The sequence below is a fragment of the Triticum dicoccoides genome, chromosome 4B, assembly GCF_002162155.2.
Source record: "Triticum dicoccoides isolate Atlit2015 ecotype Zavitan chromosome 4B, WEW_v2.0, whole genome shotgun sequence".
Taxonomy (NCBI): Eukaryota; Viridiplantae; Streptophyta; class Magnoliopsida; order Poales; family Poaceae; genus Triticum; species Triticum dicoccoides.
The window spans coordinates 517,521,074-517,582,590 of NC_041387.1; the positions used below are offsets into that span (position 1 = coordinate 517,521,074).

The 61,517-nt window shown below is 45.4% G+C and overlaps 2 protein-coding genes, 1 long non-coding RNA gene and 1 pseudogene across 3 annotated transcripts; 2 read left to right on the forward strand and 2 right to left on the reverse strand.

The window, feature by feature from the left end:
• The first annotated feature begins 29,191 nt into the window (after positions 1-29,191).
• Positions 29,192-30,838, forward strand: LOC119293810 (zinc finger protein 8-like). Its single transcript, XM_037572162.1, has one exon. It carries the CDS (start codon positions 29,512-29,514, stop codon positions 30,352-30,354), a length of 843 nt encoding a protein of 280 aa, XP_037428059.1. The 5' UTR covers positions 29,192-29,511; the 3' UTR covers positions 30,355-30,838.
• A 6,600-nt stretch (positions 30,839-37,438) lies between these two features.
• On the reverse strand, positions 37,439-40,590 carry LOC119293811. The gene is made up of 4 exons (XR_005143225.1): positions 40,158-40,590; positions 39,953-40,042; positions 39,515-39,555; positions 37,439-38,448 (listed from the first exon to the last, which is right to left on the reverse strand). It is a non-coding gene; the product is annotated as an uncharacterized LOC119293811 (long non-coding RNA).
• A 106-nt stretch (positions 40,591-40,696) lies between these two features.
• Positions 40,697-42,954, forward strand: LOC119291197 (pentatricopeptide repeat-containing protein ATP4 homolog, chloroplastic-like). Its single transcript, XM_037569909.1, has one exon. The coding sequence runs from the start codon at positions 40,735-40,737 to the stop codon at positions 42,802-42,804; it is 2,070 nt and encodes a 689-aa protein (XP_037425806.1). The 5' UTR covers positions 40,697-40,734; the 3' UTR covers positions 42,805-42,954.
• A 119-nt stretch (positions 42,955-43,073) lies between these two features.
• On the reverse strand, positions 43,074-47,281 carry LOC119291198 (annotated as a pseudogene).
• Positions 47,282-61,517: the final 14,236 nt, after the last annotated feature.

Here is a 61,517-nt window from a genome sequence, read left to right on the forward strand (position 1 = left end):
GGTCGTATATATCTTCTCCAACTTAGCACTCGTATAAGTTGTCTTCACCGGGATGAAATGCGCTACTTTCGTCAAATGATCAACTACAACCCAGATCGAGTCATAGCCTGAAGGAGTCCTGGGTAATCCAGTGATAAAATCCATGCCAAGTTTATCCCACTTCCATTCGGGTATCGGCAACGGCTGTAGCAATCCCGCTGGTTTCTGATGCTCTGCCTTAACTCCCTGACATACATCACATACTGCTACATACTCGGCAATATCCTTCTTCATTCCTGTCCACCAGAAACTTTCCTTCAAATCCAGATACATCTTGGTGTTGCCTGGGTGAATAGAGTAAGGCGAATCATGAGCCTCCTGAAGAATCAACTTCCTGATCTCAGGGTCATTAGGCACATAAATATGATCCTCAAACCATAAAGTGTTGTGCTCATCCTCATGAGATCTTTTAGCCCTTCCTTTACTCATCCTTTCTTTTATCTCAGCAATTTCCTTGTTTGTCTTCTGGGCTTCTCGGATCTTACCCAACAAAGTGGTCTGAATTTCCAATGCTGCAACATAAGCTCTCGGAACTATCTCCAGGCGTAGCTCTCGAAGGTCGTCTGCTAACTCCTTAGGTAATCCTCCGGTTATGAGCGTGTTAACATAACTCTTGCGGCTCAACGCATCGGCTACAACATTGGCCTTTCCTGGATGATAATGCAATCTCATATCATAATCCTTTATGAGCTCCAGCCATCTCCTTTGCCTGAGGTTCAACTCCTTCTGCGTGAAGATGTATTTCAAACTCTTATGATCCGTGTAAACATCACAACAGTTACCAATGAGAAAATGTCTCCGTGTCTTGAGCGCATGCACTACGGCTGCTAACACCAAATCATGCATAGCATAATTCAACTCATGAGGTCGAAGCTGTCGTGAGGCATATGAAACAACTCTTCCATCCTGCATAAGCACTCCTCCAAGTCCTCGACGTGAAGCGTCGCAATACACTTGGAAATCCTTGCATATATCTGGGAGAATAAACACTGGGGTTGTAACCAAATGTTCCTTCAACTCCTGAAAACTGGCCTCACAATGCTTAGTCCATTTAAACTTGGTGTCTTTCTTCAATAACTCAGTCATGGGCTTCGCAATCTTAGAAAAATTCTCAATGAATCTCCGATAGTAATCTACGAGTCCAAGAAAACTTCTGATCTCTCCCACTGAGGTGGGTGCCAACCATTTAGTGACAGAAGCAACCTTGGTAGAGTCTACTGCTATTCCTTCTCCGGATATAACATGTCCGAGAAATCAAACTTCCTTCAACCAAAACTCGCATTTGCTGAACTTGGCATACAACTGATGTTCCGTGAGCTTTTCGAGAACCAAACGCAAATGTTCATTATGCTCTTCTTCATTCTTTGAGTAGACCAAAATGTCATCAATGAACACCACGATGAATTTATCCAAAAACTCCACGAACACCTTGTTCATCATACTCATGAAATAGGCAGGGGCGTTAGTCAAACCAAATGACATAATTGTATACTCATATAGCCCATACCTTGTAGTAAAAGTTGTCTTAGGTATATCATGCTCTCGGATCTTCAACTGGTGATAACCTGGTCGAAGATCGATCTTGGAGAAAACTTTAGCTCCTTGTAGCTGGTCAAACAAATCATTGATCATCGGCAGAGGGTATTTGTTCTTGATCGTCACCTCATTCAGCGCAGGATAACCAACAACCATCCTCAAAGATCCATCCTTCTTCTCAACTAGAAGCACTGGGGCTCCCCAAGGTGATGAACTTGGTCGAATATAACCTTTCTCTAGTAACTCCTTAATCTGCTTCTTAATTTCCTCCAGATCATTTGCGGGCATCCGATACGGTCTCTTTGATATTGGTCCGGTGCCTGGCAATAACTCAATCAAAAACTCAATATCTCGATCTGGTGGCATGCCTGGTAACTCTTCCGGAAATACATCGGGAAAATCCTTCACCACTTGTACTTCCTCCTGAACAACTCCTGATAAGGAATTCACCCGAGTCCTCCTCGGCGCATGCCTAGACACATACTTCATCCTTTTTCCTTCTGGGGTGGTGAGAAGAATTGATTTACTGGCGCAATCGATGTTTCCCTCATACTTGGATAGCCAATCCATGCCTAGTGTCACATCCAATCCTTGTGACTCCAGGACAATCAGGTCGGTGGGGAATACATGTCTACCTATGGTTACTCGCAACTGATACCATCCCCTACTAGCCATATACTTCGCTCCTGGGGAACTTACTAACATAGGTGACTTAAGGGCTACTATTGGCAACTTATACTTATCCACAAATCCCCTTGATATGAATGAATGAGATGCACCAGTATAAAAAAGAACAAGTGATGTAAATGCAATAATCAAAAACTTACCGACAACTGCGTCAGGTTGATCCTCAATCTCCTTCACGCTGACGTGGTTCACCTGACCTTTGGTGAAAGGGTTGGGCTTCTTTGCAGAACTTCCATTGCCATTTCCATTCTTTGCTTCAGGACATTTGGTGGCGTAATGTTCGGTCTTCCCGCACTTGAAACAAGTAATGTGGCTCAGATCCCTCTTGGCTGGTGTTGCGGAGTTGGAACGATTCTGACTGTTGCTTCCTCCATTCCCATTGCCATTCTTAGGGCCATTGTGGTTGTGTGAGCTTCCTCCATTGTGCGTATGTCCTCCATGGTTGTGAGTATGTCCTTCCAAGTACGGGGAATAGCGGGGCTTCTGCTGAGCTCCAGAAGTGTACCTCCCCTGTACATACTTCCTCTTGCAGTTATGAATCTGTTGTTGTTTACCTTCTATCATGAGGGCCATGTCTACCAACTCCTGGTAGTTGTTGAAGGTTTCCAGCATCAACTGCATACTTAGCTCATCATTGTGTCCCTCAAGAAACTTCTCCTGCTCGCGGCATCTGTGGCCACATCATCTGGGGCATAACGGGCTAACTTGCTGAACTTATCCACATACTGTCCCACTGTATGACTCCCTTGGCGCAAGTTGCGAAACTCACGCTTCTTCATGCTCATAGCTCCTGCTGAAGCATGGTCGATGCGGAAAGCCTGCTGAAATTGATCCCATGTAACTGTATCAATGGGATAAGTGGTGGTGAAGTTCTCCCACTAAGATGATGCGGGTCCATCAAGCTGATGTGCGGCAAAGCGCACTCTCTCCGCATCTGTGCATCCTGTAGTAGTCAGCTCTCTTCCAATCTTGCAGAGCCAATCATCTGCAACAATCGGCTCGGTGCTGTGACACTCCAAAAATTTTGTGGTTTTTGTTTTAAACAAGAGCCTTGCTTGGTTTGAAGAAGGTCATTTAAACCCTTCTTAAAAACCTCTCTTCTGAGTTTTCCCTCTCAAAATCTTTTCTTGGATTTAGTTTCTTTTAAAAAGAAACCTTTTTGGTTTTGGGCTTTTACTTGGTTTTGATCCATTCTTGTTTTACCATGCCTCTTATGGTAAAACTTCCCCAAAACCCCTCCTTCCACTTTGGAACAACCCAAACATTCTGTCCAAACTAATAAAATCCATTTTTGGATTTTATTCCATTTATTTCTTTTCCCAAAACAATTTTGTCCTTTATTTTGAGCCTAGGTAATTTGCAAAGCAAGTACCTTAATGCCTTTGGTTTTTGGTCTCAACTCAACTCCCCTGGATGGTCCTTGGTACCCACAACCTAGGACCATCAAGATCAACTCTTCTTCTTTTCAAAAATTTCAAATTTCACCCTCTGCAAGTTTGGACCAGATTTGTCAAATTTGGTGAAATTCATATTTCCACTTCTCCAAAGTTTCCACCAAAAATTCAGGCAACCCCTAGCTGCAATGAGAGACCACTCCACCAAAAACCAGCTCAAGGAAAAATCCCCACATGCCAAAATCATTCTGTCGAACACCTGGCATGCACTGTTACTGTTCATATTCAGTAAAATTCAGAATTCAGTGTCGTTTCTTCGTCAGAGTTTCAGTCACATGTAAACTGTGCACTTGGCACGTTTCTCACAGCCCCTCCTCCTTGTCCGGAGCTCCACACGAGCGCTTGGCTCGTTCCTGGCGTCGGTGGCGCCCTGGCCCGCCTGCGCCGGCGTGTCCCGCGGCGGCAAAACCACCGTAACGGCCGACAAGGGGACACACTGCGGCATAACATCGTTCGGCACCGCCCAAACCTCCTGAGAGCTCCACGTGGCCATCTCCTTGCCAGCGCACGCATGCAGCACCGTCGCCGTGGCCTGGCACGCGCAAAGCGCATTCTCTGCCGCCGACGTGCCGTGCGGCCGTTCCGTCGAGGACAGGCCGTAACCACCCCTTCCTTGCTGAGTTGGACACGGGATTGGCACCAGTGCTTCGTCTAGTTGATGCTCAAGCCCCTAATCCAACCGTCCAGCCACAGCATCGCCGTAATCGCTCGCCGGACTTATCCGTTCACGGCAACTGCCTCGGGCCGGCTGTATATAGCACCCCCGAGCTTGCTCTCACCCCCGCACAACTCTACCACCTCACCAGACCCCGCCTAGCTACTGGAAGAGCCTCGAGGGGCCCTTCCTCCTCAACTCCGGCCACCTCCGTCCGCCTCGGGCTCCGGCAATGTTCTCTTCGGTGAGAACTCCTCCGCCGCCCTACTCTCGCCCGTAGCCTCGTACCACCTCTAGGAGTCTAACCCCCACTCCAATTTGATCCTAACAGCTCTCTCCGACGAGGCCCATGATGACCCGAACCACCGTCCGCCGGAGAAAGGGCTGCCGTCGACACAGTGATCGCCGGCGACCTCTACCACCACCCACAGACGCCGAAAGGTGCACTGAACACGGAGGTAACCCCCGATCCCCCTGCCTCGTCGTGGATCGCCGCCGGCGACCACCGCGGCTCTCGGGCACCGTCGAGCGTTGCCGCCTCTTTTGAATATTTAAACCTGACGGGTGGAGCCCGCCTGTCAGCCTCTCTTTCTTTTCTTTTAAACGAACCGTTTTCTGGACTTTTCTGCTTAGGCCCCTGGGAGTTTCCTGTTTCATTACAGATGGGTCCTTGGATCAAAACCCTTATATCTTTTAAACATAATAGTATTTTGGTTTGACTCTTTTTCTGTTCCCTTTAAAACTTTGTCTAGTTTTTTATCAGATTTATTTGAAAATTATTTGGTTCACTTTTCTGTACACTCACGGTATTTACGTTACGTGCATATTTTTTTCTTATACCGTAGATACCGGAGGAGGTGACGGAGCTGCGAACTTCACCCAGTTAGGCTCCGACTACTCCGAACCAGGCAAGCATGTTTGAACTCTTGATATGATGAGTGTTTGTTGCATGTTTGCATTTTTGGAGTTTCATGGCATGTTTATGAACATCTCTTTGAATGTTATACTTCATGCACAAAAGTGGAAAGTAAGTTTCGGGAAGCCATATGTTGTTGGATACATATTGGCATGGACATGTGATGGCATGAGGATGGGTAGGATGGCAGTGTTGTGGCATGCCAATCTTATGCCAGTCTATTTGACTTCAGTGTCATCATGAATCAAATCACATTCCCATTCACTTCCTTCCTGTACTGCCACTTGTTTTCAGCAAGGAATATGGCTTAGTAAGTTGCAACCGTTTTTCCTGGTACACACCAAGTAGAGAGGCCGGGATGAGGGTTCCATGGCCCTGGATTAAAACCCGTCATCCGGTCAGGGGGCATGGGTGTTTCTGGTTGGGACCGAGAGGGGGCACCCCTTAGAGCGCGCGTATAGAAATTTGATCCCATGCTATTCAAGGTTGTGACCTCCCCGTCTCAAAGTTTTTCTTGGACGTTGTCTAGGGTGATTCCTGGCATCGTGAGGTGAAATGGGTGTGTACTGGTTAAATGTGTTTCTACCGAAATACCATAAATGGAACTAGTCCTTCGTGACTATGGAAATCCGTTGGCCGTGGTCAGTTAGTACAAACTCTGCAGAGTCTCAAATTCTTTAAATCATCTTGTACTTGTCCAAGTACTGTATTCATCTTATCTTGTCAGATATCAGCCTCAGTGACAAAACTCCGGTGGACTACAAGTGTGTAAATCCGGTTAAAAGTTTATTCTTGTGGATGGACTAACCTGTTGGTTACTTTTGTTATATAAGCCATTTCTGTGATGTCGCTCAGACATCCGACTGTGGCATACTTGTTATTTACTTTTGTTATATAAGCCCTTTCTGTGATGTCTCTCAGACATTCGACTGTGGCATACTTGTTATTTACTTTTGTTATATAAGCCCTTTCTGCGATGTCGCTCAGACATCCGACTGTGGCATACTTGTTATTTACTTTTGTTATCAACCCTTTTCTGTGACGTCGCTCAGATGTCCGACTGTGGCATTTCTTTTACAAGCCCTGTCTGTGACGTCACTCAGATGTCCGACTGTGGCATTTCTTTTATAAGCCCTTTATGTGGTGTCGCTAAGACGCCCGACTGTGGCATTTCTTTTATAAGCCCTTTATGTGGTGTCAATAAGACGCCCGACTGTGGCATTTCTTTTATAAGCCCTTTATATGGTGTCGCTTAGACGCCCGACTGCGGCATGAGTTTTATTTATTTACATTTCGAGGCGTCGCTCCAGACACCCGACGGTTTTCAGTTATTTATTTATTTATCAAGTCATGAAATAATATTATTATTGGGATGAGCATCATTATCTTTGTTCATGACGCATTCATGCATACATTTATTATATCTTTTGTCCAAACTATCTTGCGAGTACTTTCAAAGTACTCACCTGGCTTGTTGATTTGGCCAGATGTTGATGAAGGCGATCTCATGGATGAAGAGTTCGATAGCAAGTCCGACGCCTAGAGGAGTCCTAGTCAGTCCCGTGCGATCCTGCATTTGGTCACTGTATTATATCCGCTTCCGCCACCCTAGAGATAAATTCATCGAGCCTCACCTCGACGCTCGATGAGCTGCCAGTTAGGAGTCAAGTTATCCACCACCACTTTTATCTCGAGCTAGTAGCATGCCACCACACCCCTGTGTCATAACCGCCCTTATGTAAGATATTGGCGAGTTTGTAATAAATTGTTGAGCAGCCTCTGCTCAACCCTGTAATATATTTAAATGCTACTGGTCCTCTGTTTATCAAGTATTTGTCTACCAGTGAGGATAACTTTTCCTATACTGGGATCTAAAGATCGATTTTCTCAATAATTATTTTATTGAAAAACCGGTCGTGACAGACTTGGTACCAGAGCCAGGCTGACTGTAGGAAGCCACTAGGTGCGATCGCTAATTGGTTATTAGCATGATAGAGTTTATTCATGTTTTTACAAATGTAGTCATTTTTCTGACAGTCAGCATAAAATTTTATGATCTGATCGTTCAGAATTTTTGCCTACTTTTGTAGATGGCTGGCAACGACTATGAGTCGCAGATGTTCGCCAACGTGCCTGAGGGGTTCGTCAAACTCCTCTCCTTCATCGTTCAGGTCGCGATGGGGCCATCCGTGCGCCCAGTCTTCACACTTTATCCACACAAGATCAACGACAGTCTGACCATGCACCAGGCCGCGGTGCAATTCAGGGGAGGGCATGCTGAGATATGCCGCTTCCGATTCTTGGGGAGAGCCATGCCTACAGAAAGGCATGCTATGCAGATGGCTACCCGCGAGGCGATAGCTATTCTTCGGGATGTCCTTCCTGCAATGAAGACCCGTCGCTACCGCTACCTTCCATGCCACGTGCCTTACACGTCACTACTCTTTCTCTTGCCCCAGAGGAGAGCGAAACGAGGCCTTTGAGATGCTTGTCGAGTACCTCCGAGCCCTGGAGGCAGCCTTCGACAGCATGGTGGACGACCTTGTAGCTGCCCGCATAGACTCAGTTCATGGTTGTGCTGCCAACAGGAGGGAATTCCTGCACACTGCTCCACCGCTGACTTTTATCTTGTCCTCAGCTTCTCATTCACCTACCATTCTCGCCACTGCTCATCGTCTGCCTACCACTGAGGAATTTAACCAAGCTATTGCACCCACTCCCGTTCGCACTGCACCACTTATTGCACCCACTCCCATACGTGCTACTCCACCTATTCCGCCCACTCATATTCAAGTTACTCCGCCTATGGCACCTGCTCCATCAGCTCAGCGCAGCGTTCCTCGTCTGGAACCTATTAGTGAGGAGGAAGTTGATTCCCCAGCGTCACTGCGTCTCACCCTCGGCAGGCCAAGGGAGATCCTCACCATCTCCGACTGAGTACGCGTAGACGCCATGCAATGTATCGACTTGTGTAATATGTCTATATGTACATAGGTTGTGAGAAGTAGCTTGTTTGCGCATCATGTAGGATCTGGAGAAGTGCACTAGTCTAAATAACATGTCAGGATTATGTACGCATATCCTGAGTGGTGTAATGTATAATTATGCTTGCCTGTAAGATATGTAATAGTCCTTCTCCGCGCGCAACCGTGTATTTTCAAAAAAAATCATGGAGTTCTAAAATTTTCTTTATGTGTGATTTTATTGACTTTTGCGACTCTCTCTTTCTTGTCTTACGAGTTTCACAAAATATATCCCCAGAGTGAAAGATGTCTCATCCTTGGACGCGCTCCATGCCAAATCAGCCAGAGGAAAATTATGGCACACTGCAAAACCACAATTTCACTCAGGGACAGACAAGTCAACAGGAAAGTGAAACAGCATTTACCCAAGTGTGTCGTCTGTATGAACAGAGTCAGCAACAACACCAGGAAATGATGAATCAATTCATCAACATGGGAAATCACCATGGTCAGTATCAGCAGCAATCCAAATTATCTGAATTACAGAAGACGCGTCCTCCAACATTTTCTCATACTGACAAGCCTCTTGAGGCCGACGACTGGCTTCGAGACATGGAGAGAAAATTAATTATTGCACAGTGTTCAGACCGTGAAAGAGTATTGTATGCACCACATTACCTCACCGGAGCAGCTGCATCATGGTGGGAAAACTTCCTACACATGCATCCCAACGAAAATGAAATAACCTGGGAGGATTTCAAAGAAGATTTTCGTGGGGCACATATTCCTAAGAGTGTTATGAAAATCAAGAAGAGAGAATTTGATGACCTCAAGCAAAGGACCATGACAGTGTCAGAATACAATAGCCAATTTACTCTGCTATCTCGCTACGCCAATGAAGAGCGCATGACCGAGAGCAAGAAGATGGAAAAATTCTTGGAAGGCCTGGCACCGCCCTTAAATGCCAGCTGGTTGTGCATACCTTCCCAGATTTTAAAACACTGGTGGATAAGGCCATTACTCTGGAAAATGAGCGACGTAACCTGGAAGATTTCCGCAAACGCAAAAGGGACCAGACTACTTTTGCTCGCAACCACAGAAGCAAGACGGAATTTCAGAAGAGTGGAACACACAAAACCCCGACGGGTAATTCACGCCCAATCAAGAATTTCCATGCAAGAGACAAGGAGTTCACCTATCGCCCAGGCGTTACTTGTTACGCTTGTGGAGAAGAAGGGCACTATGCCAAGCAGTGCCCCAAGCCAAGGAACTCAACCCCGAAGCCTAACAATGGTGGAAATAATTCAGCACCAAAGGGAAACAATTTCAACCCCAATAACAACCACCGGAAAGGTCACCTGAACCACGTGACCCGAGAGGAAGCACAGAACGCCCCAGATATCGTACTCGGTACGTACCCTGTCAACACAATACCTGCCATGGTTTTGTTTGATTCTGGAGCTTCTCACTCATTCATTTCGAAGAGTTTTGCTTTGCAAAATAATTTTTCGATGCTTCCCTTGGAAAAATCAATGATCATCAAGTCCCCTGGAATTGAGCAAGTGATCCAGAGTTACTGTCAAGGTGTGGTTATTGAATTTGAAGGATTGAAGTTTTACGCCAACCTTATTGTATTGGAAAGCAAAGGACTGGATGTCATCCTAGGGATGGATTGGCTAACCACCAACAAAGGTTTTATTGACTGCTTCAACCGGACCGTGATTCTCACACACCATCACGGGAAGAAAATAAAAGTTTCAGCCAAAGAGAGACAAATACCTCGGCAACCAAGATTAAACAAGGTAGACGTTTCTAAGCTGAACAAGGTTCCAGTAGTGTGTGAATTTCCAGACGTATTTCCAGAAGAACTACGAGGCATGCCACCCGACCGAGAGATAGAATTCAGCATTGAGCTAGCACCCGGAACCGCTCCTATTTACAAGAAACCATACAGAATGGCACCATCCGAATTGGTAGAATTGAAGAAGCAAATAAAAGAATTATTGGAGAAAGGATACATACGAGCCAGTTCCTCACCTTGGGGTTCTCCAATTTTATTTGCCAAGAAAAAGGATGGAACACTAAGATTATGCATTGATTATCGAGCTCTCAACATGGTCACAATCAAGAACAAATACCCAATGCCCCAAATAAATGATTTATTTGATCAGCTCGCACAGGCCAAAGTCTTCTCAAAAATTGACTTGAGATCAGGATACCACCAATTAAAAGTGTGAACGGAAGATATTCCCAAGACAGCCTTCACTTCTAGATATGGATTGTATGAGTTCACAGTAATGCCATTTGGGCTAACCAACGCCCCCGCATATTTTGTTCACCTCATGAACAAAGTATTTATGAAGTATATGGACAAGTTTGTTGTGGTATTCATCGATGATATTTTGATATACTCCAAAACACCAGAAGAGCACGCCGAGCATCTCAGGATTGTACTAGAAGAACTCAGGAAACATCAATTGTACGCCAAATTCAGCAAATATGAATTTTGGCTAAGACAGGTGGGTTTTCTGGGCCACGTACTCACCCAAGAAGGTATTGCAGTAGACCCGGAAAAGGTCAAGGCCGTACTTGGCTGGAAACCACCAGCTAGCGTAACGGACGTACGGAGTTTCTTGGGAATGGCAGGCTATTACCGGAGATTTATTGAAGGATTCTCCACCATACCAAAGCCAATGACATAGTTGCTCAAGAAGGGCAAGAAGTTTGAATGGACAGAAGCATGTGAGAAAAGCTTCCAAGAGCTAAAAAGGAAGTTAACAACGGCACCAGTATTAATTGTGCCAGATATACACAAGAATTTTGAGGTATATTGTGACGCATCCCGGAAAGGCCTCGGATGCGTATTGATGCAAGAAGGCAAGGTAGTTGCGTATGTCTCCAGACAACTCCGCAAGCATGAGGAGAATTATCCCACTCATGACCTAAAATTGGCAGCGGTCATCCATGCACTCAAGGAATGGAGACACTTCCTACTTGGAAATCATTGTGAAATATACACAGACCATAAGAGTCTTAAGTATATTTTCACACAGCCGGAACTTAATTTACGGCAACGACGCTGGTTAGAGTTGGTGAAGGATTATGATGTTGGAATCCACTATCATCCCGGAAAGGCAAATGTTGTGGCAGATGCCCTTAGTCGGAATCCCAGCACGGACGACGACAGTATACCAAAATTAAGGCCAGAATTTCAACAGGAATTTGCCAAACTCAATTTAGTAATGGTCACCGAAGGCAGTGTGTCGAATTTGGAAATACAGCCTACCCTGACGGAAAAGATTAAGGAGGCTCAGCACGGACACCCCAGCATTGAAGGCATAAAAAGGAAAGTGAGTTTGGGCAAGGCCTCAGAATTCAACGTAGATGAGCAAGGAATATTGTGGTATGAAGAGAGACTTTGCGTACCAAATATCAAGGACCTCAAACAGCAGATTCTGGCTGAAAGTCACACAGCTCCGTATTCAATCCATCCTGGAGGAACAAAAATGTACAAAGACCTTCAGGAAAAATTTTGGTGGCACGGTATGAAGAGAGATATAGCCACGTTCATTGCATGCTGTGACTCTTGTCAACGTATCAAGGCCGAGCACCATAAACCAGCCGGGCTGTTACAGCCAAACAAGATACCCGAGTGGAAGTGGGACGAGATAGGAATGGATTTCATTGTTGGACTACCACGGTCACGACACGGAAACGATGCCATATGGGTCATAACCGACAGATTAACCAAAGTGGCACATTTTATTCCGGTGAAGACAATTCACACCACTTACAGGCTGGCCCGACTTTATCTTGCCCGTATCATCTGCCTACATGGAGTCCCAAAGACTATCATATCTGACAGAGGCACACAGTTCGTCTCTAGATTTTGGGATCACCTACAACAGGCACTGGGAACCCAACTAGCATTCAGTACCGCATACCATCCCCAGACTGATGGGCAGACTAAACGCGTAAACCAAATCCTAGAGGATATGCTAAGAGCATGTGTCCTCACCTACGGAACCAGTTGGGAAGAAAGTTTGCCATATGCAGAGTTCACATACAACAATAGTTATCAAGCCAGCTTGCAAATGGCACCCTTTGAAGCTCTATATGGGAGAAGATGGCGTACCCCGCTAAATTGGTCAGAGACCGGAGACAGCCATATCTTCGGCCCAGATATGCTCAAGGAGGCCGAGGAGAAAGTTAAAACAATTAGAGATCGACTCAAGACAGCTCAAAGTCGGCAAAAGAGTTATTACGATCAAAGCATCGGGAAATCAGTTTTGAACCCGGAGAAATTGTATACCTAAGAGTTTCTCCTATGAGGGGTCTGCAGCGATTCAGGATTAAGGGAAAACTAGCACCAAGATTCATCGGACCATTCCGTATAGTGGCCCGAAGAGGCACGGTAGCCTACCAGCTAGACCTACCCGGAGATTTATCCGGTATCCACAACGTGTTTCACATCTCACAGTTGAGAAAGTACGTGAGCAACCCACAGAAGCAAGTATCACATGAAAATATTGACGTGCAACCAGACCTCACCTACCGGGAGCACCCTATAAAAATATTAGAAGAGTCTGAGAGGAGGACCCGACAGAAAACCATCAAGTTTTTCAGAGTTCAGTGGAGCAATCACACCGAGAATGAAGCAACTTGGGAGAGCGAGGATTTTCTTCAAACAGAGCACCCACACCTATTTAAGGATCAGCTGAAATCTCGGGGACGAGATTTTTCCAAAGGGGGTAGGTGTTGTGACACTCCAAAATTTTTGTGGTTTTTGTTTTAAACAAGAGCCTTGCTTGGTTTGAAGAAGGTCATTTAAACCCTTCTGAAAAACCTCTCTTCTGAGTTTTCCATCTCAAAATCTTTTCTTGGATTTAGTTTCTTTTAAAAAGAAAACCTTTTCGGTTTTGGGCTTTTAGTTGGTTTTGATCCATTCTTGTTTTACCATGTCTCTTATGGTAAAACTTCCCAAAACCCCTCCTTCCACTTTGGAACAACCCAAACATTCTGTCCAAACTAATAAAATCCATTTTTGGATTTTATTCCATTTATTTCTTTTCCCAAAACAATTTTGTCCTTTATTTTGAGCCTAGGTAATTTGCAAAGCAAGTACCTTAATGCCTTTGGTTTTTGGTCTCAACTCAACTCCCCTGGATGGTCCTTGGTACCCACAACCTAGAACCATCAAGATCTACTCTTCTTCTTTTCAAAATTTTCAAATTTCACCCTCTGCAAGTTTGGACCAGATTTGTCAAATTTGGTGAAATTCATATTTCCACTTCTCCAAAAATTCCACCAAAATTCAGGCAACCCCTAGCTGCAATGAGAGACCACTCCACCAAAAACCAGCTCAAGGAAAAATCCCCACATGCCAAAATCATTCTGTCGAACACCTGGCATGCACTGTTACTGTTCATATTCAGTAAAATTCAGAATGCAGTGTCGTTTCTTCGTCAGAGTTTCAGTCACATGTAAACTGTGCACTTGGCACGTTGCTCACAGCCCCTCCTCCTTGTCCGGAGCTCCACACAAGCGCTTGGCTCGTTCCTGGCGTCAGTGGCTCCCTGGCCCGCCTGCGCCGGCATGTCCCGCGGCGGCAGAACCACCGTAACGGCCGACAAGGGGACACACTCCGGCATAACGCCGTTCGGCACCGCCCAAACCTCCTGAGAGCTCCGCGTGGCCATCTCCTTGCCAGCGCACGCATGTAGCACCGTCGCCGTGGCCTGGCACGCGCAGAGCGTGTTCTCTGCCGCCCACGTGCCGTGCGGCCGTTCCGTCGAGGACAGGACGTAACCACCCCTTCCTTGATGAGTTGGGCACGGGATTGGCACCAGTGCTTCGTCTAGTCGATGCTCAAGCCCCTAATCCAACCGTCCAGCCACAGCGCCACCGTAATCGCTCGCCGGACTTATCCGTTCACTGCAACCGCCTCGGGCCGGCTATATATAGCACCCCCGAGCTTGCTCTCGCCCCAGCCCAACTCCACCACCTCACCAGACCCCGCCTAGCCACTAGAAGAGCCTCGAGGGGCCCTTCCTCCTCAACTCCGGCCACCTCCGTCCGCCTCGGGCTCTGGCAACGTTCTCTTCGGTGAGAACTCCTCCACCGCCCTACTCTTGCCCGTAGCCTCGTACCACCTCTAGGAGTCTAACCCCCACTCCAATTTGATCCTAGCAGCTCTCTCCGATGAGGCCCACGACGACCTGAACCACCGTCCGCCGGAGAAAGGGCCGTCATCGACATAGTGATCGCCAGCGACCTCTACCACCACCCACAGACGCGGAAAGGTGCACTGAACACGAAGGTAACCCCCGATCCCCCTGCCTCGCCGTGGATCGCCGTCGGCGACCACCACGGCTCTTGGGCACCGTCGAGCGCTGCCGCCTCTTTTGAATATTTAAACCTGACGGGTGGAGCCCGCCTGTCAGCCTCTCTTTCTTTTCTTTTAAACGAACCGTTTTCTGGACTTTTCTGCTTAGGCCCCTGGGAGTTTCCTGTTTCATTACAGATGGGTCCTTGGATCAAAACCCTTATATCTTTTAAACATAATAGTATTTTGGTTTGATTCTTTTTCTGTTCTCTTTAAAATTTTGTCTAGTTTTTTATCAGATTTATTTGAAAATTATTTGGTTCACTTTTCTATACACTCACAGTATTTACGATACGTACGTTTTTTTTTCTTATACCGTAGATACCGGAGGAGGTGACGGAGCTGCGAACTTCACCCAGTTAGGCTCCGACTACTCCGAACAAGGCAAGCATGTTTGAACTCTTGATATGATGAGTGTTTGTTGCATGTTTGCATTTTTGGAGTTTCATGGCATGTTTATGAACATCTCTTTGAATGTTATACTTCATGCACAAAAGTGGAAAGTAAGTTTCGGAAAGCCATATGTTGTTGGATACATATTGGCATGGCCATGTGATGGCATGAGGATGGGTAGGATGGCAGTGTTGTGGCATGCCAATCTTATGCCAGTCTATTTGACTTCAGTGTCATCGTGAATCAAATCACATTCCCATTCACTTCCTTCATGTACTGCCACTTGTTTTCCGCAAGGAATATGGCTTAGTAAGTTGCAACCGTTTTTCCTGGTACACACCAAGTAGAGAGGCCGGGATGAGGGTTCCATGGCGCTGGATTAAAGCCCGTCATCCGGTCAGGGGGCATGGGTGTTTCCGGTTGGGGCTGAGAGGGGGGCACCCCTTAGAGCGCGCGTATAGAAATTTGATCCCATGCTATTCGAGGTTGTGACCTCCCCGTCTCAAAGTTTTTCTTGGACATTGTCTAGGGTGATTCCTGGCATCATGAGGTGAAATGGGTGTGTACTGGTTAAATGTGTTTCTACCGAAATACCATAGACGGAACTAGTCCTTCGTGACTACGGAAATCCGTTGGCCGTGGTCAGTTAGTACAAACTCTGCAGAGTCTCAAATTCTTTAAATCATCTTGTACTTGTCCAAGTACTGTATTCATCTTATCTTGTCAGATATCAGCCTCAGTGACAAAACTTCGGTGGACTACATGTGTGTAAATCCGGTTAAAAGTTTATTCTTGTGGATGGACTAACCTGTTGGTTACTTTTGTTATATAAGCCCTTTCTGTGATGTCGCTCAGACATCCGACTGTGGCATACTTGTTATTTACTTTTGTTAGATAAGCCCTTTCTGTGATGTCGCTCAGACATCCGACTGTGGCATACTTGTTATTTACTTTTGTTATATAAGCCCTTTCTGCGATGTCGCTCAGACATCCGACTGTGGCATACTTGTTATTTACTTTTGTTATCAAGCCCTTTCTGTGACGTCGCTCAGATGTCCGACTGTGGCATTTCTTTTACAAGCCCTGTCTGTGATGTCGCTCAGATGTCCGACTGTGGCATTTCTTTTATAAGTCCTTTATGTGGTGTCGCTAAGACGCCCGACTGTGGCATTTCTTTATAAGCCCTTTATATGGTGTCGCTAAGACGCCCGACTATGGCATTTCTTTTATAAGCCCTTTATATGGTGGCGCTTAGACGCCCGACTGCGGCATGAGTTTTATTTATTTACCTTTCGAGGCGTCGCTCCAGACACCCGATCGGTTTTCAGTTATTTATTTATTTATCAAGTCATGAAATAATATTATTATTGGGATGAGCATCATTATCTTTGTTCATGACACATTCATGCATACATTTATTATATCTTTTGTCCGAACTGTCTTGCGAGTACTTTCAAAGTACTCACCTGGCTTGTTGATTTGGCCAGATGTTGATGAAGGCGATCTCATGGATGAAGAGTTCGATAGCGAGTCCGACGCCTGGAGGAGTCCTAGTCAATCCCGTGCGATCCTGCATTTGGTCACTGTATTATATCCGCTTCCGCCACCCCAGAGATAAATTCATCGAGCCTCACCTCGACGCTCGATGAGCTGCCAGTTAGGAGTCAAGTTATCCACCACCACTTTTATCTCGAGCTAGTAGCATGCCACCACACCCCTGTGTCATAACCGCCCTTATGTAAGATATTGGCGAGTTTGTAATAAATTGTTGAGCAGCCTCTGCTCAACCCTGTAATATATTTAAATGCTACTGGTCCTCTGTTTATCAAGTATTTGTCTACCAGTGAGGATAACTTTTCCTATACTGGGATCTAAAGATCGATTTTCTCAATAATTATTTTATTGAAAAACCGGTCGTGACAGACTTGGTACCAGAGCCAGGCTGACTGTAGGAAGCCACTAGGTGCGATCGCTAATTGGTTATTAGCATGATAGAGTTTATTCATGTTTTTACAAATGTAGTCATTTTTCTGACAGTCAGCATAAAATTTTATGATCTGATCGTTCAGAATTTTTGCCTACTTTTGTAGATGGCTGGCAACGACTATGAGTCGCAGATGTTCGCCAACGTGCCTGAGGGGTTCGTCAAACTCCTCTCCTTCATCGTTCAGGTCGCGATGGGGCCATCCGTGCGCCCAGTCTTCACACTTTATCCACACAAGATCAACGACAGTTTGACCATGCACCAGGCCGCGGTGCAATTCAGGGGAGGGCATGCTGAGATATGCCGCTTCCGATTCTTGGGGAGAGCCATGCCTACAGAAAGGCATGCTATGCAGATGGCTGCCCGCGAGGCGATAGCTCGTCTTCGGGATGTCCTTCCTGCAATGATGACCCGTCGCTACCGCTACCTTCCATGCCACGTGCCTTACACATGTCACTACTCTTTCTCTTGCCCCAGAGGAGAGCGAAACAAGGCCTTTGAGCTCCGGTGGGAACACGAATCCGGTGTCATGTCTCGGAGGCATCTGATGGGTTTAGAAAGGGTGAGAAAACATAATAGAATAAGATTTAAGAGAGATTCACTACCCATATGCACATGAGGTAAATACAATCAATTCACTTCATTCAATATCAAACAAGGTTCACACAAAGGATCTAACTATGATTACAAATCGGTCGATGCTAACTACTTGGAAGAATACTACTAGTAACATGGTGGTCGTCTAGAAATTTTGATCGGAGGAAGACTCCATGATATCTGCTCCAGCTTCATCAACGTAGTCGTTATCACTTTCATCATTTGCATCACTGTCCGTGTCGGTGTCGTCCAAGATGATGTAGTCCTCCGAACGGATCTGCTTTATAGGTTCTCGCTTGTGGTTCTCCACAGGTATTCGTAGCCTCCTCTTCAGGTCTTCATGCTTCTCCAGTAGTACGACAATTTCTTCCTCATATCCATCGCATGTTGACTTGAGTTCTTCTTCTAGCTCGATATTCTTCTTCATCAGCTTCTTGATCTTCTTCATCTTGAAGCACAGTTGATTTTCGTATCGGCGAGTGTGGTCACCCATCTCCTGAATGTAAGCTGCAATTGATCCATCCTTCCTAGTACGAATCATCTCCCATTCTTCGTCTCGGCGGCCACATATTTGATAGATGGTGTTTTCAAGCTCCTTGTGATACACTTCACATATGCGTCCAAAAGTGATGTGGGCTGCCATGCTCTTTCCCAAACTCCAACTTGGTGCATCCAGGTAGAAATCAATAGGCTCCATTATTGGCGCAAACGTCCTCCCAGGTACCCAGACTTTGATCTTCCAGCGCTCCTCTTCCGGTAAAGTTGCATAGAAATTCCCAGTGAAGCTTGGTAGTTCGATGTTCAAGTACTTAGTAACTTCCTTCAACTGTCATCCGAAAGGGGTGTCGTCATCCGGCTGAGTGAACTTGTTTCTGGGATCCGCCATATATAGAGTAGAAATAGAGGAGAATTAGAAATGAGCAAAGAAGAGGAATCGTGTGGCTTATCCTAGTGGTCTTGTCCTACAGTCAGCGTGTGCTCTCATACCATCTTCTAGCGACCACAATCCCAATGGACCGAAGTCTCTGTGTTTAAGTGTCATCCCTGGATCGGTAATGCTAACACACACAGTACTCGAGGAATTATAACAGAGTTCAATCACGCACTCGAGTCCTCATAAAGAGTATGATTACACAAAAATGGTATGACTGAAGGCCATCTAAACTAAATAACTGCGGAAGCTTCGAAGGTAAATGAGTCCATCAACTCCAACGGCATAGCTGAGTGCACGACAATGACCTATCGCACCTTATTCGTCGTCTGAGTAGTCTGCAACATGAGACGTTGCAGCCATGTAGGTCAGCACATTGAATATGCTGGCAGAGTTGCACTGTAAAGCAATGAATGCAAGAACTATATCTACATGCAATATTTGGCTGGTGGAGGCTCTAAGTTTATGATTTTGGATAAAGCTAGTTTTTCCCTACAACAAAGGAATAAATTTATTTACTACTCCCAAGTTGTACCAATATTTGAGAAGGTTCCTCCAACTCAGATCCCAATTAAACAAGTTGTTGGGGAACGTAGTAATTTAAAAAAATTCCTACGCACACGCAAGATCATGGTGATGCATAGCAACGAGAGGGGAGAGTGTGTCCACGTACCCTCGTAGACCGAAAGCGGAAGCGTTAGCACAACGTGGTTGATGTAGTCGTACGTCTTCATGATCCGATCGATCAAGTACCAAACGCATGGCACCTCCGAGTTCAGCACACGTTCAGCTTGATGACATCCCTCGAACTCCGATCCAGCCGAGCTTTGAGGGAGAGTTCTGTCAGCATGATGGCATGGTGACGATGATGATGTTCTACCGACACAGGGCTTCGTCTAAGAACCGCTATGATATTATCGAGGTGGATTATGGTGGAGGGGGGCACCGCACACGGCTAAGAGATCCAAGGGATCAATCGTTGTGTCTAGAGGTGCCCCCTTGCCCCCGTGTACAAAGGATCAAGGGGGAGGGGGCGGCCGGCCAGGAGGAGGCGCGCCAAGGAGGAGTCCTACTCCCACCGGGAGTAGGACTCCCTCCTTTCCTAGTTGGAGTAGGAGGGGGAAGGAAGAGAGAGAGGAGAGGAAGGAAAGGGGGGGCGCCGCCCCCCCCCCTCCTTGTCCTATTTGGACTAGAGGGGGAGGGGGCGCGCGGCCTGCCCTAGCCGCCCCTCCTCTTCTTCACTTAGGGCCCATGAGGCCCATTAACCCCCCGGGGGGGTTCCGGTAACTCCCCCGTACTCCGGTATATGCCCGAACCACCCGAAACTATTCCGGTGTCCGAACATAGTCATCCAATATATCGATCTTTACGTCTGGACCATTTCGAGACTTCTCGTCATGTCCATGATCATATCCGGGACTCCGAACTACCTTCGGTACATCAAAACATATAAACTCATAATATAACCGTCATCTAACTTTAAGCATGCGGACCCTACGGGTTCGAGAACTATGTAGACATAACCGAGATACATCTCCGGTCAATAACCAATAGCGGAACCTGGATGCTCATATTGGCTTCCACATATTCTACGAAGATCTTTATCGGTCAAACCGCATAACAACATACGTTTTTCCCTTTGTCATCGGTATGTTACTTGCCCGAGATTCGATCGTCGGTATCTCAATACCTAATTCAATCTCGTTACCGGCAAGTCTCTTTACTCGTTATGTAATGCAACATCCTGCAACTAACTCATTAGCTACATTGCTTGCAAGGCTTACAGTGAGTACATTACCGAGAGGGCCCAGAGATACCTCTCCGACAATAGGAGTGACAAATCCTAATCTTGAAATACGCCAACTCAACATGTACCTTTGGAGACACTTGTAGAGCTCCTTTATAATCACCCAGTTATGTTGTGACGTTTGGTAGCACACAAAGTGTTCCTCCGATAAACGGGAGTTGCATAATCTCATAGTTGTAGGAACATGTATAAGTCATGAAGAAAGCAATAGAAACATACTAAACGATCAAGTGCTAAGCTAACGGAATGGGTCAAGTCAATCACATCATTCTGTAATGATGTGATCCCGTTAATCAAATGATAACTCATGTCTATGGCTAGGAAACTTAACCATCTTTGATTCAACGAGCTAGTCAAGTAGAGGCATACTAGTGACATTATGTTTGTCTATGTATTCACACATGTACTAAGTTTCCAGTTAATACAATTCTAGCATGAATAATAAACATTTATCATGAAATAAGGAAATAAATAATAACTTTATTATTTCCTCTAGGGTATATTTCCTTCACAAGTATCATCATTAAACCCAATTCAATTAATTAAAGAGTGATGAGATCAACAATAATATCCAATTCCAGATACTCAAGATGTCCATAGCCGAGGACACGACTAACCATGATTAGTTTATACACTCTGCAGAGGTTGCGCACTTCTCCCCACAAGACTCGACGGCATCCATGATCGAAATATCGAGACATAGTCTTTCTGAAGCATTAACTCTCTACACCGGGTAGACCGGTACACCTACTTTCCCCTATATCTGCTAGTCCACCTCTTCGAGAGCTCATACAACTTACTCAACTATGCCAGAGCCCATAATGGCTTTTGGGTGCACACGGAAGTTTCTAGTCATGAAATACCATATGATCCCTTCGAGCCTGGGTGGCGACCCGAGGGAAAATCACACGGGTACTCTGAGATTTCCCAAATGGACAAACACTGGATTCTCCAGGTGCCCCAACCAATCCACCCAGATCTGTATTAAAGTTGCCACCTTAATGTTATCCAAGATTAATAACTCTCATAACTTTCATGTGTATCATGATCCAATCCCCGTCTACGAGCATGGATAAGCAATAATAGAGCATAACGTATATTTCCGGGGTGATCAAAAGGTATTAGGTTCCTACCTCAAGTACTACAACCAAACCACATGTTCCCAATCCTACTCATGCAAATATTTGAGGGGCAAATCTAATGCATAGTAAAAACTGGGTATAGAAGAGTATGATCAAAGTGTAATTTGCATTGCTGACGATCTGCAAACTCTAGTGATTCGTAGTAACAAGCTTCGCACTTCGGATAATCTAGCGTAGACAAACAGTAGCATACATAAGCAATCACTCAAGCGAAACAGAGAGAAATCAAGAAAAGATCCAAATCAAACTCGAAACAAGCGAACGACTAAACTAAACAGATAACAAAACCTAACAGCATTATTTTCATGTGGATTAGATCTTAACAATAGGTACATGTGATTAGCTACGATCTGCAAAAAGAATCAACTCAAACGGAGATACGAAACTGAAGATACAAATGAAACAAGATCGAATACTAATCTGAACTAAACTCAAATTTTAAATTGTCAAAATCATGTCCAAGTTGGTTTACTGGAAAGAAGAGATCGTTACGAAGATTTAGGTGTTGGTTTCATCTAATTTGGATAAACGAGCAAAAGTTACGTTAGTTTTAAGATCAGGGGCTAAATCACGAGAAAAAAATTCATGGATAGGTCCCTGGCCGAAAATAAAACTAAAAAGAAAAACCTATCGAACGAACGTTCGCTAACAGAAACTAACAAATGAAAGCGTTCACTAACAGATCTAAACAAACGAACGTTCGCTAATTAAACTAACCTAATAAAATAAACCGAAGACTAAAAAAACCGAGACGGGTTTCGGCGGTTATACCGGTTCGCGAAATAAAACCGGCGGCGGCGGATCGGATCGGATCACGGCGGCGGCGGCGGCGGCAAGGCTTCGACAACTCGGGGCGGCGATGGGGTGGTGCGGGTGGCAGTGGCGATGCGGCGGCGGCGCGGGCAAGCGGCGGCGGTGACTCGGGCAAGCGGCGGTGGCTGCGCGGGGAAGTGGCGGCGCGGGCGGCCCGGCGTCGGCGGCGGTAGCTAGCGGCGGGCGGCGCGGCTCGATGAGGAGGAGGGGGGCGGGCCTTAGCCTTATAAAGGCGGCTCGGGGTGTGGCTTGGCGGAGGGGCAAGCCGGCGACGGCTCGGTCCCAGACTCCGGCGAGTCCGGTTCCCGCACGACCGGGGAAGGCGGCGACAACTCGGGCCGGCTGGGCCTTCGGCCCAGTTCGGTCCGAAAACTTTTTTTTAAAACAATTTCCACGCAGAAGAAAATCCTAATAAAATATAAAAAAAATCTAAAAATTCTAGAAACAATTTTCACCGTCCCTACCTAATATTTGGGACATAATGAACATTTTTCTGGACTAAATGCATGTTTTTCTCTAATTCAAATAAAATAGCAAATAAAATATTGATTTCAAAATTTCTTTTTCCAATACTTCTCTGTTTTAAAGAAGTCATTTTATCTTCTCTCATTTATTTTTATTATTGGAAATAATTGAAAAGAAATTATTGAAAATCAAATTGATCCTCTTTTCAAATTTGAACTAAGTTCAAATATAAAAAATTTGTGAAACCTCCAACTCTCTCTTTGGGTCCTTGAGTTGTTTAAGATTTCTAGGATCACAACCAAAATGCAATAAAAATATGATATGCATATGATGATCTATGTATAACATCCAACTTAAAAATTGGAATGTTACAAAGTTCAATCTACACCAACTCTTCTTCCACTGCAACTTGAAATTGGTAATGATCCGATCTAACCTTGTATGCATCTTCATAGTTATCCGGGACCTTGATCGTAGGGCAAAATTTATTGTTTTCTTTTATGTTTCCCAACAAGTATTGTTAGGATCCCTAGCCTCGTGTCCTCAACCCATTCCTTGACACGAGGTAAGCTTGCCTCGGAATGTTTCCTTTCTGGGCTTGGAAGGAAATTTGCTTGTTCAACTGCCCCAATAGATCGCCTCAAAAGGAAGTGAAGGCTTCCACTACTGTGGAAGCTCTCTTATTCCAAATGAGGGATAGTTACAAATCACCCGTGGGATGCCTTTTATAGACTCAAGGCCTTGTATAAATGACTACCACTAGCCTTGGTGGGAGGGAATAGTAAGGGCAAGGAGGTATATACTAAGAAAGTCTAAAATGTCCCTAATCATGAAGAAAAGCAAGACTCGTTTCTCAGAGACCGGAATAGGAGATGGACGGTAAGCCAGATGCTTGGCGAACCACCAGTACAATTCTAATCTTCTTAGGCCCATGCACTTGATTCACGGAGGGTTTGGGGGGCTTTGGTCCATGAGGGATGACATTCGTGGGCTTGATGGACTTCATCTTTTCTTAGGCCTATGGATATAGGGTTGCCTCTTGACTTCATATTTCCCTAAAAAAAATTGACTTTTGCTTTTACCCCTAAAAAAATTGACTTTTGCTTTTATGCTACTTATTACCCCCTTTTTTTACCATAACTTATTACCCCCTCCGGCCCATAATATAAGAGCATTTTCCGTCCCATAATATAAGACTGTTTTTCCATATATAAGAGCGTTTTCCTATAATATAAGAGCGTTGTGTAAAAAATGCTTTTATACTATGGGACGGATGGGGTATCTTTATCGAAAATGTTAACGCCCACACGTGTGGGCGTTAGCCAACTCGCCTACATGCCTCCATCATCGTCCAGCGCCTTTTGCACGAATCTTGGCATAAAAAGGCTGATTTTATGCGCCACGTAGGACAACTCGTGTGTGTGGCATGTGGGGGAGTTCGCCCACACGCCTGTTTTCTCTCCGCGGCCAACGTTCGCCAGTCGGGGCGTGCGATGGAACTGCTATCGCGCCCGCACGCCACGCACCACTCCTGTTCCCCATCTCCCACGACTGCCATTCTCCCACTCTCCCACACCCAACCTGTCATTTGCCATGTTTTTGAAGGGTACATGGCAACTGCCCTATTTGTGATTGTAAGCATATGGCAACTCTCTTTTTACCCGAACATGTTATTGTTGCCACGTCTGTTTTTGTAGCGTTACATGGCAACTGTCTAGTGTTAGTAGGTGGCAACTCCTAAAGATATCACCGTCACCCACATGCCCGTCTCCTGTCCCACACACCAAAAGCCATCAGTTGCCATGTGTTTTGCACGATACATGGCAACTGCCCTAGCGTGCTTGTAAGCAGATGGCAACTCTCTTTTTACCCGCAACATGTTTTTTGCCATGTTTTTTAGTGCTACATGGCAACTGTCCAGTGTTAGTAGGTGGCAACTCTTAAAGTATTCCAAATCATGATAATTGTAGTTGTCCGACATGGCAACAGCTGCAGTTGCCCAAAAATGGCATCCGGCACTTGACCTAAGATGGCAACTGTAGTTCAGCAACATGGCAACTGCAGTTCAGCAACATGGCAACTAAAGAGGGTCCGGACCATGGCAATCGTGGCGGGACGCGTGGTTACTGACACGCGGGGCGTGTGGCTCGCGGGCGGGGAGGGGCGACGGCCGAGACAGGTCGTGCGGGCCGCATGCTTGCTCGCCCGGACGTGCTCGTGCTCGTGCGGGGCAATCGCGCTGCACCGGACGTGCGGGCTGTGGCTGCGCGCGCCCGGACGCGGTCGTGCGGGCGGGTTCCTGTCCATGCCACACGAGGCGTGCGGGCGGGTTCCTGCCCACACCACACGTGTGGCAGTTATCGGGACCCTTCTTTATTTGCATGCGTCGACTGGGAGCCGTCTTTCTCCCTTTTTCCAGCAACGGGCAAAAGGGCTACCTTTTCACCAAACCGAAACAGAGAAAATTGTATATACAATAAGCAGCATGTTTCCGAGGGAAACACACCCAACCCCATCTCATAAGGTTTTCTGAAGATAACAGATCCAAGAAAACAGAAAAAAAGAAGGTGGGCTCACGATTGGCCGAGGTGAGGCTGATGTGGGGGCAGCAGACAAGTACGTACCTTGCTCGGCCATCTAACAGGGGAGTTGCAGTGCAGCTGCAGCTGTGAACTGAACCAAGATGATGTACGTGCGTTTCACAAGCCCAAGGTGATGGATGGGAACTGCAGGGAGCAGAATAAAGAGGGAAGCCGTGCACGGTTATGAGAGGAAGAATAATTGCCTACGAGTCAGGCACTGCATCACAGCATCAGTAAAGCGACCACCATACTCAGTTTGCATGATCATCAGCTTCGTACTCAAAGGATGGGCACTGCCGCATGCACTGGCTACCGGTCAGTAACATATAGGTTCATCGTGGACATCTATCACAATCAGACTCCATATTTAGTTGATCAAAAGGTCATATGTACCATTCAAAAAAGGTGCTACCTATTTGGTTAAGGAAAATGACTCACATATACCCTAAGTAATAAACTGTACTACTCTAAGTTTGTTTGGAAACTTTTCAGGTCGATATGATGCTCATGCGGAAATGGTCAGGATATATGCCATACATATGGTCCAATTTTAGGAAGCATCACCTGCAAATTTCTTGTTGCGTAACATGCACAGAAAAGATTGTATAGAAACTTTCTTGGAAACTTTTCAGGTTTATATGATGTTCATGCGGAAATGAGCGTAAAGTTTGGAGAACGCCATTCGTAATTTCCTTGTTTTATCGCATATTTCTTCAGAGCTTAGTGGCAGCACACCGTATATATAAACATGTACACACAGAAGATTTAGTCCCCACTTTGTTGAATTTATCATTAGAGAGGAGGCCCCGCGTCTTAATGATCAAGTTGCTGTTTTGGTAGGAACACATGTAACGCCGCAGTTAAAAGTCAGTACACCCACATGTACTGGGCACATGGATGCACGAGAGCCGTCGTTAAAGAGGAATAATGAGCAACATTTTCCGAAAGAAAGCGAGCGGGAGTAATGAGCAAATTGCTTTGATCTCGCTAACAAAACTGACAAGATCCAGTTTTTCTCCTACGCCATATGGACCCACCACAGTTTCAAAACAGCAAGGCTTGTTAGTAGAGGTGGACAGGGATGGTGGCGTCTTCTCTGAAGACGAAAGGAATTAGGTCCCCTTCTGATTAGCACAAGTAGGTTATCAAGTGCTGGAAATGCTAGCTGCTGGTGAGATCTAGACCTGTAACCAACCACCAGGATTTGTACGTATTTGGTTCCGGTCAAGAGAGTCCTAATCAATCAATATAATTAGCGACCATGCATTCTGTCTGTCTGAATCATTCAGTACGACTAGCTAGCCACCAGTACGACGCACAGCATAATTTGGTTCGCGAAATTCTGGACCTAGTGACCACCCTGCTGCTAGATCTTGAATTTATACACGCAACAATTGGTTCCACAGACCAGTCACCGCTATACTGTGAACAGCTTTAAAAATTCCATACAAACAAAGGCGCGTGTACTCGGTCCTAGGTACATATAATCTAAAAAAAGGTACTTACACATATAAACACGTACGTACCAACTTGCATGTCCTAACCAACAGCCACACATTCATGGTGCTCGTGATAATTATTGGACTAGGGCAAATTCTGATCTGATGACAAATAGAACATCAAATTAAACCATCTTTTTTAGAGACAGTAGAAGAGTGATCTCCCACGGCCTTTGTACGATACTATGCACACAACAAGTCAAACTATATATTGTGATTCGGGCTGCAGGTGTTGATCACACAGCTTATAACTAACGACCAATCATTGTGTGGTTTCGTTTGCAGCTGATGCCAACTACTCCCTCCGTTCACAAATATAAGATGTTCGAACTTTTTCCCGAATCGGATGTATATAGACACGTTTTAGTATATACCGGTTCACTCATTTCAGTCCATGTGTAGTTCATCTTGAAATATCCAAAAACATCTTATATTTGTGAATGGAGGGAGTAATATTCTTCCCTAGTCTTGGAAAGATACTAACGATCTCCAGCAGTGGCATGCATGATATCTTGATATGGACACAGGATCTATGCATGAGAGAAAAGCACCTGGGTGATCTTTTAACGGAGGATGTTATGCTTCATAAAAACAAAGGTTGTTGTCTGTTGATGAGAGGAGCACACCTTTCCAAGTAAACAGCACGCACATTGGTGCAGCAGAATCCCCATCGCCCTGGAACGTGGCTGCCTGGCCGGCCGGAAAACAGCCATCTGCCTTTTCTTCCACCCTGTGGAACACATACGTGCTTGGTTTTATAATGCAAATATATCCATGCAGGTGCGGCTATAGTTTAAGAATATTGTATACAGTGATCAAGAAGGCCCCCCGTAGGCATGAACCAACCTGGAATAGCAAGTGAGGGGTCAGGAAGGTTATGAAAAAATGGAAAACATGTCAGGGGAATGATGGTAGAGAAAAAAAATCGTGAGGTTTTGTCTCTATAAGGCATGAAAACTTCACAAAGGCGCTGCAAATGACCCTTGTTTTTGCTGTATCTATACGCATGCCGCCTAGAACATGCAAATGATACCAATCTTACAATGGTTGCATATATAGATGGACCCAGTAATTAGTCAGTGGCAATGCTAAACCATCTGTGATGATGTGGTCTAGTTTCTTGTACTACTATTATTTTCTCTTTATTTCCCCTCCATGTCATCTTTAGTCCTATGATACCACCTATAAATACCTCTGACGTGACATCATTGGAAGTGACCTCAGAGAAAAAGCTATTGTAACATTTTTATTCTTTGATCATCCAACGAGAGGCACCCGCAAATCATGCATGTGTCCGCTATCTCAGGTGCCCTCGCTTTAATCGTAAGGACTAAAAAACAAAGCGAGTGCTGAGTAGCTTCATTATAGCAAAAGAACAAAGCAGAGGCTAGCATGATGAACCTAGCCACACATGCACCGTCTAGTTGCATGTAGATCGATATATTCCGAGGTAACTAGTACTACATAGCTTGGTAGGTGAACAAGGCAACAAGATTCCTGCATGGTTAGCCGCTTAACAACAAGAAGAAGCAAGCTAGCTAGGATAATTGATGGATACAGTTGGTTAGCTTTTGAGATGAATAGGCGCGGTAAACAGGAGTAGCAGATATTTTAGGACGCTCCCATATAAGGTATAGCTTAAGAATAGAGAAAGCAAACAAGATAAGAAACTAAGACAGCAGCAGAGTATAGTCTTTTTTTGGAGGTGGTCGAGAGAAATCGATCAGTCACGCAGCTGCAGCTGTGCTAGCGTAGCCACAAGGAGGGTGCTACCACTAGATCTGCACGACAGGACCACTTCCAAACACAAGCCTGCAGCTCCAGATGTAAAGAAGCCAACAGCTATAAAGAGCCCCCATAAAACAGCCAGTACCACCCCCACATAGCTGCTATATAGAGCGACAGGCCCACGCCCAGAGCTTGTCACGTACTCACTGATGCCTACACATGCATGAAAGCCAGAGAAATGAAGAAAGCAAAGAAAAAAGAGAGGAGAGAGAGGGAGCCCGTGAGAGTGAGGGAGTGAGAGAGATGGTTTTCCTCAGACTCAGTGACAGGTACTTGTTTGTTATGTGGGAGAGCCCAAAAGCCTCCTAGTGCAGTGCAGTAGTACTTGCCAGAGCTTATTGTGTACTATGGGCTCCCCCAACGTAACCACAAGGCCCCAGCCCTTCCCCAAGAATTTACTACGACATCACCATGGATGCATGGACGATGCATGTATCCACATCTCTCCTCCCTCCCATCTAGCAGCAGCAGGACGCCCCCACCTCCTCCTAACTAACCACGCACGATAGTAAGGTGACAATTACCCTGCCCCATCCGTCGGTACCCCATTCGCCTCACCAAGCATGCGATGCGAAACCTATCGCTTCTATACATTTGGCAGTCCTCCTTTGAGCGACATGAACGCCAGACCTTCTTCTTGCCCTTTCTATTCCTACCTTCTCTCTCCTTGGCTCACTTCTCATGCCCCGGCCAACCCCCTCCTTAACTCCATGATATTCAGGGCCGGGGTTCCTCTTCCTCCCAACAGGTACTCACTGCTGCTGCCTCTAGACTAGCTAGCAGCTGAGCCTGAAACATTGTTTTGTACTTCGCAAGGAGCTGCTAGATAGCCTAGGAAATTCTGTGCCTTTCTCGATCCATCTGGTTCTGGTTGCATGGGCGGCGGCGGCGGAGGCAGAGGCGGTGGTGGCGGTGGTGGCGCGGCGAGCGTGCGGGAGCCTCATGACTTTGGCAACGTTGCATCCTTCTCCGAGTTGCCATTCCTGCGCTCCGGCGCTCCTCCACGAGAAAGCCCCAACTCTGGCATTCGTCTCTTTGGCATTGACGTCCCGCATGCATCACCTGAGGGAAGAATTAAAGAAGCCACCGCTGCCAGCAGCGCGACCCCTTCTGCCACCACGCAGAGCAGCAGTGGAGCTGCCATCACCGCTGCAAGCGCCGCCCCGGACAGCAACCGCAAGTTCGAGTGCCACTACTGCTGCAGGCATTTCCCGACGTCACAGGCTCTCGGCGGCCACCAGAACGCGCACAAGCGCGAGCGGCAGCACGCGAAGCGGGTGCAGATGCAGTCAGCGATGGCCGCGGCAGCAGCGGCTGCTGGCAGTGCGCACCACCACCATCTCCTTGGCTACCCGCAGCACCGCTTCGGTGCGACATTGTACCCGTCGTGGACCATGGTGAGTGGCGGTGTCTCCTATGGCCAGCAGTTCTACAGAGGGATCGGGTCGGTCGGTCAGCCGATCAACAGGAACCCCCTGCCTGAGGCGCAGTGGAGGAGGCCGCTGGCTGCGCATGCCAACATGGGCATGCCGTTGGCTGGAGAGCGGCAGCCGGTCACGCTGCACATGTTTGGAGAAGAGCAGAGAGCTTCCCCTTCTCTTGGGGCGGCCTCCACCTCCTCTTCCTCTTTACTGCTCTCCCCGCAAGGTCAGTCTGCTTGCGAGCAGCCAGCCACCACCGCAGCACCCGAGGGTGTGAGCTTAGATTTGCATCTATAAGTGCCTTCTCCGTTGTTTTTAGTAGATTATTATTACTACAAGAACTGATTTCCCAATCTTTTTCTTTGGTTGAAACTACCCTTTTACTGCATTCGGATCGTACCTGGCTACCTGGCTGATATTACCTTTCTCCACTCGTGCCTCGTGAAACGTGAGAAATATGTCCGTCCATCAAAGTTTCGATCCTGCTATTTGCATGCACATACAGAACATTATGGGTTGTATGATTAGGGTTTACCTTTTAGATTTATAACTTTCATGCAGCAAGACAACTTTATACTCAATTGCAAATTCTTTGAAACTCTTTCAGTTCAGTTAAGCTGAGTTATACACTAAAACTGTAGGATATATAACATGTGATTAATTTTAGGATTCAGATACACATATTTATTTCTTGCCATTTAGATAACAAACAGTATAAATTATTAGGCATAAAGAAGTGATGAACAGCTTTTTTGTGTTCCTGAGTGACAATATAAATTTGAAGAGACTGGTGAATAAAACAGATTGTAGTCTAGCATCCATTTATAGGAAGGTTATTTCCATTTTGGTAGGAGTTTACTTTTTCATTTTTAATATACTAATATTGAGATAATGGCCAGTCATCAATTAGCTGCCACATGGTCTGTATGAACCTGCAAAGCTTAATTAAGCAAATATACATATGAACGCATATAAAGTTCTGAAAGAATACACACGCAAATGCAAATGTTAAAATGTTTTGAGCCCCACCAGGGGTTTAACCACAGTACGTACGTTCATATATATGTGAGAAACTGCCGCTGCAACTTGGATGCCCAATATAAAAAGGCTGTAGCTTTATAGCAGTAGATTCAGCTTTTTGGTTTTGATTCAAGATAGTTTGCACGTACTAAAAACATATATTATATGATTCCATTACAGTTGACTTTTTAAAGTTGACTAGGTATGTGCAGTGCTACCCTATCTCTCTATCTAGAAAGCTGAGCTATATATACAGGTTTAAACAATGTTCTATTCCTAAAAAAAGGATCGATGTCTCGTGTGATCTTTTAATATGTGCCTACTTTTGAGTGAACTATATTATATTTAAAAAAGACCAGTAAAGTGCATGCAGAGATATATGCAAGAGAAAGATAGGCGAGGGAAAGTACAGGTATGAGAAGGGGGAGCAGGAAGATAAGGAGTTCAGAGTTCAGACAGACCAGGCACATGAGTAATCACAGCTCAAAATGATGAATATATTCCCTGGGTCAGAAAGCTAGCCACCCATAATTATTTCCCAACACCCATCTAAGATGTTAGTACTGCTAGCAATACGAAAGCAACGATAAATGGATCTTGTCCTAGGGGTTCACCCTTATTAAGGTATGAGATGTCAGGCTCATATCTTATGTAAATGTCTACTGATCAGACTAGGCAGTGAGTGCTACTCTTGTGAGATTGTCCAAACTGAAAGAAGGTCATTAGCTTTTATTTATTTTTTGAGAGAGAAAAGAAGGTCATTAGCCGGCTGTACAGAGATCATATGATGTTCCTCTTCTTTCACAGGAGTAGTTAGGGTGGAGTATTTACCTCAAGGTGTAGATTAGTTCGAAGTGTTTTGCTGGCCAGGCGGTATTGATTCATCTTAGCCTGCACGCCATTCCCATGAAAGTGAGAAGAACTTGTACGGTGAGGAATAGCTTCAGGAAAATGAAACATTATTTAACGCTACATCAGTAGACGCAAGTACGATTAAACATGGCTCCCAGAAAATAGGGATGTTTACAAACCATGCAGCAGATTTGCTGCCAGCCTGACGCATACGCCGCTTCTTTTAAGTAAGTGGTCTAAGGCAGGTTAATTATCATCGGTATGAGTTAGTCTGCCCTGCATTGGAGCTTTTAATGTCCAATGGTATCGTTTTTGATGTTGCTGCTGCTGCAGTGCTGTTCCTGTCACTATTATTGGTGATAGATCCAATGCGACTTCAGGAAGTGTCGTTTTCTCCCTTCTGCGTGCAAACAGGAACTGTCCACAAAAATTCAAAAACCCTAGCAGCACCACCTTTTTTTTCTTGCATGCACGAAATATATCATTGTACGTATTCTTTTAGACATGCCACATACCAGTATACCATTACCACAGTACCTGGTGAGTAAAAATAGCCAATGCAATGGCCAGCTGACACCTCGATTATCACTGCATTGCCAAGTAGTCGCCGTCTTTGTTGGCAACTCGAGTCACACTAGCCGTGAGAACAAACATCAAAGCAGGTACGGCTACTCGCTAGTTGCTAAGGAGAACAAAGAAGGGAAAAGAAAGGGAAATGCATAGGAGCACCCGGGTGCCACGAACCCCTTTATGAAAATAGCATTTTAAAAAATATCAGGAACTAAAAAAATCTGAAATTTTGGGATATCAAATTTTGGGATAGCAAGCATGGCAAAAGTATATGCAGCGGAAATAGTAAAGCATGCTAGTTGCAAGAAAGTAAAGGGATGGGATTGGAGTGTGCAAACGCAATGAAGACATTGAGATTTTTGGCGTGGTTCCGATAGGTGGTGCTATCGTACATCCACGTTGATGGAGACTTCAACCCACGAAGGGTAACGGTTGCGCAAGTCCACGGAGGGCTCCACCCACGAAGGGTCCACGAAGAAGCAACCTTGTCTATCCCACCATGACCATCGCCCACGAAGGACTTGCCTCACTTGGATAGATCTTCACGAAGTAGACGATCTCCTTGCCCTTACAAACTCCTTGGTTCAACTCCACAATCTTGACGGAGGTTCCCAAGTGACACATAACCAATCTAGGAGACACCACTCTCCAGAAGGTAATAAATGGTGTGTTGATGATGAACTCCTTGCTCTTGTGCTTCAAATGATAGTCTCACCTACACTCAACTCTCCCTCGCAGATTTGCCTTGGAAAGATTATTCGAGTGGAAAGCAACTTGGGGAAGGCTAGAGATTAAGATTCTTGTGGTTGAATTGGAATGTCTTGGTCTCAACACATGAGTAGGTGGTTCTCTCTCAGAAAATGAGTAGTGAAAGTGTAGGCACGTTCTGATGGCTCTCTCTCAAATGGAGAATGGGTGGAGGGGTATATATAGCCTCCACACAAAATCTAGCCATTACACACATTTTACCAAACTCGGCCAGACCTAATAACGAAACTCGGTGAGATCGACCTAGTTCAAAATGTGAACGTTAGGAATCTCGGTGGGACCGACGAGATCAACTCGGTGGGACTGATGTGCTAGGGCTAGGGCAAAACCTCATCTCGGTAAGACCGATCGCATGAACTCGGTGAGACCGATTTCAACAATTAATCAAACAGAGAGTTCGTCAAGCAAACTCGGTGGGACCGATTGCATTTGGTGAGACCGAAATAATTGCAATAGGCAACAGAGAGTTTACAAGGCCATCTCGGTGAGACCGAGATCCATATCAGTGTGACCGAACTGATTAGGGTTTCTGGCAGTGGCTATGTCAAGTGAACTTGGTGGCGCCGGATAGATCAAATCGGTGGGGCCGAGTTTGACTTTTAGGTCTTGGACATATGTGGAAATGAGAAAGTGGCTGAGGGTTTTGGAGAAATATCACTAAGCATTTGAGCAAGCAAGCCATTAAGAAACACCTCATCCCCTTTTAATAGTATTGGCTTTTCTATGGACTCAATGTGATCTTGGATCACTAAAATGAAAATGAAGAGTCTTGAGCCTTTGCCAATCTTTGTCCTTAGCATTTTGAAGGGGTTCCACATCCTCTTGTCCTGGCCACTCCATTGTTGAACTCATCTGAAATGTACTTGATAAAGACATTAATCCAACATGAGATATGTTGACATTAATTAACAAAATCACCCAGGGAGCACTTGTGCTTTCACGAGCTCGTCTCACACCCGGTGCTGCAAGACGGGCTGATGGAGGTAAGATTTGGCCGGCCTTTTGGGTTTCGGCACTAGGGGATGCCCAGGGGTGTGAAAGGCAGGTCCTTTCCGCTCGTCTCTTTGGTTGGGGTTGCGGCGGATCTCGGGCGAGGTGGTGTCATGGTCTTGGATGCCGGGGCGGCGGCACTGGTGGTGGTAGCGCGGTGCTCAGGGGCAGAGGCGCAGAGCCCGTGGCTTGGTGTTGCCCGGTGGCCATGGCCGTGCGGGTGGCGTGGTAGCCGGGGTGTGGCGTTCGGTGACGGTGAGTGTTGGCCGGGGTGAAAACCTGTTCTATCTTCGGACGGACCGGCGGCGACGAGGCTTGTTCCCTTCTTGAAGGTGTCGTCGCGGCTCTCATTGCCCGTCGTGCTGCTCCAGGGGAAACTCTGATCCTTAGATCGGGCGGTGGCAGCGCTCCAGTGTCGTATCCTTCCTGAAGGCACCGTCTTGGAGCCCACGGTTCGTCATATGCGGCCTCGTTTCTTCGCGGTGACGTGTTCCCGGTTGAGCCCCCGGTTGCTCTTGTAGTGCTAGGGGTAGTGTTGCTGTGATCAACACCTATGTATCTTGCCTTGGGTGTGTGCGTGTGTTATGGTGGCATGTGTTTGTATCGATGCGCTGTGGATCGTTGCTTTATATATAAAGCGGGGCGAAAGCCTTTTTCGGTATCTCTCCAAACTAAGGATGGGAAGGGGGGTGTTGTTATATAGCCGTGAACATCCTTTGTATTTTTTCAATTGTATAAGGGGTTTTCTGTGCATTTTCCTCACCTATACGCGTGTACATATGGGCATATGAGTCCATGAGAATACATGTTGCGCATATTTCCAACAGATATAACATCACCATCAATCCTACGTATACCACTATACCTCCCGTTCATCTCCAACAGTTCCCAAGACTAGATCGAGATGCATGGCAGCCCAAGTTATCCCAGTATATCTCTTGCTGCTGTGTTTGCAGCCGTACGTACTAGCCCCACACCCATGTTATACTAAACATAGGCTTTATAATCCTGTACATAGGTCCCTCCCTCCCGTACATAAGTCCTTCGACGGGCAGCAAGCCTTTATATCTAGCCCAGCTATTTTAACTAGTGTACTATACTGCATATACATAGCCAATCAACCTATCAGTACTAACCCTAGCTATGGGTAAGCAGGCTAGATATCCGTCTGAAAAAGAAAAAAAGGCTAAATAGGTTGGTCACCAGCCACCACAGCCTACAGGAACACCGCGTCCATTCTATTGATTCAAAGGAATTTTATAGGATTACTGGAGGATTGAAATCCTTAGAATTTTTTTCCTATGTTGGTCCTTTGATTCATAGGATTGAATCTCATAGGAATTTTTCCTATGGAATCTTTTGTACTACATTTCATAGGAAATCTAACATCCACTCCAACCTTTTTTTACAATTCCTTTATTTTTCCTATGCCATCAAACACTCATTGCTAATTCTATGGGATTCAAGTGGGCATGCCACTCCAATCCTATACTTTTCCTATTCCTACGTTTTCAAAATCCTACGAATCAAAGAGGCCCTAAACTGCACGGGGCCAGGAAACGAATTCTAATGTCTCAGTTACAGGGTACATTTCTTTAATTTGACGTGAAGATGAGTAAGGACTGGGCCGGAGGTCTGAAGCTCTGAACTCTGAAAACTTGAGGGCATGCAGGAGCCAACCTGTGAGCCCCAGACTATACGGCCTTCAGAGACTCAATTAGGCCGGGGAAGATGATCGATGCTACAGTCAGTACGTACAATGCTCGTATTACTGATGCAGTAGCAGGCTTTGGCGCAGAGTGCACCAGTTAAATTCTGGTTCATCTGGTCACGAAAAAAGCTGGGCACCTAAACAGGCATCACCATGAAAGGAACACACGCGGCAGGCCTCCTGACACCCAACTCTATATGTATTGTCACCCAACTCTATGTATTGTTCTAGCTATAGCTCCCAAATAAACAGACCATCCGTGCAGTTTTCCAGGTCAGAGTTTGCAACTGCTAACCTTAGTTTCAGCAGGAGCCTGTAATGACCGTGCTCCGTGAGGACAGGCGCCCATGTGCCTTGTGCCGTACACTGGAGTTCGATGACCAATGTGATGTGTGTGCAGCCCGTCTACAGCAACTAGTGTTCCATCCTGCATCCCTACAAGAAAACCAAATAATTGGTCGATTAAACGCAGCCCCCAACATCAGTTAGAAAACAGAATATAAATGTCAGTTAAAAACTGAGTAAAGTGACCGATGTGATGAGAGTGTGCCTGTCCAAAGTAACTAGTGCTATGTTCTGCAGGCATATAGGGAAACAAATTAATTGGATAATCAGATACAACCCAGCGTCAGTTCAGAAACAGAGGAAGAGAACATATGCAATGACTATGAAGAGATGGAAAATAGAACTGGAATATAATGTAGTAAAAGTTACATGAGGTGAGAGAATGGGCACATATGTTAATTCCCAAGAAACATTATATAGGTAAGATGGCGGAAGCACACCGGTACAACTACAAATAGTTTCCGCACGAATGTATCCAAATTTAATAATATGTAATGGAATAGAAAAGGAACTTTACCAACTTGAACATTAGTTTTTAGGTAAACTTGCCCATGTGCCTTCTGCCGTACACTGGAGTTGGACGACCGATGTGATGTGAATGCGGCCCGTCTACAGCAACTGGTGTTCCGTCCTGCATTCCTACAAGAAAACCAAATAATTGGATGATTAAACACAACCCCAAGATCAGTTAGAAAACAGAATAAGAAAGTCAGGTAAAACTGAGTAGAGTGACCGATCCGATGCGAGTATGCCCGTCCACAGTAAATGGTGTTCTGTTCTGCAGGGGAAACCAACTAATACGATAATCAGATAACACCCAGCGTCAGTTCGGAAATAGAGGAAGAGAAGATATCAGGTAAAAATAAGTAGCGACAAGAACTGCTCTGATCAAGGAAACTCATAAATTCCTGGATAAAGTGTATAATAAAGTTAAAATGCCATACTCTGTTGTAGGCTTAAATAATAGTCTTCTACTCCCTCAGATCCAAATTAATTGACGCACACTTAGTACAACTTTAGTACAAAGTTCCCCGCGAAAAAAAACTTTAGTACAAAGTTGTACTAAGTGTGCATCAATTAATTTGGACCGGAAGGAGTATTAAACTTTCTAATCCTGCAGTAAGATCAAACTTATAAAGGTTCAAGACCTAAAGCTTGTCTGACCTGATATTATTACTTCGGGCAAGAATCATAGGATACGGATATCAACAAATTTGAACCTGTTGGGCCTAGATGTGCCAGCCTGGGTATCAAAGCACACAGATTGTTCAAAATTATGCTTTTCAGATGGGATATTAAAGACAGTGAGTGACTTCACATGGATGCACGAGTAGCCATTATATTCATTCTCACACAGTCAGGCAAATCAAGCATATATATGAGCCGTAGGTGGAGATACACCATTGGTACCGAAAAGTACTGTATCCTCAGGAAGACACCCAAAAAACGGGACCCATGCTCCTTGCTCCCTCAACTCACAGGATCCAATGTTCAAGTCAAACATCTATTTGCTGCTACTCTCTTTCATTTTCCATTTTATGTACATATTGGTAGATGAGAAAATGTTTCACATCAGTCACATGTAAAATAACAATGAAATAAAGTAGAACAAACATTACTTGAGGTGAGAGAATGGGCGCATATCTGAATACCCAGGTACATTATATAGGTGAGACAGCAGAAGCACACACCAGTATAGTACAAGTACAAAGAGTTTCAGCATGAATGTATTTAAATTTAATAGTACTCCCTCCGTCCGGAAATACTTGTCATCAAAATGGATAAAAGGGGATGTATCTAGATGTATTTTAGTTCTAGATACATCTCTTTTTATTCATTTTGATGACAAATATTTTCGGACGGAGGGAGTATGTAATGGAGTATTACCAACTTGAAAATAGTGTTCAGGTAAAACCACCAGAGGTGGACAAACATCATGAACAACACACATCCACTTGGGAACACCAAACACCGTTTCATGCATTCACTGTATTATGCTACTATAAAAATATTATAACCATGACATTGAGTGTAACAGAAAAAAAGGGAACTTCCCAGACTGAATGAGTTGAAATTTGGTTCCCAAGAGAGCACTTAAAGATGTACTTGTGATGACATTCCCCATTGTTTGCAGCCTGCAATATTCATGACAAACATTAGTTCATGCTTCACTGTGACTGAAATAATTAGATGAAAGATTGCATAGAGATTATACTTCTAGCTTTAATTTTAAAAATTATTAACACTGGATAGCCTACATGAAGAATAGGTTTAGGCTTGAAGAGATTAGGAATGCCTCATATTGTCAACTATAGTTACCAAATGTATTATTACAAAAAAATTTATTCCATGACCATGGAAAGATCTCTTAAGCAAATCGACTATACCAACCAGATTCTCCAGTACAATGAGAAACAATCTGGCTACTTAGAACTGAAAGTTAGAGTTGAACCAGAACCCTCTCAGTTCTTACTACCAGAACTGTTATTGAAGTGAGGTCTGAACTGTGGCTGATTGGTTACCTACTAGTATGTGCATTTATACCCGAATCCAAATGTTCAGCAGGGCCCACCCAACTTGTTATGCCAGTTTTCAGTCTATATCATGTAATTAAATTTGAGTTTTTACTAGGAAAGTGAAAACATTATCGATTTCCACTTACAGTGATACGATTTAGTACTTTATTTCAGCTAACAAACCTGGAAGGGAGACACTCTAGACTCCGTGCGTATGGTAGACCTGGGAGCAAAACTGTGCTCATGATCTCTAACAATCCTTCTGGTTCGATGGGAGTGATGAATCCCCAATGATTTTTATGCACCACAGCGGATAATGGAGCAGCTATACGAGTGTGTGCTGTTACTTGCACTAATGTAAGAAACAAATCATGGGCTTCAAAGAAATCAGCAAGTAGCTGTCTTGTCACTTCTCTACCATTCTCTAACAATCAGAAGTATGTTTTGCATTAAATTTTCCTCCTTCAAGTATGTCACTGTGTTTTTAGAATGGATAAAAAGAACTAATACAGAGGAATAAAACTTCAGAGGGTAACAATATTGGTCAGAAGCATTACTCAATTTAAGAGAAGGTTACAATTGTAGTATGTTTGATCTCTATAGGGCAGCCAGTATCATACAAAGCACAAGGCTCGGCTAGAAATGGGCCGAAAAAGAAGAGGAACCCAGAGACTGAGATTTTCACCTGGCAAAATCAAGGTGTCCACTCACGTTACTCACCCCAACCTACGATCAGAATATCAATTGCATCAGCACATATGTTTTTATGAACATACAGACTCATTGGTTTGAGGAAACGTGCCAAGTCTTCCTCGGCTCACATCATGTAAGCAGTTGTGTGTGGAGGAACTATTTGGTTTGTGTAACCTCCCTACCAATATGTGCAGAAAAACTGTTAACAAAGGGCAAGGCCGTAAAAAAAACGATCATCACTGTGACTTCTACACATAACATCTAATGTCGCATTTGAGAGTACCATTACCATCAGAACGGTTTGTTGAGCTAACTGAAGCTTACTTTGTATAATGGTAAAAACATCAACATATTTGCTACTACAAGACTACGTAGCATCAGAAACAACAAACACAAATGTTCAAAACCGTCTCTCCAGTCCATAAATTACCTGTGCAGATTGTAGAACTGGGCAACTTTGAACTAGAAATTCGTCAAATGATGCACCATGCCCTGAAATTCAGCCGTGTGCCATAGGAACCTGCGATCACGGAACACAGTGCTGCAGGTAAGCCACTCTCGAGCACTACAAGCTCCTGAAACACGATTGATACCGGCGAGAAACTCCGGGCTCGTCTATTTCGTCGAACACCTACCGCGCCCTTGCGAGAGCAGACGACTTCGCCTGGGTAAATCACGCGTCCGAGGCCAGGCAATGGCAGCCCACGCCCCGCGATCCATCCAGTGCAAGACCGGGCCGCGCAGGATCACACGCGGGAGCGGCTGCACCGCACGGCTCGGTGGCGTAGAAGGCGCGCGTGAATCGGACGCCGATCCCGCCGCCGCGGCGTCGGTGGGCACGAGAGGAGGCGGGGAACGCGTCGAGCACGGTAAGCGCGGATAGGAGCCCGGCGGGTAGTCGGTGAGATTGAGAAGGTTCCGGCCGGGCGGCGAGGGAGGCGAGGCGTGGGTGGTTGCGCCGCCGTGGTGGGGTGCGACGGACGCTGCGCGGCGCGCGTGTGTACTTTGGCAGTTTGAGCCTTTGAGGGGAGCGGCGGGAAGAGCGCCTCGCCTTCGCTCTGACCCGAGGCCCGATGTTTCCCCTGGCATCTGGACCCCACTTGCTGACAGCAAGACACAGTCGCGTCGTCACTCCCCAACCGAAGCGAAGCTCTGGGCAGTGGGCACCCCACAATCTACCCACAGGAGAGCAGAGCAGAGCAGCGCAGCGAGATGGCTTCCCTACCCATCTGCCCATCGTCCCCTTCCTCCTTCCTCTCATGGCCGCACCGCCCAATCTCGCTCTCCTTCCAGCCCAAGAACCACTCCTCCTCCGCCTCGCCGGCCGCCGCACATGTCTCCGTCCAGGACTCGCCGCCCCCTCCGACCCCGGCGCCTCCCTCCGACCCCGGCCAGAACCCCAAGATTTCCAGCACTGCGAGGTTCCTCTGGGTCAACCCCAACAGCCCGCGCGCCGCCGAACTCGCCCGCGCGCGCGCCGGATCCGGCCGCCGGGCCCGCCTCGCCGCCGCAGCCGCAGCGCTCGCCGCGTGCGAGCCCGCCGAGGCGCTCGTCGCCGCCGCGCTCGAGGCCGCCTTCCCCGGGGCCCCCTCCGAGCAGGACGCCGCCATCGTGCTCAATACGGCCGCCGGCAACCCAGCCACCGCGGTGCTCGCGCTGCGCTGGTTCCTGGAGAACGCCGAGGTTCGCAGCAAGGTCATCCTCTACAACGTCGTGTTCAAGGTGCTGCGCAAGCGGCGGCGCTGGAGCGAGACGGAGGCGCTCTGGGACGTGATGCTGCGGGACGGCGTGCAGCCGGACAACACCACCTTCTCGACCGTCATCAGCTGCGCGCGCGCCTGCGGCCCGCCCGGCAAGGCCGTGGAGTGGTTCGAGAAGATGCCGGAGTCAGGGTGCTCGCCGGACATGCTCACCTACTCGGTCGTGATCGACGCATACGGCCGAGCCGGGGACGCCGAGATGGCACTCCGCTTATACGACCGTGCCCGGTCTGAGAGATGCCAGCTCGACCCTGTCATATGCGCCACGGTGATCAAAGTGCACTCCACCAGCGGCAACTTCGACGGCGCGCTCAACGTGTTTGAGGAAATGAAGGCCGTTGGCGTCAAGCCAAACCTGGTCGTGTACAACACCGTGCTGGACGCCATGGGCCGTGCCATGCGGCCATGGGTAGTGAAGACCATCCACAGGGAGATGGTCAGCCAGAAGGTGCAGCCCAATAGAGCAACCTACTGTTGTCTCCTGCAGGCGTACACCAGGGCACGCTACGGCGAGGACGCGATGATCGTGTACCGGAAGATGAAGGACGAGGTGATGGACATCGACGTGGTGCTGTACAACATGCTCCTGTCAATGTGCGCTGACATCGGCTACGTCGACGAGGCCGAGGAGATCTTCCGAGACATGAAGTCGTCCATGGACACCAAGTGCAAGCCTGATAGCTGGACCTACTCATCAATGGTGACACTATATTCCTGCACTGGCAATGTCCCTGGTGCAGAGGCCATACTGAAGGAGATGGCAGAGGCAGGTTTCAAGCCCAACATCTTCATCCTCACGTCGCTCATCCGGTGCTACGGTAAAGCGGGGTGCACTGACGATGTTGTCAGGTCGTTCGGCATGCTAGAGGACCTCAAAATCACGCCCGACGACCGGTTCTGCGGCTGCCTTCTTACCGTGGCAGCGGATACGCCGGTGGAGGAGCTCGGCAAGGTGGTTGACTGCATCGACAGAAGCAATGCCGAGCTTGGCACCGTGGTGAAGCTCCTGGCGGACAGGAAAGCCTCCACTGAATCCTTCAAGGAGGCAGCCAGGGGCATCCTGAGCGGCGCCCGTGGCGTGGTGAAGATGCCCTACTGCAACTGCTTGATGGACCTGTGCGTGAACCTGGAGCAGATGGAGAAAGCCTGCGCGCTCCTCGACGCCGCGCTGCAGCTCGACATCTACAGCAACGTGCAGACGAGGACGCAGACGCAGTGGTCGCTGCACCTCAGAGGCCTCTCGGTCGGCGCCGCCCTGACCACTCTCCATGTCTGGATGAACGACCTGTACACGACGCTTCAGAGCGGCGAAGAGCTGCCACCGCTGCTCGGAATCCACACAGGGGAGGGGAGGAACATGTACTCCGACAAAGGGCTGGCCTCCGTGTTCGAGTCGCATCTCAAGGAGCTCGACGCGCCCTTCCATGGCGCTCCCGACAAGGCCGGCTGGTTCCTGACGACGAGCGTTGCTGCCAAGCACTGGCTGGAGGCAAAGAAGTCGTCAGAGCTAGTCACCGTGTAAGGTGCACAATCTAGGAGGCATATAGGATTTATTTGTTTTTTGATTTGGTATAACCTGTGGCTGTGGGTGTTCTGAAATCTTCAGAATCCACCCTTCTGGTGACAGATGCTTCTGTTTACTTTCATGACTAAAGAAAACCAGTTCTTTTCAGTACTCTTACCATTAGCATGATGCATGCGATGATCTGTTAGAACACCTAGAATGGTTTTTATCGCAGACTAGTTGATGTGTGCTGCCATCTCACAGAACCAAGACAGTAGTAGCATAGATGATTGTATAAATAACTGCGTATACATAGATGAATTGGTGACTTGAGCAGTGTACAACAGGCTAAAGAAAAACAAGAAGATTTGCAGTGTACAACAGTCTGAATGGTTGGCTATCCCAACCCCTACTAAATGGCTATGACAACTACTCTAAAGTACATAACTATATCTTCCAGGGGAACCTTCAATTAGGGTGACATAAAATTTGAGGTCCATTATCTGGAGCCAACAGTTCCCTTGTTAGATGGAATGTTTCGGCGCCTCGGTGTTCACTCATCAACTGTTTTCAGGACAGACAACGAGGAATGACAAAATTGCTGAAATCATGCATTCCCCTGTGAAGTTTTTATTGATCGAGAAACTCCAGACCAGTAGCAGTTGGTGTCAACCCATGATTGGCCAAATATTCATCATTGAAGAACTTACTTAGATGCCTCATCCCACTGTCGCAGAGAATTGTCACAATTGTATGTCCTGGACCTAAATCCCGGGCAACTCTTACAGCCCCGACACAATTCATGGCTGAAGAACTCCCAACAAATAGTCCATCTCTTCTCAGCAGAAACCTAAATTAATGTTTCAAGTAACTGAGGTCAGATGGATGGAAGTATTTTTACGGTTCAGTAACATACTTGGTAAGATAGAAGAATGATTGAATAAACAACGGCGAACTTTCCATTAACTATCACGGCTAAGGTGATTAAATAAATATACTCCCTTCGTTCCTAGATATAGGGTGTGTAGTTTTTTGAGAAAAAAATCCAGAATATACGGTGTATAGCCTTTGTTGTCAATTTTACCCCTCCACCAATCAGCTCCCACGCATGAAAAAAAGGAGATGATTTATTTGAAAGACTCCCAGCCATGTCTAGCTTGCATGCTCCATGTACGGCGGTTAGAAAAAAAATCATGCACTGTACAATACCTTATAAATAAATCATGGCTGGGAATCTTCTAAACAAATCATCTCTTTTTTTTTTAGGGATTTCATGCGTGTGAGCTGATCTGTGGAGGGGTAAAATTGACAACAAAGTCAATACACCCTATATTCCGGATTTTTTTTTCTCAAAACACTATACACCCTATATCTAGGAACGGAGGGAGTATACAAGTCTTCCTATTGCTTCTAAAAACATGCTTAACAAATGACAATTGAGGCTTCTACTGAAGTTTGAGAAAAGGGTGGGATGTGTACTCATTTTCCTTTATTTTTGGAGGAGTAGAGGGACCCAATAACCCAAGACACAATAACGTCAACATCCATTTAAGTTGTAGGGAAATATTACAAGATCAGGCCAACTGGTTGATCGGTTAAAGGTGGACTGCAGTAGAAAAATGATGTAATCTATCTATACAACTGAACAAATTATCCTTTCTCTTTCAGATAATAACTGCTAGAGCAACGCTATGCATACGGCAATTTATATACTCCCTCCGTTCCTAAATATAAGTCTTTTTAAAGATTCTACTATGGACTACATACAGAGGAAAATGAGTGAATCTACACTCTAAAATATGTCTATATGCATCTGTATGTAGTATGTAGAGAAAACTCTAAAAAGACTTATATTTAGGAACGGGGGAAGTACAATCTTAGTACGACAAACCACCTACACCAATGGACTGAGTCATTCTTTGAAATTGTGTGGCTTGGAATTGCATCGTACAGGAATCACACATCAAAATCGTATGCATAGCTATTCCATAACTGCTGGAAGTCGATAAAAAGTTAATATTCAGAAAGTATGTACCTTGACATCTCGACAGCTTCTCTATCTGTTCCCCGGTAAGCGCCATCCAGTTCTGCCATCATAAAATTTGCTGTGACCCTGTTGATTCCAATTCCTTCAGTAATAGTGTCAAAAGGATTTTTCAGCCTTTTGCCCTCAGCCTCCTCTTTTGTGTACATAACCCCTCTAGTTACCTTATTAAACAGACCAGATCCAGGTGGATCCATTAAAAAGCATCGGACATTTCTGTTCATTTCCTAAGTAAATAATATCATAGCAATAAAAAATTAGTTGACCCAAGAAGAAAACATATATAGACGAAAGAAAATAATAAGCATACAAACCTTAAGATATCGTGAAACTCCAGCAATCGTACCGCCAGTACCAGCGGCAGCAACAAAGGCATGAACAGTCCCTTTAGTTTGCTTCCATATCTCAGGACCAGTCCATTCGTAATGCGCTCGATAGTTTGCCATATTCTCAAACTGGTCAGCAAAGAAACCTCCCTTTGAATCAGAATTAGGGTAACATTTGCCAGTGTCAGGCACTTCAGAACTGGCATGTGCTGACCCGTTAGTTTGTTTGGAGTTCAGCGTTTTAGTATCAACATAGGCTGAACCATTAGTTTGATGTGATTAGGTTCCCTTTGTGCTGATGCTATATTGGCTTCCAATGCCCTTCTTCTTGCAATATTGACAAAATGGTCTCTGTGAGTGATTGAAACAGGACGCACTCGTTCCACAGTAGCTCCAAGCGCTTCAATTATTTGAGACTGGAAAGCAATCTTTAAGTAAAACTACACAGCAGGAACATAAACAACAAACAGGATTGAAGTACTGTGCAACATTGTTAGGAGAAATTCCCACCGGAGCATCTAAAATATCCAACCAGGCCTGAAAAGCCCCACACCCTTGAAAGGGCAGGCTCAAGTCTAGACCAGCCCCGGAAGCTCAGGCTGAACCCCAGAATATTGATACTTGGAAATACAATACTATGGTGTTATCTTGATTTATTATTTGTGATAGGTCTTGGGCCCAATGAGAGAGCCTGATTTCAGACCTGGTCTACCTGGTCTGATCTAAATTAGTTCATCTTATTACATAACAAGACAATTCAAGTAGAGATTCTGGATGCTACAGCAGCAGATGTCCGATTTAGTACACCAAGAATTCTCGAACCGAGCATAACCTCCATACCTTCTCAACGGCAGCATCATCAGGAATAACAACATGGCACCTACAGCCATAAGCAGGAGCAACAGTGGCCAAGCTAATAGCCGTGCTTCCGGCACTCCCTTCTGTTACTACACCACCACAGACAAGATCCCCAGATTTCAGAGCCTAATTGCAATAAAAATGCCAGTGTCATGTTAAGTCAAAAGAGAAAATAAATTTCTATAGGATCAATATATACTATAGCATAAAACTGAATATATCAACGAAGTATCTCATGCCTCATCCATTGAAATGTAAATAATTTAGCTAGATCCAAGTATGCAAGGAAGTAATTCGATATTATCACCTACTTGTTTTCATTTCATGCAAAAGAAGCAAAATTCAAAACCCCTTTTCTTTAATTCTCTAAAACCATAACTGAATGGTGCTTTCCATGAATGCTTTGTTCCAGAACAACTACGGTTGTTCCTTTAGAACCGTAATTTTACATACTTATAATCATAACAAATAAAAAAAATACATATGCTAGAACTACACTTACTATTCACTAACCCTTGCCAACATTGCATGAATCGGTCAGACAACTTCTCACCACGAACTTATCTACTACAGTATCTCCGTTCCTAAATATAAGTATTTTTAGAGATTCCAATGCGGACTACATACGGAGCAAAATGAGTGAATCTACACTCTAAAATATGTCTATATACATCTGTATGTAGTTCTTACTGAATCTCTTAAAAGACTTATATTTAGGAACGGAGGAAGTACTTCACACTTCTCCCTTCTGGCTTCTACTCCCTCCGTTCTTAAATGTAAGTCTTTGTAGAGATTCCACTATGAACCACATACGGATGCATATAGATGCATTTTAAGTTTAGATTCATTCATTTTGCTCCGTATGTAGTCCACCTAATGGAATCCCAGAAAGACTTATATTTAGGAACGGAGGTAGTAAAAACTAACCGAATTAATCTTACAATTTACACCGAACTGCACAAATTACCTCCTCGATAATCTTAACCGCCACACGGTCCTTCACGCTGCCTCCCGGGTTCAGAAATTCGGCCTTCCCCAGAATCTGCAGCACATTCGAATAACAAATCCAGTACCTCAGTACCTTAAACCGAAGCAGCAAAGCGGAGCTGCACACAAGGAGACACCCCAAGAATATAGGAGTACTTCACACCCGGTGGCGTCGGAGAGGCTGTTGATGCGGATGAGGGGCGTGTTGCCGACGGCCTCCTGCCGCCGTCGCCGTCGCAGCCGCCATCGCGAGGATGGGAGGGGGGCGGGTAGCGAACCCTTGGGTTCAGAAGTTCAGAAGGAGGGCGAACCAACTTGGTTCAACCCGGTAGTCCTTTTTTTTTTTACCCGGGAGTCCTTAAATAAAGAGTTGAAAAAATAGAAAGAAAAAGTACTTCCTCCGTTCATTTTTGTAAGGGTAATGTTTATACCCGGCGCACCGGCCGAACGCTCCACCGGCCTCGCGTGCGTCGTGGGATTCCTGTGCGATCCAGCGATCATACGCAAGCCACGTGTTCTGCCAGGCCCGGCCCACCCCACCGCTGAAGCGTCTTCCTTCCTTATCCTCTCACGAGTATACCACTCATTTTCCCCATCTCTTTCCCCGCTGCCGTATCCCAGCGCCCAGTTTCTCGCCGCCGTCAAGCCGAACAACACTCCCCTTTAATCCTATTCCAAATCAGCAATGGCCGCTAGCTGAGAAGCAAGCCAGACGCGAGGGCGTCATGCTTGGGAGGTTGGGCGGGGTTGTACGAGTGGACATCGTCGGATGCTCGACCCGGGCGACGCCGATGCTTTTTTTATCGACGACTGGCTCCTACTGCACGACTGCGCCACGTGCCGGAACCGGCGACGAGCCGTGCTGGAACCAGTCATCCGTCGTGCTGGGACCTGCGCCGGGTGGCCTGCCGACCATGGTGACTGCGCCCGGTGGCCGGCAACGGAGACGACGATTTTTTTGGTGGAACCATTGTTTTTGCTGGAAAGAGCTCCAAAATTTGCTTTCACCGTGTTCTGTTTTTGTTGTATCCATTCAAGTTTTTGCTACCACCATCCTCTGTTTTGCTGGAATCGGGGCTCATCTTTTGCTAATTTGCTACCACTGTGTTCTTTTTTTGTTGGATTCAGCCAATTTTTTGCTACCACCATCCTTGTTTGCTGGAACCGGGGCTCATTTTTTGCTTCCACCATGTTCTGTTTTTGTTGGATCACGCTATTGTTTTTGCTACAACCGGTGTTTTGCATTTTTGCTACATTGCATAAACCAGAGTCGGGGAAATTTTGCTACAATCGGTGTCAGCTGAGCTACAACCAGCACCTCGAATTGCTACAACCGCTGGCAGTTCAAGCTGCAACCGGCATTGCGGCTCAGCGGCGAAGATGATTTTTGTTGGAACCGTTGCTTGACTTTGCTAGAACCGGCGCTCGTTTTTGCTGGAATAGGTGATCGATACGTTGCGATGGTGAGATGTAACCGATGAGTTGTGGCATCATGTGTGAGCAGCAACGAGCACGTCGGCGAGCTGTGGCCCTCACCATCGGAGCTGCAAACGTCATCACCGGAGCTCCAACCACGGGTGCACGATGTTACATGCATGGAGCTGGCGACCGACGGCGAGGCGGTGACCATCGGCGACGGCGGCGACCATCGGCGGGAGAGGCGACCGGCGGTGCTTCGAGGTTGGTCGCGCTCGCTCGTCCATGGCAGCGGCGCCCGCTGCTCCTTTTTCCCCGCTGCGCTCGTGAGATTTGTTTTCGGGAAGAAAGGAGCCTGCACGAGAGCTAGATCTGACGGCCTTACACAACTGTATCTGACGGCTACGGTGCGACCGGCCCAAATTTGGGCCGGCGCGCCGGCGCCTATCAGTCGCCTTTTTGTAAGTCATTTAGGACAGCTAAAATTACATTGTTTTAGGTGTTGTCTTAAATGTCTAAAAGGTCTTACAAAAATGAAGGAGGGAGTAACTTTCTTATTCGAATTTTTCGAAAAGAATCATGGTGTAACTTTGATTTTTTAGGGGTAAGGCATTTATTATTAAAGAGAAAAACGGTCCACAAATTCACAAGTCATAACCAAGTCTCGGCTGCACATCACGCAGCAAACCAAAAATAAACAAAACCCGGAATCTTATCTGCAACAATCTGCAGGATCAAATCAGGTGGCTCATTAAGCCACACTTTATTCATCTCAATGCTAATTCCCTCTTTTGCAAGATTATGCGCTGCTCCATTAGCAGTTCTTCTCACCCAGCACACTTTGTGCTCCTGTGTAGTCCGAAGGAGTGCCTTCACTTCCTCCACCAACGCCCCGACGGCGGAGAGATTTTCCCCTTCTGCATTGATCATTGCCACCACGTCCTTGCTATCTAGCTCGAGATGTATCTTCCGAAAGCCTTGCTAGAGTGCAAATCGAACCGCCTGCCTACTAGCCATCACTTCCAATAGATGAGGATCAGAGATACCTGGGAGAAACGTCGTCGCCCCTCCTCTATATGCACCATCATGGTCCCGTAGGACCACGCCCCCCATTGTTACCTGACTTTGTTGTAGCTCCATCAGCATTGGCCTTTCTCCATCCCATGTCAGGTGGCTTCCACACCTCAACCACCCTTTGGGCGCATGGCGTGGGAGTTCTGCAGTGCACCTTCTTCCACTCCTTTGTATGAGCGCTCACCATCTCCGCCACCGACCTCGCCGCCATGATTCTTTTTCCATCTCGTGCTTTGTTTCTCGCTAACCAAAGCCCATAGAGCGCCTGGATCATCGTCTCTCTTTCATCATCACCCGCCTTAGCTATCCACTCTTGCATCCATGCCGAAATAGCAGTGAAAGAATCCTTCATCTCTGACGAAGTGATAACCGGCGCATCCATCTCTTCTTTCATCAGGCGCCAGAAGAGTTTGGAGTGGGGGCAACCCCAGAAACAATGGAAGATGGTTTCCTCCCTGCCACATGCGGCACAAAACACCCCACCCTTGATCCTTCTCTGGTGCAGCTCAGCTCCCACAGCCAGCCCATTGCGCATTAACTTCTAGGTGTGAATTTTTGCTTTGCTCGGAGCGTTCGTGCCGCACAATGCTAGCCATGTCCAATGCTTCTGGATTGATGATGATGATCCCGATTGTCCAGTTTTAGCACCATTGAGGCTCATTCGCAAGTGGTATGCCGATTTGACCAAGAACTGCCCGTTTTTGGTAAAGTTCCATGCTAGATAATCGGTCAAGCCCTGCCCTCCAACCACAATTTGTTTTATATCACATACGTCATCAGGAGTAAACATCTCATGTGTTTTATGTTCGTCCCAACGACCTCCTTCTGCAACAAGCAGATCGGCCACCTTTGTGACGCCCTGGAGGTAGACCTCTCCCAGCGGCCTAAGGCTTCCTTGTCTCGTGATCCAGTTGTCATATGGTGCACATTGGTAGCAGTTCCATCACCAATCCTCCACACCATCCCTTCTCGCAATAGGTCCCTGCCATATAGTATGCTTCAAAAAGTGAATGATCCCCCACTTGGACACGTGGCTGACATAATAGACCCCTCTGGGAAGTAATGTGCTTTAAGAACTCGGGCGCATAAGGAGGAAGGGGTCTGCAAAATTCTCCAGGCTTGTTTGGCAAGCAAAGCTTGGTTGAACGCCCCTGGATCATGAAAAACCATCCCCCCTTCGCTCTTTGCATGGCACATTTTATCCCAAGATATCTAGTGTACTTTCCTCTCACCATTTGCTGCACCCCACCAGAATTTTGAAGAGATCGATTTCAGGTACCCACACATATTCTTTGTGAGTTGAAAACAGCTCATGGTGTGATTTGGAGTAGACTGAAGCACTGACTTAACCAGGACCTCTCTTGCCGCCTTAGATAGTCCCTGCCCCTTCCATCCAGAGATCTTGCCAGTTGCACTTTCTCTAACATATTTGAATGTACCCTCCTTTGACTTGCCAACCAGTGTTGGAAGCCCAAGGTACCGTTCACTCAGCGCCTCAGAATTGATCACACTAGCTTGCTTCAATGCCACCTTATCCTCATATTTGCACCCTTTCCCAAAAAAGATAGATGATTTCTGAAGGTTTACTTTCTGCCCCGAGGCCATCTCATATTCTGCCAATATGTCCCTCAGGGTTCGTAAGGTTGTTGGATTTCCTTCTAGAAACACTATACTGTCATCAGCAAAAAGCAGGTGTGTTACATGGGGGGCAGTGCTCCCAAACGACACTCCTTTGATTTTATTCTCTCACTGTGCATGCTTCAGAAGCGCGGAAAAACCTTCAACACAAAACAAGAATAGATAGGGGGAAAGCGGGTTGCCTTGCCGTAAACCCCTAGATGGCAAAAAAAACTCAGAGAAACTCCTCCATTTAGCTTGACCGCAAACCGTGCAGAAGTCAAGCACCTCATAACCATAACTATCCAGTTCTCCGCAAAACCAAGCTTCCTCAACACTTGCTCGAGAAATATCCACTCCACCCTATCATATGCCTTCATCATATCAAGCTTGGCAGCGCATAAAGGGGTTTTCCTCTTCCGTGTTCTGATCGCATGTACACACTCATATGCCACGAGGACATTGTCTGTGATCAACCTCCCCGGCACAAATGCACTTTGTTCTTCTGAGATAAGCACCGGCAGGATCACCCTCAGTCTATTCGCTAGAACCTTAGCAGCAATCTTGTACAGCACATTGCATAAGCTAATCGGGCGGAATTGTGTTAATAGCTTGGGTGAGTTAACCTTAGGGATCATTACAATTACCGTATCATTGAAAGAATCTGACGTCGCCACACCGTAAAGGAAATCCCTCACAGAGGTACAAACGTCCTCCCGAACTAGTGCCCAGTGGCGTTGGTAGAAAAGCGCCGGAAGCCCATCGGGGCCAAGAGCTTTCGTCGGACCCATTTGGAATAGAGCTGTCTCTATTTCTGTCTTTGAAATCTCAGCTGTGAGCATCTCTTTCATGCCATTAGATATCACCCCCTGAAAGAGTTGCAGGATATTGTCTGCATGGGTAGACCCCTCTAAAGTGAATAAGTTTTGATAGAAAGCTGCATCCATCTCTCCCATATCATCATTTGAACTCCACTTAGACCCATCCTCTCTCCTCAAAGCTCGTATTGTGTTTTTCCTCTTACGGTGGGATGCTCAATTATGAAAATATTGAGTGTTTTGGTCCCCCTCTTTGAGAGCCACCCCACTCTAGATCGCTTCTTGTACATAATCTCTTCTCGCTCATTGATACGTCTCCAACGTATCTACTTTTCCAAACACTTTTGCCCTTGTTTTGGAATCTAACTTGCATGATTTGAATGAAACTAACCCGGACTGACGCTATTTTCAGCAGAACTGCCATGATGTTGTTTTATGTGTGGAAAAGAAAAGTTCTCGGAATGTCCTGAAAATCCATGGAGGCACTTTTTGGAATTAATAAGAATTTCTGGGCGAAAGAAATACACTAGGGGGCCCACACCCTGTCCAGGAGACAGGGGGGGCGCCCCCGCCCCCTATAGGGCGCGCCCCCTATCTCGTGGGCCCCCTGGACCTCCACCGACCTCAACTCCAACTCCATATATTCACGTTCGAGGATAGAAAAGTCAGAGAGAAAGTTTCATCGCGTTTTACGACACGGAGCCACCTCCAAGCCCTAATCTCTCTCGGGAGGGCTGATCTGGAGTCCGTTTGGGGCTTCGGAGAGGGGGATTCGTCGCCATCGTCATCATCAACCATCCTCCATCACCAATTTCATGATGCTCACTGTCGTGCGTGAGTAATTCCATCGTAGGCTTGCTGGACGGTGATGGGTTGGATGAGATTTACCATGTAATCAAGTTAGTTTTGTTAGGGTTTGATCCCTAGTATCCACTATGTTCTGAGATTGATGTTGCTATGACTTTGCTATGCTTAATGCTTGTCACTAGGGCCCGAGTGCCATGATTTCAGATTTGAACCTATTATGTTTTCATGAATATATGTGTGTTCTTGATCCTATCTTGCAAGTCTATAGTCACCTATTATGTGTTATGATCCGACAACCCCGACGAGATGACAATAATCGGGATACTTCTCGGTGATGACCGTAGTTTGAGGAGTTCATGTATTCATTATGTGCTAATGCTTTGTTCCGGTTCTCTATTAAAAGGAGTCCTCAATATCCCTTAGTTTCCGCTAGGACCCCACTGCCACGGGAGGGTAGGACAAAAGATGTCATGCAAGTTCTTTTCCATAAGCACGTATGACTATTTATGGAATACATGCCTACATTACATTGATGAACTGGAGCTAGTTCTGTGTCACCCTATGTTATAGCTATTACATGAGGAATCGCATCCGGCATAATTATCCATCACTGATCCATTGCCTACGAGCTTTTCATATATTGTTCTTCGCTTATTTACTTTTCCGTTGCTACTGTTACAACTACTACAAAAATCCAAAAACTATTATCTTTACTTTTGCTACCGTTACCTTTATTATCATACCACTTTTGCTACTAATTACTTTGCTGCAGATACTAAGTTATCCAGGTGTGGTTGAATTGACAACTCAAATGCTAATACTCAAGAATATTCTTTGGCTCCCCTTGGGTCGAATCAATAAATTTGGGTTGAATACTTTACCCTCGAAAGTTGTTGCGATCCCCTACACTTGTGGGTTATCAAGACTAATTTCTGGCGCCGTTGCCGGGGAGCATAGCTCTATTCTCCGAGTCACTTGGGATTTATATCTGTTGATCACTATGAAGAACTTGAAAGACGACAGAACCAAGATTTTGCCCTCAACTACGAGGGGAGGTAAGGAACTACCATCTAGCTCTGCACTAGATTCTCCTTCCGTTATTAGCAAGCTTGCGACACCCAAACCTGCTACTGCTATGAATTCTGATATGTCGCATGTTATTGATGATGCCACTTTTGCTATGCATGATGAAACTACTTCTGTGCGTGATACTACTTTGCCATTAGGTGAATTTCTTGATGAACAACTTGCTAGAGTTAGGGGGAATGAAATTATTGAAGATGCTATTATTGATGATAGTGATGATGAAAATTCTCCCAATGATTATGTATTGCATGTTGTTCCTGAGGGTTACGTTATGAATGAAGAAGCTGCTAGAGCTATCTTTGCTTGCAATGATAGATATGATCTTAAGAAATTATTAGCTAAATGGAAGCAGCAGTCTCTTAATGCTAGAATGAAACCTGACCCTGCTTTTGCTACTTCACCTATCCGTGTTACTGATAAGGATTATGAATTCTCTGTTGATCCTGAGATTATTACTTTAGTTGAATCTAATCCTTTTTATGGCCTTGAATCTGAAACTGTTGTGGCACATCTTACCAAGTTAAATGATATAGCCACCCTGTTTACTAATGATGAGAGATCTCGCTATTTTTATATCCTTAAGATATTTCCGTTCTTATTAAAGGGTGATGCTAAGACTTGGTATAATTCTCTTGCTCCTGGTTGTGTGCGTAGTCCCCAGGATATGATTTATTACTTCTCTGCTAAATATTTCCCTGCTCATAAGAAATAAGCTGCCTTGCGGGAAATATATAATTTTGTGCAAATCAAAGAAGATAGTCTCCAACAAGCTTGGGGGAGGCTTCTCCGGTTACTTAATGCTTTGCTTGATCATCCTCTCAAGAAAAATGAAATACTTGATATCTTTTATAATGGACTAACCGATGCTTCCAAGGACTACTTGGATAGTTGTGCTGGTTGTGTTTTCAGGGAAAGAACAGTCGATGAAGCTGAAATATTATTGAATAATATGTTGACTAATGAAAATAATTGGACTCTTCCTGAGCCAATTCCTGAGGCAATTCCTGAACCAATTGAGCCAACTCCTGAGCCTATTCCTAAACCCACTCCAAAGAAGAGAGGTGTTTTATTCCTCGGTCCTGAAGATATGCAAGAGGCAAAGAAATCAATGAAAGAAAAAGGTATTAAAGCTGAAGATGTTAAGAATTTACCTATTGAAGAAATACATGGTCTTAATGTACCGCCTGTTGAAGAACCACATTGTCTTGATAACCCGACACAGGTAGTAAAGGTAAATTCTCTCTACAGATATGATAAAGTTGAAATCCCCTCTACTAAATTTCATAGCCCATGCTTAGATGAATTTGATGACTTTATGGCTAGACAAGAAAGTTTTAATGCTTATGTTGGTAGAGAGTTAAAGAATAATGCTTTCGAGATAGGACGCATGAGCGATAATATGGCTAGAGTTAAAGGTGAACTCAAACTCATTAGCAAATATGCTTCTATGGTTGCTACTCAAGCTGAGCAAGTACTCAAAGCTCAAAATGATTTGCTCGATGAATTAAATAATAAAAATGACTTTGCTGTTAGAGTGGCTACTAGAACTGGTAGAATGACTCAGGAACCTTTGTATCCTGAAGGCCACCCTAAGAGAATCGAGCAAGATTCTCAGAGAAACAATTTAGAGGCACCTAGTTCTTCCAAAAAGAAGAAAAAGAAAAACGATAGAACTTTGCATGCCTCTAGTGAACCTACTGTAGACACACCTGAGAATCCTAATGATATTTCTATTTCTGATGCTGAAACACAATCAGGTGATTAACATGAACCTAGTGATAATGTTAATGATAATGTTCATGTTGATGCTCAACCTAGCAAAAACAATGAAGTAGAGATTGAACCTGCTGTTGATAACCCACAATCAAAGAATCAATGTTATGATAAGAGAGATTTTGTTGCTAGGAAGCACGGTAGAGAAAGAGAACCATGGGTTCAGAAACCCATGCCCTTTCCTCCTAAACCATCCAAAACAAAGGATGATGAGGATTTTGAGCGCTTTGCTGAAATGGTTAGACCTATTTTCTTACGTATGCGCTTAACTGATATGCTCAAAGTAAACCCTTATGCTAAGTATATGAAGGATATCATCACAAATAAAAGAAAGATACCGGAAGCTTAAATTTCCACCATGCTTGCTAATTACACTTTTAAGGGTTGAATACCAAAGAAACTTGGAGATCCGGGGGTACCAACTATACCATGCTCCATTAAAGGAAATTATGTTAGAACTGCCTTATGTGATCTTGGAGCCGGTGTTAGTATTATGCCTCTCTCTTTATATCGTAGACTTGAATTGAATAAGTTGACACCTACTGAAATATCTTTGCAAATGGCTGATAAATCAACTGCTATACCTGTCGGTATTTGTGAGGATGTGCCTGTTGTGGTTGCAAATGTCACTATCTTAATGGACTTTGTTATTCTTGATATTCCCGAGGACGATAGTATGTCGATTATCCTTGGTAGACCTTTTCTGAATACTGCAGGGGCTGTTATTGATTGCAACAAAGGCAATGTCACTTTTTCATGTTAATGGTAATGAGCATACGGTACACTTTCCGATGAAACAATCTCAAGTTCATAGCATCAATTCTATTGGAAAAGTTCCAACTATTATTATTGGAGGTTTTGAATTTCCTCTCCTTACTGTCAAGAAAAAGTATGATATTCTTATTGTTGGGGATTTTCATATCCCCGTTGAGGTAACTTAGTGTTATTCGAAATTTCTCCAATTCCGTGTTATTCGGAATGAGTTTGTTAACAAGACTTGATCAACCTTGTTAGTGGATTCATTTTGATGATCATGAGACGGATGAAACTAGAAGGCACAACCTTCTGTACCCACTTTTTACTTTCTGTTATTTAGAATAAATAAAGCAAAAATAGTATTATCTGTCTGTTTTCTGAATTATCTGTGCATTGAAAAATATCCCAAAAATAAAAGTGCTCCAAATGCCCTGCAAATTTAGTATGATTTTTTAATGGAATATTTGAGGATTTTAGGCACTGAAAACACTGCAGGAGGGGCAAGCACCGGACCACGAGAGTGGAGGGCGCGCCCCCCTATAGGGCGCACCCCCTGTCTCGTGGGCCCCTGGTGGCCCCCCTCCACTTATGCCAGCACCCACACACTTCATCTTCTACCCAAAAAATCCCCATCCAGCTCAAGCACGAGTTCTAGCTCATTTTGCTGCGATTTTCGATCTCCTTGCTCAAAGCTCCATTCACAAAACTGCTTTGGGAGATTGTTGCTTGGTATGTGACTCCTCCATTGGTCCAATTAGTTTTTGTTCTAGTGCTTTATTCTTTCCAAATTTTTGCTGCCTAGGTGACCATGTTCTTGAGCTTGCATGTTAAATTTATGAGGTCCCAAGCAATTCCAATGCATGATATAGGATCTAGGCACTTGTAGGAGTAGTTGCTACCAATCTTGTTTAGTTTTACTCACTTTTATTTTGAAGTTACTAAAATTTCAGAAATTTTCAGAAAATGTTAAGGAAATTTTTGAGGGGCTCTTCTAGCCGAGGCTCTCAGGAAAAACAAGCCAAATAGAAGGAAAAAGCCAAGTATAATCTTCCTCGCTTAGCGGAAGTACGGTCGAGTGAATGGCCATGCAATGATTTCTTGAAAGAAGCTGGAATTCATGAAGATTTTTATTCTTTGATCGAGACTGCAGGCCTCACCGGTTTCATTAACGACCGGATCGATCAGTATCTCTTACTCACCAATACTTTCGTGCAAAACATTTATTATTATCCTAAGAAGTCACCGCCTGCAGTATCATTTCATTTATATGATGAATTCAAAGAAATGTCTTTACGTGATTTTTGCGTGGTGTGTAGGATACCTTATGAGGGAGAATTAGAGGAACCCCATCGTGAAGATGTGGATGGCTTTGTTAGTACTATCGCTATAGAGGAGCCAAAGAAGGGTTCAGAGGCAAAAGTCTCTAGCATACACTTTCCTGTTTTACGCTATTTTGCCATATTTGCTAGTAGATGCTTGATTGGTCGTGGAAATAGTGGAAACTTGAGCATTCCTGATATTATCATTCTTCAACATGCTTTGCTTGGAGACAATACTTTTAGTATGGGTGCCGTCGTTGCTAAACGGCTAGCCCTGAATCGTACAAAAGGCCCCATTTTTGGAGGTATCTATGCTGCACGTCTTGCTTGACATTTTCAGATACCCATTAGGCACCATGAGAAAGAGGAGATAAAATTGTCTCCTCACATTTTAGATTACAAGAGCATGGTAGCACACAAGTTTATTGTTGACAATGAAGAGAGGATGCTCTTGTATAAACTTAGATTTAATAAGAAACACTTTGAGATTATTATTTTGCCTGCGCCTCTGTTGTTTGATTTGCTTGCAGAAAATCTTCTTGTCACACCGGAAGCGATGAAATAACAATCATCGAGCCCAAGCTTTCACTCCAGAGCCTGAACCTGAGCCGGAACCTGAACTGGACCCTTATCGTGCATCATCTGTCCAGTGGGATCCGGAGATGACCAGCCAGTGGTATCCTGATTACACCTCCCATTACACTGGGGAGAGTAGCGGCGGTCCTTGGTACTAGACCAACTTAGGCCAAAAGCCTAAGCTTGGGGGAGTACGTATTTCTCACCGACTTTACATTCATGTTCACACACTAGTCGTCGGTGCTCATACTCTTTCATTGTATTATCCATGCTAGTTTAAATTTCTTTTTCTAGTTTTCTTCTTGTGTGTTCGACAAACCTTGAGAAAACCAAAAAAATTAGTTAGTTTAATTTCCATGCTTGTGGTAGAAATTAAAATGAAAACCCAAAAAGATTTCTAGTTCTTCTTCTTACTTGTTGGGAGCTTTCCCGTGTAAATAGTTTTCTTTTCTTTCTTTCATTTGGGGGTCGAGAAGACCATATTGAAAATGTTTAGTGGCTCTCATATGCATGATTGTTTATTTAACTTAGAGCCCATATTACTTGTCTTCTCTCTTGAGTTGAATGCTTGCAGATTCCAGCTTAGTCCAATGCATGTGCACTCTTATTATTATACACATCGTTCGGTCGTGCAAGTGAAAGGCAATAATGACGATATATGATGGACTTATTGAGATGAGAAAAGCTGGTATGAACTCGACCTCTCTTGTTTTTGTAAATATGATGAGTTCATCGTTTCTGAGTCAGCTTATTATGAAGTAAACATATTTGCAATGACATTTAGAGATTATAGTTGCTTGTGCCATGCTTGATTAGCTATGAGTTATAATGGTTTACCTTGCGTGCCAACATGCTATTAGAATGATTATGATGTGGTATGATGGGATGGTACCCTCCTTTGAATGTATTGAGTGTGACTCGACTTGGCACATGTTCACGCATGTAGTTGAATCAAATCAACACAGCCTTCATGATATTTATGTTCATGGTGGATTATATCCTACTCATGCTTGTACTCGGTGTGAATTAATTTTAATGCATGTTTATGACTGTTGTCCCTCTCTCAGTTGGTCGCTTCCCAATCTTTTGCTAGCCTTCACCTGTACTAAGCGGGAATACTGCTTGTGCATCCAAACTCCTTAAACCCCAAAGTTGTTCCATATGAGTCCACTATACCTTCCTATATGCGGTATTTACCTGCCGTTCCAAGTAAATTTGTATGTGCCAAACTCCAAACCTTCAAATGAAATTCTGTTTTGTATACTCGAGCAGCTCATGTTACAACTAGGGCTGCCTATATCTTCCATGCTAGGTGGGTTATTCTCAAGAGGAGTGGACTCCGCTCCTCATTCACGAGAAAGGGCCGGTAACCGGGATGCCCAGTCCCATGATCCAAAAAGATCAAAGCAAATCAAAAATAATTAAACAAAACTCCCCCAGGGCTTTTGTTAGTTGGAGACACTCGTTGTTTCGAGCAAGCCATGGATTGATGCTTGTTGGTGGTTGGGGGAGTATAAACCTTTACCATTCTGTTTGGGAATTGCCTATAATGCATGTAGTATGGAGGATACAGCCATCTCATAGTTGTCGCGTTGACAGCAAAAGTATGCCGCTCAAAATGTTATTCAATCTCTATTTTAAAATCGAGCTCTGGCACCTCTACAAATCCCTGCTTCCCTCTGCGAAGGGCCTATCTATTTACTTTTATGTTGAGTCATCACCCTTCTTATTAAAAAGCACCCGCTGGAGAGCACACCGTCATTTGCATTCATTACTATTGGTTTATATTGGGTATGACTTGACTGGATCTCTTTTACCATGAATTACAATGTTTAGTCAGTCCTTGATCTTTAAAGGTGCTCTGCATTTATGTTTTGCGGTCTCAGAAAGGGCTAGCGGGATACCATTTTGTTATATCATGTTATAATTGTTTTGAGAAAGTGTTGTCATCCGAGTTTTATTATTATGGCTCGCTAGCTGATTATGCTGTTGATATGAGTAATTGTGAAACCTAAGTGTTATTGTGAGTATGGTTAGTTCATAATATTTGCTGAAACTTGAATGCTGGCTTTTCATGTTTACAACAACAAGAGCAAACAGAGTTTGTAAAATTTTTTCTTTATCACTTTCAGTTTATCAACTGAATTGCTTGAGGACAAGCAAAGGTTTAAGCTTGGGGGAGTTGATACGTCTCCAACGTATCTACTTTTCCAAACACTTTTGCCCTTGTTTTGGACTCTAACTTGCATGATTTGAATGAAACTAACCCGGACTAACGCTGTTTTCAGCAGAACTGCCATGATGTTGTTTTATGTGTAGAAAAGAAAAGTTCTCGGAATGTCCTCAAAATCCACGGAGGCACTTTTTGGAATTAATAATAATTTCTGGGTGAAAGAAATACACCAGGGGGCCCACACCCTGTCCACGAGACAAGGGGGCGCCCCCGCCCCCTATAGGGCGCACCCCCTATCTCGTGGGCCCCCTGGACCTCCACCGACCTCAACTCCAACTCCATATATTCACATTCGGGGAGAAAAAAACAGAGAGAAAGTTTCATCCTGTTTTACGACACGGAGCCGCCGCCAAGCCCTAATCTCTCTCGGGAGGGCTGATCTGGAGTCCGTTCGGGGCTCCGGAGAGGGGGATTCGTTGCTATCGTCATCATCAACCATCCTCCATCACCAATTTCATGATGCTCACTGTCGTGCGTGAGTAATTCCATCGTAGGCTTGCTGGACGGTGATGGGTTGCACTACAAAAAAAAGACACATCCGTGACATTTTGGGCCGAACGAAATTTTTTTCTGTCATACATATGACACTTCTATGACGATAATTGTGACAAAACCCGGTATCATCATAGATGTGGTGGGCTCCTACTTCTATGACAAAAAATCATGACAGAAAATGGGCTTTTCGTCCTGGGCGGGCCGGAGACGCAACTGCATGACATTCTTTGGGACGTCCATGACGGAAAAAACCGTGGTAGAAGCGAGGGGGAGGAAAATTTCGGGGAGTTGCCGGTTACGGTGAGAGGTCGGGGGCCGAGCGATGCGCGTTTCTCTCGTACACGTACGCGCGTGTGTGCGAGGCGTTGGCTCTAACTGAACCCGAGTGAGGCGTTGGGCTCTAACTGAACCCGAGCGATTGCACTGCAGGCTATGCGTTACTGAACCCGAGCAATCGATCGATGGCTATTAACTGAACCCGATGGAGCGATTCTTTTGCTACTGCTGCTAACTGAAGCTGATTGATTGGATGAACAATGAGCATTG

What these genes read in the sequence shown, in the direction of transcription:
- LOC119293810 (XM_037572162.1), top strand. Translation starts at nt 29,512, where the DNA reads ATGGGCGGCGGCGGCGGAGGCAGAGGCGGTGGTGGCGGTGGTGGCGCG.
- LOC119291197 (XM_037569909.1), top strand. Translation starts at nt 40,735, where the DNA reads ATGGCTTCCCTACCCATCTGCCCATCGTCCCCTTCCTCCTTCCTCTCA.